At 45.1% G+C, this 72,089-nt stretch overlaps 2 protein-coding genes across 2 annotated transcripts in view; both read left to right on the forward strand.

Moving 5' to 3' along the window:
• LOC109403151 (uncharacterized) overlaps positions 1–5,029 on the forward strand; it is a 5,433-nt gene extending 404 nt beyond the window's left edge. Inside the window, exons 1-2 of the mRNA XM_062855159.1 lie at positions 1–3,814; positions 3,983–5,029. The exon at positions 1–3,814 is cut by the window's left edge and continues 404 nt beyond it. Of these exons, the coding sequence (XP_062711143.1) occupies positions 1–3,814; positions 3,983–5,029 (4,861 nt within the window). The remainder of the gene's footprint in view (positions 3,815–3,982) is intronic.
• A 20,513-nt stretch (positions 5,030–25,542) lies between these two features.
• Positions 25,543–30,931, forward strand: LOC134289399 (uncharacterized). Its single transcript, XM_062855175.1, has 3 exons — positions 25,543–25,709; positions 25,775–29,864; positions 30,050–30,931. Exons 1-3 carry the CDS (start codon positions 25,543–25,545, stop codon positions 30,929–30,931), a joined length of 5,139 nt encoding a protein of 1,712 aa, XP_062711159.1.
• Positions 30,932–72,089: the final 41,158 nt, after the last annotated feature.

Genomic DNA, 72,089 nt, shown 5'->3' on the forward strand with positions numbered 1-72,089 from the left:
CGAAAATTGGATCTACTTTCGGGATCAATTCAAGTCAATTATTTGCCGTCGGGAGAATTTGGATGATTTCGAGAAGTTACACTACCTTCGAATGTGTCTGTGTGGGGAGGCAAAACATTTGCAATGCAACGAGGAAACCTTTGCTTCTCTTTGGGATGCACTGAACCGTCGCTACGAAAACAAGAGATGGTTGGTCGAGAAACACTTGGGTGATCTTTTCCAAATTCCGCATTTGACCTCCGAAAACGCTGCTGGCCTACGATCGATGCTGGACAGTTTCTTGAAGCACATCCGTGCTTTGAATGCGCTTGGTATTCCGCTGGACAAAATGTCGGAATTGATTTTCGCCCAAATGGTCATGATGCGTTTGCATCCACGAATCCGCCGGGAGTATGAAGCTGAACTGGAGGAGTCGAAGCTGCCGGAATGGAAGGAATTGGTAACTTTCTTGGAGAACCACTGCCGAATGCTGGAGAATTTGGAGTGTCTGAACAAGAGTTGTGCCCCCGCTTCTACAAGTCGCTCTACTAAATCCTTTCCGCCCGCGTCTAATTCTCGTGCTCCATCGTCGAATCGTCCCTTTGCTGCAACTGCTACCCGTGAACGTAGTAAGATTAGCTGCTTCTTGTGCCGACAGAACCACTACATCAATCAGTGCGAAGAATTTCTTAAGTTGAGTCCACCGCAGCGTATCGAAAAGGCGAAGTCTCTCAACCTGTGCTTCAACTGTCTTTCCAACAATCACAGTGCAGCTCAGTGTACCAGAAGTCTGTGTCGCTCGTGTCAGAAGAAGCACCATACCTTGCTGCATTTGGAGTCCAAGCAATCGCTAGCCGTAGTCCCGAGTGAAACCATTCCGCCCGAACAACCCAAAACCCAACGTGAAAGGCCGTCAACTGAACCCTCCGTGTCGAACACCATCGTTTCCCAAGCTTGTCGTGCTTTCCCCATCCGACGTCAGGTTTTGCTCAATACTGCAATCATGTACATCATGTACGTTGAAGATGCCCGCAAGGAGTTCCACAAGGTCCGCGTACTACTGGATTCAGGATCCATGGTCAACTTCATCACCAAAGATTGTATCCAACGGCTCGGTCTTAAGAAAATCAAAGGCAGTGCACAAATCACAGGCGTTTGTGGCAACATGTCGTCCATTCAGTACAAGGTGCGCACTGTAATACGTTCTACTACCTCCAACTACGAGACCGAAATCGAGTGCCTTGTCACGAAGAAGATAACTGCGGACTTGCCAATTGAAGGTTTCGACACTACGTCGCTGATGATTCCCAACAACCTGACTTTGGCGGATCCTTCCTTCAACGTTCCAAACCGAATCGACGTGCTGATCGGTGCTGACGTCTACATGAGCATCCTGGAAAGCAATCGAGTACCCTTGCACAACGGCAGTCCTGTAATGCAAGAAACACTCTTTGGTTGGGTCATAGGGGGAAGAGTGGAAGCTAAAAAACCACTTGTCTCCGCATTTGTCTCCAACGAAAACTTGGACCTTCTGCCGAGGAGTTTCTGGGACACCGAAAGCTGCGGAATCGAGACTGGGTTCACAACCGAAGAGGACCAAGCGGAACAGCACTTTGTCGAAACACATCGTCGTCAGGAGGATGGTCGCTACATGGTTGAGTTGCCATTCAAGAAGGGTTGCCCAGATCTTGGCGATTCGAAACAAATGGCGTTGAAACGACTGCAGGCTTTGGACAGGCGTCTGATGCGAAACTGGAACTTGGCCACGGACTACGCTGACTTCATCAACGAATACATCAGCTTGGGTCATATGGTGGAGTTGGGCCCCCTGGACCAATACGTTGCCGTGCCTGGTCAAGACTACTTCCTTCCACACCACGCTGTAGAGAAGCCGGACAGTAGTACAACCAAGTGCCGCGTAGTTTTTGATGGGTCTGCTGTATCGAGCAACGGAAAGTCATTGAATGAAAACCTACTCGTTGGTCCTGTGATTCAACCTAAACTGAACGAAATAGCCTTGAGGTTCCGTGTTCCGAAGATAGCATTCACAACGGATATCGGTAAAATGTATCGACAAGTCCAAGTTTCTCCGAACCATCAGCAGTTCCAACAAATATTGTGGACCCCCAAGATGACGACCGAACCCATTGTGTATCGACTCACTACGGTGACTTACGGGCTGGCGAGCGCACCTTTCCAAGCTGTTCGAGCAGTGAAGCAACTATGTATCGACGAAGCTGCACGTTTTCCTGAGGCGGCGAGGGTTGTTGTTGAAGACTCGTACATTGATGACATTTTGACCGGTGCAGACACACTAGAGCAAGCGGTTCGACTGAAGGATGAGATCATCGGGCTATTCGACAGCGGCAAATTCGAGCTCCACAAGTGGTGTTCCAACAGCAGCGAGTTCCTTCAAACTCTCCCCCAGGACAAAATCGAGAAGAAGCTAATGGTTGGCGAAAAGCAATCCGTGAAGGCACTTGGAATCGTCTGGAAGCCAGACGAGGATGTTTTCATGCTCAACGTTGACCCAGTAATCCTCGGAAAGGCAGAAACTACCAAGCGAGAAATCCTGTCAAGCATCTCCAGATTTTTCGACCCCATTGGACTGGCCGGACCCATTACCATCGTGGTGAAACTCATCATGCAGAGCCTGTGGAAGAAGGAAAAAGGATGGGACGAAGAAGCAGACCAGGAAGACATCGACAAGTGGGTGGCGTTCAAGTCACAATTAGCAAGTCTCCAACAAATCAAGGTTAGCCGGTGTATTCTGCCATTCTCCTCCGCTACCATCCAAATCCACGGATTTTGTGACGCTTCGAATCTCGCTTACGGAGCATGCGTCTATGTCAGGTCCACAAACGAAAACGGTCAGGTCAATATGTCGCTAGTATGCTCGAGGTCACGCGTAGCCCCAATCAAAAAGGCAAGTAAATCCAAAAGGTCAGAGCCTGATCTGACTATACCCAGGCTTGAATTATGTGGTGCTTTGCTCTTGGCTCAACTTGTCACTGATACCTTAAACGCTTTGAATATCCGTACCGATAAAACTGTTCTCTGGTGCGATTCAACTATCGCTCTTGCTTGGATCGCACGTCGCCCTGAGCAACTCAAGCAATTTGTGGCTAATCGAGTCACGAAGATCCAGGCGCTAACATCTACGATGGAGTGGCGTCACGTAGGCACCAACGACAACCCAGCGGACATCATATCAAGGGGCTTGATGCCGAACGAGCTCCAAAACGCAAAATTGTGGTGGAATGGTCCCGAGTTTCTACAAGCCGAAGAACCAACGTGGCCCACTGGGTACCAAGAACCCGAGGAAGTCCAAGAAACAGTCAGCGTGTGTGCCGAGCAACCAGCCGAAACATTCCCCATTTTTGAGAACATCAGCTCCTACCGCCGAATGGTTCGAGTTATGGTGTGGGTGCAGAGATTCATCAGCATCTTGAAGAAGGAGGTGGACGTCCCGAAAACATCCTTCATGAGCCTCAACGAGAAGACATCAGCCGTTCAACAGTTAGTGAAGCTAGTGCAAGGGGAGGCCTACCCTGACCTAGTTCGCCAGCTGCAGCAAGGGAAGATGATCGACACGAAGCATAAGCTGATCTCCCTCTCACCGTTCATCGACGACCAAGGCGTTCTGCGAGTAGGGGGACGACTACGCAACAAAACTTGCAACTTTGACATGAAGCATCAGTACATCCTGCCTCCGTACCACAAGTTTACGGAAGCGATCATCCGAGAGTATCATCGTGAAAACATGCATTCCGGAAACCAGCTAACACTGTCAATGATCCGGGAGAAATTCTGGATTGAACGCGGCAAATCTGCCGTCAAACGCTTCAGCTGCTTACGATCCTCTCCTCTCCTCTTCTTGGCGTAACGTCCTCACTGGGACAAAGCCTGCTTCTCAGCTTAGTGTTCTATGAGCACTTCCACAGTTATTAACTGAGAGCTTCCTCTGCCAATGACCATTTTGAATGTGTATATCGTGTGGCAGGCACGAAGATACTCTATGCCCTTACGATGCTTCCGTCAAAAACCGAAACCACTGCAGCAGTACATGGGTGAGCTACCAACGGACCGAGTCGAGCTCGTCTATCCATTCTACAACACTGGAGTGGATTTCTGCGGACCGGTGTATTTGAAGCCAGCTATTCGTTCAACGACCCGTGTGAAGTCCTACATTTGTGTGTTTGTGTGCCAAGCAACCAAAGCGATTCATCTGGAGTTAGTTGGATCCCTGACTTCAGTTGCATTCATCGGAGCCCTGCAACGGTTTGTGTCTCGACGAGGAAAATGTGCCAAGCTAATATCCGACAATGCGACAAACTTCGTCGGAGCCAACAACGACCTTAAGGAACTCCACGAACTGTTCAACTCCCAACCGTTCCTCAGGAAGCTCCAGGACTTTACCGAAGAAAAGGCCATCCAGTGGATCTACATTCCACCACGTGCGCCATCATTTGGAGGATTGTGGGAAGCGGGAGTTCGATCGCTCAAGCACCATCTCTGTCGAACTCTTGGTGAAGCGATCCTGACCTTCGAGGAGATGACCACAGTTCTGACGAGAATCGAGGCAACATTGAACTCCAGACCGCTATGTGCTCTATCTGACGATCCTACGGACTACAACGCCCTGACACCTGGCCATTTTTTGATCTTCCGGCCACTGAACGCAGTAGCTGAACCCGACTTGACCAGCGCAAACATGCATTCTTTGTCCCGATGGGATAAAATCAAGCAATACGTTCAACATTTCTGGCGTAGGTGGAACGTCGACTACATCCACCAACTCCAGCAGCGTTCCAAATGGCATACCAAGGTTTCAGTGGAAGTAGGACAACTGGTGATCGTACGTGAAGACAACGTTCCTCCTCAGCAGTGGCTTCTAGGACGAATCGAAGAACTGTTCCCAGGCAAGGATGACATCGTGAGGGTCGTAACAGTACGCACAGCCCGAGGCGTATACAAGCGATCAGTATCACGACTCAGCTTGCTGCCAATCAAGGACAACGATATCGAAGCAAGCAACCATATTGGATGAGGATCCAATGAAAGTGTGAAGTCCCGAGCGACCAATACAACGAAGTACCGAGTATGCAACGTATCGACGTGCCGAGATTCAATGCTACGACGTGCCGATGACGAGAAGATGTTGAAAGCTCCCTTTCAACGGGGGGGAGAATGTACAAGACGTCCCGAGTGAGTAAACCCTTTCTTAGCGTGCATTGACAATGTAGGTAAATTTTCTGTGGTTGAATTAGACGAGTCCCGAGGAATAAAGACAAGTACAAACTAGACAAAGACAAACATAGAGATTTACCATTACTGCAACCTATAAATACTAGGGTAATTAGAGTTTTGAATCCCTCTTGAAATAGTACCACTCGACCCAATAAGTGTTACGCGATCATAGTTTCGATATAATAAAACTAAATTGTTGTACCGAGAATAAACCGGTGTTAAGTGTTCCGATTTGAGTGAAGACACAAATCCCCCTTCAACAATCCGGGAAGCAGTGACCTATCGAAGAATACAGTCCACTTATCATCGTACCGAACAAACACCTCGGACGATATTTCGCAGTACATACTGTGAATGCCCAATTTCAATTTGTAACACCACTTAGCCCAAATATTCGACAGATTGTGGAGGACTTGGACTTCCTTGGAAACACCTGGGAAAATCGTTTTACTATTTTGAACATCTGTATCACAAAACTGTGCATGTTTGCTTTCATATGGAATTTTCATAGCTAAAAACTGATGAAAACGTACTCTTAAAGGCAAGCAACTCATAACAACAAGTAATAAATTTTCAAACTAATCTTCGAACGCACATTAAATGCTTCAGGTCAACATTTTCAAACCCCCATTCCACAAGTTTCTAATTGAAGGATTCATTTTCCGGAAAACTCATCAAACTGCCCAGTAAGTACAATTTTCCAATTCCGTTTCGTCGGTGGCCGTAGCAAAACTTTTCCCAGAAGGGACACCGGGAAATTGCTCTTCCTCCGATACCTACTTGGTCTAGTTTCCGAAATGGCTACTCTCGTTTGGCTCCCGATATAGAAAAAAAGTACCGTGTTGGTGTCGCTTTGGGGTCGCGATCAATCAAACTGACAGCACGAAATTAAATCATTCGTTCGCTTTCGGTCTCGGTTTGTTTCTTCTTTTATTTTTTGCCTCGTGTCAGAGTCAGAAGCTCCGGTGGCTGAACTCTGATCCTGACCGATTTTCGGTTACTGTTTTTTCACTTTGGGTACTTCCCACGTTGGTAAGTATAGTGTTGTGCTGAAATAGGATTTTTTTCTGCTGCCTACTCACTTTCTTCGTCCGTTTTGAATCCTGACAAATCCGGACCCGGGCCGGAAGTCAGATGCTTTCAGTGGTGCTGTCAGCCAGTTGAAATTTAATTGTTTGAAAGTGAATGGTGTTGCGGCATGGAATGCTGGGAAAAATATGTTTGATGCGAGAAATGCTTGTGCGCCGCGTCATTACCATACGATTCACTAGAACCTGTCGTGGGATTTGAAATTTAGTGACAATTATTTATTTTGATTCTTTTTATTGTGACGTAGGGGAGGAAGGGGTAACCCCGTCACCTTAAGCATTGGGATTATTCAAAATTAATGTAAGAGGTAATTTGATATTTTGACTACACAAAATGTTTGATTTATTAGTATTTTATAAGATTTGTGCATTAAAATTTTCAAAATATGTTTGTTCTACCGAATAATGTACATAACACAAACATATTAAATATTGATGTTGTTAATGCAGTGTGGGTAAGACCGTCACCCCTATGGGGTAAGTCCGTCATACCTTTTTTTTTTTCAAGATATTTTTGAAGATTTTAATTTGAAAATGTTTGCAACATATTTTTGTGTTGTGATGTTTTGCCAATTATTCTAATCAGTCGTTCTTTTATTTGATCGTTATTTTAAGGTATATGCGACATGCTGCCATATAAAGAAAAATCTACTTGCCGTTGTTCTCCATGTACATCAGTATAACTGGAAAGAACAGCCAATGATTTAACCTTTCGCACCGTTGTAAAAAGTACATACTACAAAAAAACCTCGCTCGTTCTCTTCTTATTTTTCTTCTTGGCATTACGTTCCAACTGGAAAAAGCCTGTTGTTATGCTTGTTCTATGAGCACATCCACAGTTACTAACTGAGAACTGCCTCTGCCAATGGCCATTTTGATTGTGCATATCGTGTGGAAAGCACGAAGATATTCTCTAGCATATGCCTAAGAAAGTGAAGGAAGTTTCCTTTACGAAAAGATCCTGGACAGACTGGAAATCGAACCCTCACACACACGGTCATACCTCGATATAACGTAACTTTTAGCTTGATATAACAATCAGCTCCGTAAAGCGTTAAACGTAATTGCGCCTCGATTAACTGAACTAGATAAAAATAATAATGATTCTATTTTGCCAGCCCTCAGGTGATTCCTTGAAGAATCACTGGAGGAATATCCGAAGAAATCCCGAAAAGAGTTCATGGAAGAATCCTGGCCGATGAGTGACGGGCTTACCCGAAAAGTCAACTTTTCTTAAACTGCACCGTAATTTCTGAAAAATTGTTGAAACTGACCTTTCGATGAATCTTGGCACTAAAGAATAGAACAGATGAGAACACATGATTGATTAAATTAAATTTCCATACTTGTTTTGTAATCTAGAGGCTAAATTCTACCGGCGAAAAATTACTTCCACCGTTGGTGCAACAACATATGCGTTTGTTTTGTTTATTTTCTTCGCGTTTGACAGGTCAATGTTGGAACCATGTGTCTCAAAAAAGTAAAAATGGTAAAAACAAATAAGATGTGTGGCCAAAAAGCTACTTAATAATTATTTTCTGGTAGAATCATTGGGGTGACGGGCTTACCCACCCTGACGGTGTTACCCGCTTTTCCCCTAAATGGACCGCGTGAATTTGAATATGAGGCTCCCTGCGAAAACTAGAGCTTCCTCAATTTCTCATTTTTTAGGCGTACAAAATTAAATTGCGTATGTATTTTGTTCAACAGATTGAGACCGCTGAAGAAGTCCTTCATCGGCGAATTCTAAGCTCCGTTTTATGAGGTCGGATCTACGAACATGGTAGAACATGGTTTTCAGATAAAACTCATTAGGATGATTCATGAAACTATGAATGGATCCAGGGATTATAGACCCTGGGTCAGAACCCACCCCACAGTGGGATCATTCTAAAAAGAGACGATCGAAACCTATAAGAGCCGTTAGATGACATTTTAGCACATAGGTGTCTTTGGAAGGTATGTTCTGAAAAATCTTCTCTATTTTTATGCATATTCACTGTTTGGTAAAACTGTAGGGTGAACCCGAGCAATAAAATATTTTTTCAAAATATTTTTTTAGAGGGTAGATGTCTTCAGCAAAGTTGTAGAACAAGTAATTTCAAGTAACTTTGCTGAAGACACCGTATAGCTTGGACTTCATTTTTAGGGAGAAAATATGGAAGTTTAAAAAACAACCTTAAAATCAGTTTTTTGAACTTTTCCATGATTATATCGTAAAATTTCAACGTGATATGTTCTACAAGTTTGTTGGTACTACTGGAATACACTATCTTGCTGAAGACACCAACTCTGTAAAATTGAAAATTGCTCCAGTAAACCAATTTTTTTGAAAATTTTTCACTATTTTCACTATTGAATATTTTTTGAATAGGCACTTTTTGGCAGCCGTGCTATCAAAATTTCAATGCTTTATCATGTCCAGAATAGACCAAAAGTGACTTAACTATCGGGTCTGATAAGGCACTTTGATTTCTGATGCTATTTTTTCAAAGAAAATATTCACAAATTTCATACAAATCATTTAATACAAACTAAAAACTTACGAAAACTTTTCGACATTAATATTTGTTAATCCAAATAGTATTTTTGTTGAAATAGTCAACATTTCTAACACTGTGTTTGACTTTACATTGAATACCCGACAAAAAATATCGCTTTTTAAATGTCTAGATGAGTTACAAACTCACTATTGAATATTTTTTGAGTCCAGCCGTGCTGTCAAAATTTCTATGGTTCATTATGTCCAGAATAGACCAAAATTGACTCAACAATCGGGTCTGATAAGGCACTTTGATATCTGAAGCTATTTTAGTAGTAATTATCAAAGAAAACATTCACAAATCTCATACAACCTTTCGATATTATTTTTAGCTCATCCAAGTAGTAATTCTGAATAAAAAAAACAAGTTAAATAAATGTAGACTATTTCAACTGTTAGTGTCATTTATTTTGAACTACAAATTTTGAGGGAAAAGGCTCTTTGAGTGATTTCCTCATCTACGAAATCTTTCTCAAAAAGGTACAAAACGTTTTTATCTTTTCAAAAAATCGTTATAATATAAACTTAAAACTAAAGGCTCCTCCGGAAGAGTATCCATAATCGAGCCGTGATCTTGATGCGGATTTGTCAAGGGATGAACCAAGGTAATATGTCTACGACGAAAGAATTTTGAAAACCATGAACAGGAATCGACCTAACGGACGCATTTCTTGAAAACTGGAAAAAGAAAATTTTAAGAGTATCAAACAGCATAACCAAATACAATAAAAAAATCTATGAAGAATTTTCATCATGACGTAAGATTTACCTAGAATATCTCTAACAGATACTGGCTATTTCAATGTGATGTAACAATGTTTCACTAGTTTTATTTTATGTTTTTATTTTCAACACAAAACTTGTAGAGGCATTCATTATGTTTTCGCCTTTTTAGTTTTTTAACCGAAGTTATAATGTTAACATAGCAAATGAAAGAAAAATGTTATCATTGTTTTAGTTGATTGATTAACACTCCCACTGCCATGCTATAAATCACTTACACCAACTGCCATGCCTCAAAACAGTGGGAACGGTATTTTTCAACTGCTAATATCTCAGACGTTTTTCATCCGATTTGCAATTTTTTTAAAGCTATGGATTTTCCCAGCCTTCTAGATGAATATAAAATTTTCCAACTATGGATTGGACCAAAGTTCTATTTTTGAGTACTCAAAAACTCGGAGCAAGTACCTTAAAAAATGCTGTTTTTCTGGAGCCATTCCGAATGTAAAGTAGTTTCCGCACATATTTTAATGTTGATTTGCCCTTATTAATAAAGCAAAATTAATGCATAGAAATATATGGAGATACTCAATATTTAAGACTATAAAATCTTCACAAAATTACGTATAATACAGAAAATTTGTATATTATGTTTGAACTTTGAATTCATCGCGACAACCCCTGTGTTTTATTGCTTGAAAACAATCACGTGCACATAAGAAAGCTTTTTCAAAACGAATGTGAAAAGTGTGAATCTAAGAAACTACAAAATTTTCATAAAATCACGTATAATACAAGGAATTTGCATTTTCAGTTTGAACTTTATGTTCATCACGACAATCCTCATGTTATATTGCTTGAAAACAATCACGTGTACATAAGAATACATTTACGGATAAATGGGGACAAGTGTGAATCATAAAAACTACAAAATCTTCACAAAATTATGTACAATACAGAAAATTTGTATATTCGGTTTGAACTTTATATTCATCGCGACAACCCCTGTGTTTTATTGCTTGAAAACAATCACGTGTACATGAGAAAACTTTTTCCGAACGGTTGTAAAAAGTGTGTATTTTAGGAACTATAACATTTTCACAAAATCACGTATAATACAAAATATTTGTATTTTCAGTTTGAACTTCACGTCCATCGCGACAACCTTTGTGTTTATTGCTTGAAAACAATCACGTGTACATGAGAGAACTTGTTCCAATCGATTGTTAAAAGTGTGTGTTTTACGAACTACAAAATTTTCACAAAATCACGTATAATACAGGGAATTCGTATTTTCAGTTGGAACTTTGCGTTCATCGCGACAATCCTTGTGTTTTATTGCTTAAAAACAATCACGTGCACATAGGAAAACTTTTTCAAAACAATTGTGAGAAGTGTGAACCATCAAAACTACAAAATCTTCACAAAATTACGTATAATACAGAAATTTTGTATATTCGGTTTGACCTTTACATTCATCGTGACAATTCTTGTGTTATATTGTTTCAAAGCAATCACGTGTATATAAGAATAAATTTACAGAGCACTGGGAACATGGATTCCTTCATATATATATTTTTTTCTAGGTATTCCTACAGAAATTGTTTCGAGAATTGTTTAGAAAACTTTCCTGGGATTTCCTAAGTAATTCCTCGGACCTGGTGTGATGATTAAAACACAGGCCTTTCACCCCGAGGACCTGGGATCAAATCCCACTCCCGACTAAACTCACAAAATGTGGGTTCTTCCTTCGGAAGGGAAGTGAAGCGTGGGTACCGAGACGAACTAGCCAAGGGCTAAAAATCTCGTTAATACAGATAACAATCATGGGCAATCCTCATGGGATTGCTTATGAGATTCCTAATTGGATTTCTTCAGGAATTCATCCTGAGATTATTTCTTCTGTATTTTTTTCAAGAACAACTCCAGGGATCATTTTAAAAATTCGTCCAAGAATTCCCCAGGAACTCTTTTAAGAATTTCTTTAGGACTTGATCTTGGAATTCTTTCAGGAATTCCTCCAGGAATTAATCCAGTACTTCTCCAGGAACTTTTTATGGATTCCCTTAGGAATGCCTCTTGGAATTGCTTCCAGGATTCATCCTGGGGTTTCTTCAGGAACTGCTATAGGGATTCCTCCAAAAGTTCATCCACTCTTTCTAGAATTACTTCAGGATCTCTCCAAGAATTCCATCTGTGATTTATTCTGGAACTAAAAATAGGATTCCTCCACAAATTTGTCCAGGGATTCCTCTAAGAACTCTTCCAGTGATTTCTCTGGGGATTGTTGCAGGGATTCCTCTAAAAATTCCTCCAAGGAATCCTTCAGAAATGCTTCTAGATTTTTATCATATTCCTCTAGGAATTCCTTCAGAAATGCTTCCAGGAATTCTAGAGATTCCTCCAGGAGTTTCTCCAGAGATTCCTCCGGGAATCCCTACACGCTTTTATCTAGGATATCCTCCAGAAACTCGTTCAAGGTTTTTTCTAAGGCTTCACTCGGGAATTCCTTTTGTGATTCTTTCTAGGAACAACTTATTTTTAAAATTTCTCCAGTAACTCTTCTTAGGATTCCTTCAGGAATTTCTCCTTGTATTCTTTAAGGAACTCCTCCAGGACTACATTCAGTACTTCCTTCAGAAACTGCTTAGGGATTCCCTTGGGAATTTCTTGGGATTTTTCAGGAATTCCTCTAGGGATTTCTTCAGGAACTGCTCTAGGGATTCCTCCAAGAATTCCACCAGGAATTTCCCTAGGAATTCCTACAGGATTTTTTCCAGGAATTTTTCAAGGGATTCCCCCAAGAGTTTTTCCAGATACTCCTACAGGAATACCTCCAAAGATTTCTCCAGGAATTTATTCAAGGGTTCCTCCAAGAATTCCACTTCGAATTCTCCTCGGCAATTTATTCCAGGAATTTATTCAGGGATTTTCCAGGGATTCCAACTTGGATTCATGAAGAAATTTTTCCAGGATTATTTTCAGTGATTTTTTCTAGAATCCCTCCAGATATTCCTCCAGGAATTCATGCAGGCATTCCTCAAGGACAGGATTTTATCCATGAATTTCTAAAGGGTCTCCTAGAAATTACCTAAGAAATTTCTTCAGGAATTCCTCCAGAAAATTCACCAAGAATTGATCTAGAAATTCCTCCATAAATTCTGTAATTAATTCATCCAAGAATTTCTCCAGGAAATCCTACAGGGATTTCTTCAAAAATTCTTCCAGGATTATCTCTAGGAATATCCTTTGGAATTTTTCCTGGGATTCCTTCAGGAATTCTTCCAGATTTTCATCCAGCAATTGCTGCAGCGTCTCCCTCAGGAGTTCTGCAACGAGATGTCATCCAGAAACTTCTTCGGGGATTTCTGCACGAATTTCTCCAAGGATTTTTCAAAAACTCCCTTGAGGATTTTTCCATGAATTCTTCCAGAAATTCTTCTTGAAAGTTCCTGGAGGACTTTTCAAGATTTTTACATTTTTTTACAAAAAAAAATCCTCTACAGATTTCTCTAGGTAGTCTTCCAGGAATTCCTACAAAAATTTTCACAGGGAAATCTCCAGGAATTGCCCCAGGAGTTTCTTCAGGAGTTGATACAAAAATTGCTCCTGGACATTCTTCAGAAATTATGTCAGCAATTTCTCCAGAAAATCCTTCAGGATTTTTTTCAAAAATTCTTTCAGGAAATTCTCCAGGAATACCTTCAGGATTTTTTAAGGGATTCTCAGGCATTTCTCCCGGAATTACTCCAAAGATTGTTTCAAGAATTGTTTCAATGATTCCTACTGGGATTTCTCCATGAGTTTCTCCAGGGCGTTTCTCAAGAATTCCTCTAAGAAATCCTTAGAAGATTCCTACAGGAAATACTTCAAAGATTGATCCAGGAAATCCTCCAGAAATTCCTCTAAGAATCTTCTAGGGATTTCTTCAGAAATCCTTCCAGGATTTTTTCCAGGGATACACCTAGGCATTAGTTCAGTAATTCCTTCGAAAATTTCTCCAGGAATCCTTTCAGAAATTCCTCTAGAAAATCCCTCCAGTACTTCTCACAGGAATACTTCTAGGAATTCCTCCAGGCATTCCTTCAGGATTTTATCAAAGAATTTCTCCAGGAACTCCTCCGGGAATAACTCCAGGAATTTCTTCAGGAATTCGTCCAGGAAATGCTCCTGGACATCCTTCAGATTTCTCCACGAATTTCTGCAGAGGTTTTTCCAGAAATTCTTCCAGGAAATTCTTCGAAAATTCCTCCAGGAAATCCTTCTAAGATTCATCCAGGAAATCCTCCAGAAATTCCTCCAAGGATTCTTCCAGGAAATCCTTCTGGAATTTCTCAAGGGATTTTTCTAGAAATTTCTCCAGAAATTCCTTCCAGAATTCCTCTGGAGATTTCAGCAGAAGTTGCTTCAATAGTTCTACCAGGTATTTATCTAGGAATTGCTACTGGGTCTCATCCAAGAATTTTTCCATGGGTTACGTCAGGAATTCATTTAAAAGTTGCTCCAGGTATTCCTTCTGGATTCTCTCTAGATATTTTTTCAGGAATTCCTTCAGGGATTCCTCCAGGAATTCCTTCACGGAATACTCCAAGATTTTCTTCTAAGTTTCCTTCAGTAATTTCTCCAAGACTTTCTCTAGGAATTCCGCAAGAGATTTCTTCAAAAACTTTTCTAGGGATCCCTCCCAGAATTCCTTCAGGATTTAAAAAAAAAAAATACTCCAAGGAACCCTCCAGAAATTTATCTTGGATTTCTTCTAGGAATTCCTCCAGAGATTTCTTCACAAATTTCTCGACGGACTCCTCCCAGAGTTTATCCAACAATTCCTCTTGGTATACTTTTAGATAATACTCCAGGGATTCCTTCGGAAATTTTTACGCGAATTTTCCTGGAAGTCTTCCAGGGATTGCTCGTGGAATTCTTCCAGGGATTGCTCCAGGAATTCTACAAGTGATATCTTCAGAAATTCCTCTCAGGTTCTTTTCAAAAATGTATTTAGAAGTTCCTTCAGAAATTTCAGAAATCCTTCAGTCAAAGATGACCCAAGAATTTCTCCAGGATTACCTGATATTTTTTTTATTATTTCAACAATTTCTGGAGGAATTTATCCAGCGAATAGTATTGGAAGATAATTTAATAAAGATGCATACAAGAACCAGGAAATTATCCAACGATTTGTTTCAGTAATCCCTCCAGCAGTTTCTTCAGAAGTTTACTCAGGGATTCCATTAGTATTTCTTTCAATAAGCGAGACTATTAATCCTCAGGGGAATCTTCCAAGCAACACACATGCCACAAAAGAGTCACGGCAGGGCAGGTTTTGGGTTATGCAGAAGTCACAGTGACTTACTTTAAACATCTAAGTACTTACATGCTAAAAGTGTTTTCATAAATTTCTCAGGAGAATCCTTCAGGAATTCACCAAGAAATTCTTCTCAAATTCTTCCAAACATTTCTTTTTGAATAAACTCTAGGATTTTTTCAATTCTTCTAAGGATCCTTCTGGAAATACGGTTATTGAAATTTCTGTAGGATTATGCTCTGACATGAGTACATACAGTATATGGGTGTATAATACCACCTTGAGAGAGATTCCAGCAAGGATGTACTCGGAACAATTCAACTGAAGGTTTATTTTCAGAGGAATAGAAGTCCAGGATATTCCAAGATTACCAATAAGCATTTGGCCGGGTTATTATGTTCTACTGAAAAAAAAATAAGTTTAAGGAAATCATGAAGAAAATCCTGGGTTAGTCCTCAAAAGAGTTCGTAATTTTCAAAAGAGTCTAATTATTATAATTACTTACGAATGTTTTCTAGATATACAAAAAAAAATCTGAGCTCCAGAAGAAATGCATGAGTAAATAAAAATCCTCAATCTTTCAGAAATTGGCCACCGCTACCAGCACAACCTTGATTTGGGTAGAATAGGCGATCTTGTCAACGTTTTGTACAAAATACAACAGTGTGACTGCTAAAGGGTTAAATAACGCTTTTGAATATAATGTTATTATTTTCAATTTCATCGTGTTGCGTTTAGTTGCTAGTAGATGCACATTTACTTAGGGTGCTTGACCCCCATCCCTTCCCCTCCCTATACTATTAGATCAAAGCTTCCCGTACGTAAAGATATGTCACCTGGTCTAACAGCGTTTACATACGCGCTTTTTTTTATCATAATGGTGTTTTAAAATCCTCCGGCCCATATAGCCGAGGCGGTAAACGCACGGGTATTCAGCATGACCATGCTGAGGGTGACGGGTTCGATTCCCGGTCGGTCCAGGATCTTTTCGTAAATGAAATTTCCTTGACTTCCTTGGGCATAGAGTATCTTCGTGCCTGCCACACGATATACGCATGCAAAATGGTCATTGGCAGAGGAAGCTCTCAGTTAATAACTGTGGAAGTGCTCATAGAACACTAAGCTGAGAAGCAGGCTTTGTCCCAATGAGGACGTTACGTCAAGAAGAGAGAGAGAGAGTTTTAAAATCCTAGAAGCTTTAAAAAAAATCGCATAAAAAAGATATGTTAACACTCAACAACCGTCATGCCAACCGCTATATTCAATAGATCACAATTAATTACACGTACAATTGTATGATTTTCAAGATTAACTTGAGGGAACGATAATTTAAAAAAAAACTACATGATTTTCGCTAAATTAGTAATACATAACACAGAAATTTGTTATGTCCGATTCTAACTTTAGAAACCCTTCAGGTTAGATGCGTGAAATAAATTGCACATTTGAAACAAGATCTGCAAGATGTTGAATGTGCATACCTCCTATATATCATCCAACAGTAAGATCATACACAATTCGAAACAAGAAATTAATAAGTAGACAAATAAAGATTACGCTAGAAAATTTTTCTCATGTACTCTTGATTATTTCAAAATAATTATACAAAGAGGATGCCGCTACGAATGTTATATTTTCACCAAAAATTAAAAAAAATCTGTATTTTACGTAATTTTGTGAAGATATTGTAGCTCTAATAGTTCCATTTTCTCACAATCATTTTGAAAATGTATTCTTATGTACTTGATTATTTTCAAGCAAATAAGCAATAAGGTTGTCACGATCAATGCTGAGCTCGAACTTAAAATACATTTATCTTGCATTATACGGTGTCTCGTTAATTTTAAAGAATTTGCGATCAGAATCAAATTGGATATGTATGAAAACAATTATTTATGCCATGTCCTACTAATGTTCATGAAATTCAAAAATGTATATATGCCAAACAGGTGGGTTTGATTTTAGGGAACTGCCACTGTACGTAATATCGTAAAGATTATACATTTAAAGTTTACAAACTTCTCAAACTTAATCTGGAAAGTATTCTCATGCACACTTGATCGTCCTCAATCAATAAACCTCAGAGGTTGTTACGATGAATGTGAAGTTTAAACTGAAAAAACAAATTCCCTGTATTATTCGCAACTTTGTGAATGTTTTGTAGCTTATAGGAATCAAAATTCTTTCAATTGTTTAGGAATGTTGTTCTCATGTTCTTGTGATTGTTTTCAAAATTAAACACAGTGGTTATCGCGATGAATGCTGAGTTCGAATTGCAAATACAAAGTTTTTGTATTATACGTAATTTTGTGAAGATTTTTAAGTTTCCCAAATTCGCCCAAAGTTTCCCAAGCTTCTAACAATAACTCTGAAAAAGTATTCTTATGTGCACGTGATTGTTTTCAAGCAATCATAAGGCCTGTATCCGCAATAATCGGGACACAGAAATACATCTGTAAATCTATAATAGATATATTAAAATTGCTCAAATTTGGCCTAATAACATCTTAAGATGTGTTCATTTCACCTGCAAAATTTCATGTGTGAATCGGTGCAGTACTTTTTGTTGTAGCAAAGAAAGAGTAAAATGTGCGCCATTGAATTTTGTACAGCCCCTAGTTTTGCTTGTCAGCGCTGTAACTTTTGAATTTGGCAAAAAAAGGACTGAAATTTTGAACACAATCCTCTCAATCTATATTCGTTGCATAGGCAAAATTCCAAAAAAATCGATGCACTATCAACAATTTTATAGTCAAAACATGTATTGGGACAGAACATGATTTTAGCCCCTCAGACAGCAATTAGTCAGCACCCTTTATTGTTTCGATTGTACTATTGAAAGTACGATACCAATAATCATCAAATTTTGCAGATTTAATAAACACATAATCAACTGTCTTCTGTGAAAACTTCATGAAAATTGGCAGAGTAATTCAAAAGTTATGAATAGGCAAACATCGCATATGAAAAACACGAAAAATTTTCACAAACGCTCACCCCTATCAACACCAGTATCTTTCAAACCAATTGATAAAAGTTGATGAAATTTTGCAAGAAAGTGTCTCTATAAGCATCATAACTGCTAACGAAATTTCATAATTATCATCATAGAATTTTGAACTGTATTGTACAAGAACCATCTACTATGCGAATGAAAATTGGTCATGATTGTACAAAATGCTTAAAACCACATGTATTTGTTTTTCATCCACAGTTAAAAGTAATACATCGATTTTTATGAAATTTTGCACAAATAATAAACATACACCAAAGAGTTCTCAGTCAATTATTTGGCCGATTTTACCGATTCATTACAGAGCTATAGCCGTACTTCTGTGTCCCGATTAATGCGGATGCAGGCTTTACACAGGGGTTGTCGCGACGAACGTGTAGTTAAAATCGAGAATTAAAATTCCCTGTATTTCACGTAATTTTATGAAGATTTTGTAGTTTTCAGGAATCATACTTATCATGCACATGTGATTGTTAAAAAAAATACATAGGGGTTGTCGCGATGAAGGTTGAGTTCCAACCACAAATACAAACTTCCTGTATTATACGTAAAATTGTGAAAACTGTGCATTTTGTATGATTCATACTTCTCCCTATCGCTGTGGAAGTGTATTCTTATGTATGTATGTGATTGTTCTGAAGCAATGAGAGACATGGATTGTTGCGAGAGACGTGAAGTGTAAAACTGAAAATACAAATTTCCAGTATTCCACGTAGATTTGTGTTTTTTAGTTCCTAAGATTTACACATTTCACAATCGTGTTGAAAAAGTATTCTTATGCACATGCGATTGTTCTCAAGCTTTAAAACACAAATACGACAAACGTGAAGTTCAAACCGAATCTACTTATTTTCTGTATTATACGTAATTTTGTGAAAATTTTGTCTTTTTTACGATTCACACTTCTCACTTTCACTTTAAAAAGTATTCCTATGTACACGTGATTGTTTTCAAGCAATAAACACAAGGGTTGTCGCGATGAATGTAAAGTTCAAACCGAATATACAAATTTTCTGTATTATACGTAATTTTGTGAAGATTTTGTAGTTTTTATTATTCACACTTGTCCCTATTTATCTGAAAATGTATTCTTATTTATACGTGATTGTTTTCAAGCAATATAACATGGGGATTGTCGTGATGGACGTAAAGTTCAAATTGAAAATACAAATTTTCTGTATTATACGTGATTTTGTGAAAATGTTGAAGTTCCTAAGATACACACTTTTCACAACCGTTCGGAAAAAGTTTTCTGATGTACACGTGATTGTTTTCAAGCAATGAAACATAGGGGTTGTCGCGATGAATGTAAAGTTCAAACCGAATATACAAATTTTCTGTATTATACGTAATTTTGTGAAGATTTTATAGTCTTAAAAATTGAGTATCTCCATATATTTCTTTGCAATAATGTTGCTTTATTAATATGGGCAATTAATCATTAAAATATGCGTGGAAACCACTTTACATTCGGAATGGCTCCAGAAAACAGCATTTTAAGGTACTTGCTCCGAGTTTTTGAGTACTCAAAAACAGAACTTTGGTCAAATTCATAGTTTGAATTTTATATTCATCTAGAAGGCTGGGAAAATTCATAGCTTCAAAAATTTTGCAAATCGGATGAAAAACGGCTGAGTTACACCAAGTTGAAATTACCGTTCCCACCGTTTGGGAGGCATGGCAGTGGGAGTGTTAATGTATGTATTTTAACATAAACATATGCATTGGGAATTACAATAAAAATAGATAAAAAACACAGTTTTTAATTGGTATTAAAACTCATCTAAAAATTTAAAAAGCGATATTTTTTGTCGTATATTCAATGTAAAGTCAATCACAGTGTTAGAAATAGAGACTATTTCAACAAGAATACTATTTGCAAGGTAGGTACTATTTGCATTAACAAATATCAATGTCGAAAAGTTTTCGTGAGTTTTGAGTTTGTATTAATTAATTTGTATGAAATTTGTGAATATTTTGTTTGAAAAATGACTATTAAAATAGCATCAGAAATCAAAGTGCCTTATCAGACCCGATTGTTAAGTCACTTTTGGTCTATTCTGGACATGATAAAGCATTGAAATTTTGATAGCACGGCTGCCAAAAAGTGCCTATTCAAAAAATATTCAATAGTGAAAATAGTGAAAAATTTTCAAAAAAAATGTTTTACTGGAGCAGTTTTCAATTTTACAGAGTTGGTGTCTTCGGCAAGATAGTGTATTCCAGTAGTATCTACAAACTTGTAGAACATATCACGTTGAAATTTTACGATATAATCATGGAAAAGTTCAAAAAACTGATTTTAAGGTTGTGTTTTTAAACTTTTATATTTTCTCCAAAAAAATGAACTCCAAACTATATGATGTCTTTAGCAAAGTTACTTGAAATTACTTGTTCTACAACTTTGCTAAAGACATCTACCCTCTAAAAAAATATTTTGAAAAAATATTTTTTTGCTCGGGTTCACCCTACAGTTTTACCATACAGTGAATATGCATACAAATAGAGTCGACATTTCTGAACACATCTTCCAAAGACACCTATATGCTAAAATGTCATCTAACGGCTCTTAGAGGTTTTGATCGTCTTTTTTCAGAATGATCCCACTGTGCACCCCCCCACCACGCAAGTAAGCTGCGTAGTCGCCGACTAAAAATAGGACTACTAACCCCAATACGTGGGCTACAAAGGAGAGCATCCAACATATCTCTGGTCCTCACAAGTTCCTACCTCATGCTTCCACGGGTCAAGCGATGACAAAGACCGCCAACTAAAAGTTGTATGCTTAGCTGGTAGTGCAGCCTGGGCACTGTTGTCCTTTTGAGCTAGATTGAGGAGGTACGATTCAAGCGTTTGATCACCAAGGAAATGCGTCTCAAACAGCGTCTTTTCTGGCATCCAGTGGCTGATTAAGAAACGCTGCACCACGCCCAGCTAGATGCAAGGTGGTAGCCCCATCAGCGTGGTCGTCCTAGTGTTGGTTGGGACGTTAAATAGAACTGGCACGATGGCCCTCCGGCGAGACAGGACTATTGGCGTAGGCCCATTAAGCCACCCGTAAAAATCCCCATTGCGAATAACATAGGAGAAAATACGACTCGATACAATCGGCAAAGACCCACGCAACTAAATAAGGACTACGATTGGAAACTTGAAACATGGAATTGCAAGTCACTAGGTTTCGTAGGATGTGACAGGAAAATCTACGACGAACTACATCCCCGCAACTTCGACATCGTGGCGTTGCAGGAACTTTGTTGTTGTTTGGACAGAAAGTGTGGAAAAGCGGGAATCGAGCGGATACCTTCTACCAAAGCTGTGGCACCACCAATGAACTGGTAACAGAATTTATAGTGTTGGGCAAGATGCTACAACGTGTGATCGGGTGGCATCCGATCAACGCAAGGATGTACATGTTAAGAGTTGAGGGCCGTTTCTTCAACTACAGCATCATCAACGTCCACTGCCCACACGAAGGGAGACTCGATGACGAGAAAGAAGCGTTCTACGCGCAGTTTGAGCAAACATACGATGATTGCTCGCCACGTGACGTGAAAATCGTTGTCCGCGACATGAACGCGCAGGTAGGAAGGGAGGAAATGTACAGACCAGTAATCGGGCGATACAGCCTGCACTCCGTATCGAATGATAACGGCCAGCGATGCGTAAACTTTGCAGCCTCCCGTGGTATGGTAGTCCGAACCACCTTCTTCCTCCGAAAAGATATCCACAAAGCCACCTGGAGATCACCCGACCATCAAACAGAAAACCAAATCGACCACGTTCTTATCGACGGTAAATTCTTCTCGGATATAATCAATGTCCGCCATACCGCAGTGCAAATATAGATTCGGATCTCTACTTAGTCGCTGTATGCATGCGCTCAAATCTTTCGACAGTTTTCACCACGCGTCGAATTCGGACGCCGCGGCTCAACATCGAGCAGCTGCGTAACGTAGAAGTGGCTCAAGACTACGCGCAGCAGTTAGCAGTGGCCCTACCAACGGAAGAGCAGCTTGGCGCAGCTACACTTGAAGATGGCTGGAGGGACATCCGATCCGCCGTAGGTAGTACCTCGACTACAGCACTCGCGAAGCCTGACTCCGAATAACAGAAACGACTGGTATGACGGCAAATGTGAACAGTTAAAAAACGAAAAGAATGCATCATGGGCAAGAATACTGCAACATCGTACGAGAGCGAATGAGGCACGTCACAGACAGGCGCGGAACAGGCAGAACTCAGTCTTCCGGATGAAGAAGCGCCAGCAGGAAGAACGAGATCGCGAAGCGATGGAAGAGCTGTACCGCCCTAAGGACACACGAAAGTTCTACGAGAGCAGAGGCTTTGTGCCACAAGCCGACATGTGCCGAGATAATCACGGGAATATTCTCACGAGCAAGCGTGAGGTGGTCGAGAGGTGGCGGCAGCATTACGATGAGCACCTCAATGGCGACGTTGCAAGTACCGAAGGTGGCGTGGTAACCGATCTAGGAGTATGTGCACAGGACGAAAGACTTCCGGCCCCTGACCTTCGAGAGATTGAGATTTGTACCGCTGTCTATCACCGATTACAAGAGAGTTCGTGGGGCAATATCAGGCTGGATTTATGGGTGAACGAACTACAACGGACCAGATGCTCGCCATCCGCCAGTTGTTGCAGAAATGCCGCGAATGCAACGTGCCCACACATCACTTGTTCATCGATTTTATATCGGCGCATGCGATCGAGACCAGCTATGGCAGATTATGCACGAATACAGATTCCCGGATAAACTGATACGATTGATCAAGGCGACGATGGATCGAGTTATATGCGTAGTTCGAGTATCAGGGACACTCTCGAGTCCCTTCGAATCTCGCAGAGGGTTACGGCAAGGTGATGGTCTTTCGTGCTTGCTGTTCAACATTGCTTTGGAGGGTGTTATAAGAAGAGCGGGGATAAACACGAGTGGGACTATTTTCACAAAGTCCGTTCAGCTGCTTGGTTTCGCTGATGATATTAATATTATTGCTCGTAAATTTGAAACGATGGCAGAAACGTACGTCCGACTAAAGAGTGAAGCCAGGCGAATCGGATTAGTCATTAATGTGTCGAAGACAAAGTACATGATGGCAAAGGGCTCCACGGAGGAATTACCGCGCTTGCCACCCCGAATTTATATCGACGGTGATGTAATCGAACCGGTTGAAGAATTCGTTTACTTGGGCTCACTGGTGACCGACGACAACGACACCAGCAGAGAAACTCAGAGGCGCATTGTGGCAGGAAATCGTGCTTACTTTGGACTCCGCAGAACTCTACGATCGAATAAAGTTCGCCGTAACACGAAGTTAACTATTTACAAAACGCTGATTAGACCGGTCGTCCTCTATGGGCACGAAACATGGACCCTACGTGCAGAGGGCCAACGCGCCCTTGAAAGACGGGACTCGGAGAAGGCGAATGAACCACGAGCTGCATCAGCTGCTGAGAGAACCAACCATCGTCCATACAGCGAAAATCGGGAGGCTACGCTGGGCGGGTCACGTCATCAGGATGCCGGATAGCAACCCGACTAAAATGGTTCTCGAGAGTCATCCGACCGGTACAAGAAGATGTGGAGTGCAGCGAGCTACCCAAGTAACACAGAAAACATCTTTTGAAATGAAAAATCGAAAAGATGTTATAGTATAGTATTATTAACGATACTGCAAACATCTTCAGTTGAGATCATGTTTTAACTATGTATACTGCCGTGAATCGCAAGTCAGTCCCATATGTAAAAAGTAGGCATTGAGAAAATGGCCTCTGAAGTTTTCAAATTCGATTTCTATACGAAACTCTAAAAAATCGCCATGAATTGAAAACTTCTGCGATCATCATGAAACTTTCACATATTATTTCAAACGTGAAAACGTAACAGTGAAAAATATAATACTGGCTAAAATAGTATTAGGTCTTGTACTGGAGGGCGCACAAGTTCGTAATGGGACTGACTTGCGATTACATTTCATTATGGGACAATATGACTTGGTGTTGTTTTTCAATTTTACTGAACAAACTATATATTTTTTTGCACGCAGCTGAAAGATCATCCGAAGAAAGCTCGAAAGCAACCATTAACTCATTTTTGCCCAAAATGCAGATGGGACTGACTTGCGATTCACGGCAGTATAGCGATAACAAATAACTGAAAAGCTCTTCAGTAGTATCGAAGGTTTTTATTATGTATTTTTGACGTTGGCAAGACAAATTATTTACATAATCGTCTTCCTCAAAATACAGATGTTGTAGGAAAATCCAACAGCACAAAGTCAACACCAACATGTTGAAAAATGTTTTAAACATGTTATTTTTAAGTATGAAATACATATATGCACAAGCTAGTCAGTGTGCAGCATCCTTCTAAATAACTATTTCATTTATGTTGCTCTTGGTGGCTCGGGTACAATACTCACCTGAATGGTTTCCCAAAAATCAGTTCCTATGCTAACTGTAGCCCAACTCTTATATTGCCCAGAAGCAATCCTTTATTTTCACTTTGAACCACACTACCAAGAGAAATTAGGTTTTGAACTTGAAAAGTAATGCGAATGAAATTTTTATCTGTTGCTTTTTGCAATTTTATCACAAGTTTGTTATTGTTACACTGATGTTGAAATCAGGTATTGAAAAACAAAATAAAGGATCTAGTTGTAAATCGTGATACATATTAGGTTCTGCCGGTTGTTTGCATCAGGTTGGTGTGATGTTTTTATCAAGGTATTTTTACGTGTATGTCATTATGTTCCACAAACATGTTATTGAGGACCGGGTATTTTATCACTCGCTAGACCGACTACTGTCAAATTGTAAACCCCAAATAGAGTGCAGTGTACTTTTATGCTCAATAAAGTGTAGTGCAGTTAAGAATTGTGTGTGGTTCCTGATAGCCAAATTCCGTCCCGGAAAAGTCCTGGCACCTATCGCCGTGACCGTGACCGGCACCTCCGAGTTCCCGCATGCAGTTTTGGTGCTTCGATGACTGGTTGGCCGTCGGATGGTGAGTCGTCCCATTGAAGTAGGGTCCTCCTGAAACCACATCCTGCCACTCCCGAGCCATTGCCTCAACATAAAACTGGTGCCGTGACCAGGATTGTGGCAATTCCGTCCGTGAAGACGTCCCCGACCGTTTTCGCATTCCGTCCGCGGGACCACGCTGCCCGCTTGATTCGCCATCTTCGACGCCACGTACTGAACAAAAGCGATTGTTCCGTCCGTATTGTGGAACCTTCTCGACGCCATAGTAGCCATCCGGCTATTGAATATACCGCCATCATTGCCAAGCCTGAATAGGGACAAAGAGGACCTATTGTGATCCCTAGTGACGCCATCCACCATCGTGATACCAGCCGGCCTGGTGCCTCGAGTTCCTGGATCCGTTCCTGCTTTTTTGATAAATATCTTTTTGCTTCGCATGTGCATGCTAATTCGGTGCTGATCTTCATCAACGGTGAAAGTGAACGTTTGCCATCGCCTAGCTACGCCATCGCACCGAGCTACGAAGAATTCCGTGCCTGTGTCTCCTAATCCTACGAACCCATACCGTGTGTGGCCATCTAGTGTGCTTGCCTCGAATCCAACGCCAGCGTGTACAGCAGTGAAGCTTGTGACTGACTGTGCATGCCGAATCCTTCCTGTGAGTTTCCCGAAGTGTCGACCTTACGCTCTGGTGGACAGCCCGACGACCACGCCGTGGTCCGTAGTGCCAACCGACGGCCTATTTCTACGTTGCATGCTGTGTTCCTGCGGATTGAAATTGTACAAGGCATATTGACTGCCTTGGTCAGGTGAGCACCTTTCCAAGTGTTTTATTTCCTGTGCGCCAGTGCTTCCTGGTCTTTTTGTTCGTCAGGTTCTTCGTCCCACGTCAAACCATCCGCAGCATGGCCGACGAACGCCGAAAGCAGATTTTGGCCTCCCGTCGCACTACCCTGCTCGCCTCGCTAGGACGTGCTGAGCAGTTTATGGCGCAGTACCAGGAGGAACGGGACAAGCTCGAGGTCGAATTGCGGTTGGAGAATTTGGACGTGATTTGGCAGGGGTTGGAGGACGTGCAGGCCGAGTTAGAGGAAATGGAGGAAGGTAACGAAGGCATGGTGAGGAATCTGTCCTATCGCTCTAACTTTGAACCGTTGCTCTTTAAAATAAAAGCTTTCCTACGCTCTAAACTTCCTGCTCCTATTAATGTGAACGGAAATCTTCCTCCACCCACTACCACCGGGGCTCCTTCCACTCTAAAGGGTCTGAAACTGCCTACTATCTCGTTGCCTGAATTCTCGGGGGACTACAAAGACTGGCTAGCCTTTCACGACACGTTTCTGGCACTAATACACACAAACACGGATGTGGCGGACATCCAAAAATTCCATTATCTAAGGGCTGCTATCAAAGGTGAAGCAGCTCAACTAATTGAGTCAATTGGGATTAGCGCAGCAAATTATCCATTGGCTTGGGACGCTCTCGTCAGCCGTTACGCAAATGAGTACCTCCTACGAAAACGCCACCTCCAAGCACTGTTGGACTGTCCGAAGATGAAGAGAGAGTCTGCATCCGCCTTGCATGCCATAGTTGATGACTTCGAGCGGCATGTGAAAGTTTTAGGTCAGCTGGGAGAACCTGTGGATAGCTGGAGTACCATGCTGGAGCACATCCTTTGTACGCGATTGCATGATGATACCCTGAAGGCCTGGGAGGATTATGCGTCCACTCTGAATGCTGTTACGTACAAACACCTCGTTGAATTCCTCCATCGTCGTATGCGAGTCCTCGAATCGATCTCGGTTAATCAGCACCATCAGTCCGCCACTCCACAGCCACAAACTTCGTTTCCCAGAAAGCCATTTCCGATCAAGGTTTCTTCCCACGCAGCCGTTGAAGGTTCGTCGATGAAATGCTACGCCTGTGATCAACGCCATCCTCTGATAAAGTGCTACAAGTTCGAGAAGTTTCCGATTGCCGAAAAGATGAGTCTCCTCAATTCCAAACGACTTTGTCTCAACTGCTTCCGCAACGACCATCTCGCTCGGAATTGTGCCTCTAAGTACAGTTGCAAGGTTTGTCAAAAGCGTCATCACTCCCTGATCCACGCTGCCTACTCTGAGAGTTCCAATCGTCCCAATGTTGAACCATCGTCGTCAGGTGCTTCCAAGTCTTCCGTGCAAACCAACGTAGCCACTTCGAGTCCAGCTGAACTGCTGTCAGCGTCCACGTTGTCCAAGCCAGAAGAGAGCGTTTGCAGTATCCCAATGCAAGGTTGTGGTAGAAACGTCTTCATGTTGACAGTGGTTCTCAAGGTCGTCGACTGCTATGGTCAAGAGCATTTGGCACGTGCTCTATTGGATTGTGCATCCCAGCCGAACATAATCTCCGAGAACATGGCGCAGATCCTACGATTGCAACGCAGCAAAGTGAACGTTTTGATTCATGGAGTTGGAGAAAAACCTCAGCACGCTCGCAATGCTGTCCGAACGCAGATTCGCTCACGAAAGGAAGATTTCGCTCTCGACGTTGATTTCCTGGTCCTTAAAAGCGTTATCCCTAAACTTCCTGCCCACGACGTGCTCATCGAAGATTGGAACCTGCCCCAGGACTTGTTCTATGCTGATCCAAACTTCAACCTGAGCGCCGGTATCGACATGATCATCGGGAACGAACATTTCTTCTCATGCTTCAAGTCTGCCGCCAGAATTCACGTGTCCGATTCCCTACCACTACTGGTAGACAGCGCCTTCGGTTGGATAGTCTCTGGTGCCGTCAATACCCCCAAGAACAGCCAAGAAGCATCCGCTTGCTCCATCACCACCATGTCCTTGGTATCGCTAGAAGAAAGCTTGGAACGTTTCTGGGAGGTAGAGGAACTTTCGACCAGATCTGCTTATTCGATGGACGAGAAGAGATGCGAAGACCTCTATGCGTCAACAGTCAGTCGGAACCCTGAAGGACGATACATAGTACGACTACCACGGAAACAAAATTTTGATGAGCTTATTGGAGAATCGAGAGCTACAGCACTGCGTCGTTTCGAGCTCCTCGAGCGCCGACTGGACCGAGATTCCCAGTTGAAAGAGGAATACCATAAGTTCATGCGAGAGTATTTGGAGCTGGGCCATATGCGATTGGTTTCCGATGAGGAGGTTGAAGGATCAATCCAATGTTTCCTTCCGCATCACCCAGTGCTAAAGGAGGCCAGCACGACAACAAAGGTCCGCGTCGTCTTTGATGCCTCCGCCAAGACGTCCTCCGGTCACTCGCTGAACGAAGCATTACTCGTAGGGCCGGTAGTGCAGGACGATATTCACGCCATTTGCCTTCGCTTCCGAACCTTCCCAGTAGCCGTTGTGAGTGATGTAGCGAAAATGTACCGCCAAGTTTTGCACCATCCAGACGACACACCGTTCCAACAAATCCTGTTTCGCTTCCATGATGCTGACCCAGTCCAAACCTACCGCCTTCTGACTGTAACGTACGGCATGGCACCCTCTTCCTTCCTAGCAACACGTACATTAGTTCAACTGGCCGACGATGAAGGAGATGCGTACCCCCTGGGAGGACCAGCAGTCAAAAAAGGATTTTACGTTGATGACTTTATTGGTGGTGCACAGTCGATTCCTGAAGCCATCCAGCTGAGGACCGAATTAGGAGACCTGATGGCGAAGGGCGGATTCTGTCTGAGGAAGTGGACCTCCAACAAGCTTGAAGTTCTACAGGGACTGGAGCCTGACCAAATCGGGACTCAATCCGCAATACAATTCGGCAAGGATGAAACGATCAAGGCTTTGGGGATTAGTTGGGAACCCGAGGCGGACATCTTCCGAGTTGAAACCGCATTACGACCTAGCCATGGACCGATCACGAAGAGAACCATTCTGTCCGGCATATCCCAGCTGTTCGATCCCCTGGGTATAGTATCACCCGTTGTCATCCGTGCAAAAATGTTGATGCAGCTCCTATGGTTGCAACCTTGTGGCTGGGACGACGCCGTTTCGGAATCGATTGCCGACAAATGGAACAGCTACACCAAGCAATTACCGAAGCTCTCTGATTTCCACGTACCACGCTACACTCTCCTCCCGAACGCTACAATCCAGCTCCACACCTTCTCTGATGCGTCTGAAGCGGCATACGGTGCATGCACGTACGCCCGATCAGTGGATTCCCAGGGCAACGTAGCCGTCCACCTCCTAGCGTCAAAATCACGTGTCGCTCCACTGAAGCGTATTAGCCTTCCGCGGCTCGAACTATGTGCCGCCGACCTTGCAACGAAACTGCATACAAAAATCAGCGAGGCACTCCAGATCGACGTTTCCGCTTCCTATTTTTGGAGTGACTCCACCGTTACGCTCCAATGGATTCGCGCTCCTCCTAACAATTGGAAGACGTTTGTGGCTAACCGCGTCTCCGCCATCCAATCAGCTACCCACGGTGCACACTGGAACCATGTAGCTGGAAAGCAGAACCCCGCCGACCACGTATCTCGAGGCATGGAAATCGACGATTTCATCCAATGCAAAGAATGGAAGCACGGACCAAAATGGCTTTCGCTACCAGAAAAGCAATGGCCATGTGAGCGAGTGCCAGAATACCCAGATGATGGAAAGGAACGTAGAAAGGTCGTCGTGGCAGTAACCAGAAGCGAAGCGCTCGTCAACCCATACTTCGCTTCATTCTCCTCACATTCCGCAATGGTCCGCATTACCGCATACTGCCTACGATTTGTCCGCTACTGTCGTGAAAAACGCCGTACACTTCCCTCCTGTGATCCGCTTTCCAACAACGCACTTTCGCAAGAGGAATTTGCCGCTAGCCAGTCGATGCTCATCAAGTTGACTCAGGCCGACGGTTTCAAAGAGGAGTTGAAGCACCTACGCAGTGGCAATGCAGTTTCGAAAAAGTCGCCAATCCGCCGTCTAAGCCCCATACTAGACCCTGAAGGCATAATTAGAGTGAGAGGAAGATTAAATTTGTTAGAGCAACCCTACATTACCAAGCACCCTGTCCTCCTACCAAATCCTCACCCCTACACACGCCTTCTCGCCAAACAATACCATCTTCAAGTAATCCATGGTGGCGGCCGCCTCACACTAGCCGCGAAAAATTCTGGCCTATTCGAGGACGAAGGCTAATCCAGGGCGTAATACATGCCTGCTTCCGCTGCAACCGAGCGAGTCCCGTCCCAGCAACACAGCAGCTTGGCCAGCTTCCAGTCCACCGCATTCGACCGAGCCGTCCGTTCAGCATCACCGGCGTCGACTTCGCTGGACCAGTTTATCTTCGGGCAATCCACAAGAGAGCACAACCAACGAAGGCCTACATCTGCATCTTTGTGTGCTTCAGCACGAAGGCTGTCCACATCGAACTGGTTGGGGACCTATCGACACCCGCGTTCCTGGCAGCGTTCCGGAGATTCGTGTCCCGCAGAGGTCGACCATCCGATGTCTATTCCGACAACGGGAAAAATTTTGAAGGCGCAAAAAATGAGCTGGAGGAAATCCATAGTCTGCTGCAGGAAAACACCGACAACATCCACACCTTTTGCGCCAACCAATCCATCAATTGGCACCTGTGTCCACCAAAGGCGCCTCACTTCGGTGGATTATGGGAGGCAGCCGTTAAGGTTGCCAAAACACATCTGTATCGCCAGCTGGGGAACTCTCGTCTGACATTCGAGGAGATGACGACGCTGCTGACTCAAATCGAAGCAGCAATGAACAGCCGACCACTGGTGCCCCTTTCCGAGGATCCGAACGACCTGGCGTGTCTAACTCCTGCACACTTTCTAATTGGATCAACGATGCACGCAGTCCCCGAGCCGGATCTCACGAAAGTTTCCCTCAGCATGCTCGACCGTCTCCAAGCAACACAACGAGCGTATCAGCAATTCTGGCACCATTGGCGAAGCGAGTATTTGCAAGAACTGCAGCTGTGCAACAAAATCAACAAGCCGAACGACGCTTTTCTTCCCGGCCGACTCGTAATCCTCGTCGATGAGCAGCAGCATCCGGTGAAGTGACCACTTGCTCGCATCGTCAATATTCATCCCGGCAACGATCAGCTTACGCGGGTGGTGACCTTGAAAACTTCCCGTGGTATTATCAAGCGGCCGATCACAAAAATTTGTCTGCTTCCTTCCTACGACGATGATGATTGCGTTCCTGGAGTCAGCGAAGAATGAAATGATGCCAGAGCCGACTACGATGACAGCGTCACCGACATCAACCGACCGAGGAGAAACGTCAACATGAAAGAGAAATTGAATGACAATTCGTTCTATTTAGTTAAGGCACATCTACACTTTGTTTACCTTTTCTTTCTCTTTAGTTATATTTTTATTGATAGCAAGTTGAATTCATATGCAATATTGTATTGAATAATTGAAATTTAGTATTTCAAAGTGGGGGCGATGTTCAGGACCGGGTATTATCACTCGCTAGACCGACTACTGTCAAATTGTATAGGAGTTGTCACAAACACATAGAGCCCGAGTCAGCTGTCCATTCCAATAGGATTTAAATGCCCACTTGCAACTCAGAAATACATTCAGTCTGTATCAGAAGCTCAAAGGGAGAAGTTTAAATGAACCCTACAGTCAAACCCCAAATAGAGTGCTGTGTACTTTTATGCTCAATAAAGTGTAGTGCAGTTAAGAATTATGTGTGGTTCCTGATAGCCAAATTCCGTCCCGGAAAAGTCCTGGCACCTATCGCCGTGACCGTGACCGGCACCTCCGAGTTCCCGCATGCAGTTTTGGTGCTTCGATGACTGGTTGGCCGTCGGATGGTGAGTCGTCCCATTGAAGTAGGGTCCTCCTGAAACCACATCCTGCCACTCCCGAGCCATTGCCTCAACACATATATTTGAACATTTAGTTTAGTTCTTCCTTACGGTTCATGATATTACAGTGTTTGGCAAAATTGTATATACATTTCAAAATTTTATGCGTTGGATCGAAAAAAAAACTGAATTTACAGTAATTTATAGTGAAAACAACATATTTTGGATCATTTCAGCATCAACCCTGTATATGTTGGATACACTCATTTGATTATGCCGTACAGTTCCCTAAAAGATTTTCTTTATGCTGTGCTCAAAGTGCGTTTGTTTGGATACATGAAAATACAGAATGTTGAATAAAAATTGGGCTCATTTTTCTATTTAGTAAAATTTCTTCCACGCCAGCCGTATTTCAATTAGAATAACATTCAATAAAAAAAAAGTTCCTATTTTTTGGGCGGCACTGTAATATGCACCTTCCATGTTGAATTTTGGAAAACTTGGTATGAAATTCAACAAAAAATATGGAAAAATGTGCCAACTTCCATACCCATTTTCAATTGGAGGAGGAGCGCATGAATTTATGAAGAGTAATTGTGCTCATTTCACCGTGAATTTAGGATGGCACAAGAGATTTAGCCATACTACAGAACAACAATAATCATGGAAACATTTAATTTTTATGCTCATTCAATCCTTGAAAATAATTATAAGTCATCACTTGTTTGAAAAAAAAAATTATTAGAAATTTGTAAAAGCTTTTGTTAGCTTGGCTTCAGCGGATTAGTATTTATTAGTATTTGTAATGTTAGAAAAAACATCCAACATGTTCTACTAATGTATTGGAAAACATATTTTATAACATCGAAGATGTTTTATAAGCCGCCATTTTTTGCGCTTTTTCGGTGATATAAGTGTACAAATTAAGGTTTTGCGAAGAAGCAACATTACAAAGGTATTTGTATGGAACTTGTATTTTGTACACTAATATAACAACTTGTGTTACTTGGGTAGATGGGTCGACCAAATGGAGGACGATCTACGGACCCTACGCAGAGTGCGGAACTGGAGACAAACAGCCGTGGACCGAGTGAAATGGAGACAGCTACTATGTACAGCAGAGGCCACCCCGGCCTTTTTTTTTTTTTTTTTTTTCCTTCTAAACCATAGGGGGATAATCTGCTCAACAGACACCCTAACAGAAGGTTAGGGTAGTGTAGGTCTGACAGGCCGTCTTCTACAACAAAAGTAAAATCCAGGACTACTCTCTCCTCGTACCCACTAAACCATTCCTATGGTCGCCAAACCCTACGTCTCTCCGGAACCACCAAGAAGGTATTGCTTCAGAGAGGGGCTAGTGCACATCGCACCCACAAGGTTAGCTGCGTAGCCTGCAGCAACGAACATCGATGACTCGCTTTGGAGAGTCCATCACGGTAGCATGCTGGCGCTTAGCCAGTTTCCCGAGTGGTCCTCGCCACTCCCTTTGTCCTCGGAAGGCGGGCAGAGTCAACCCCGCCCGCGCCCTACTGCTGAGCGGACATCAAGAACTGATGCCCACATGCAACCCGATCTGACCTGCCCGCAAAGGAAGGGTATCACTACCCTTCAGGCCCTATCAGATGCATCCGTAGGTTGCTGACGGCAGGGTCTCCACCTGCCCCGACCCTTGCCGGGGACCCCTTTCCAACCGCGGGCTTGGATCCAACCCAGTAGACCGACGCCACGACAGCACCGCTACCGGGACTTCCTCTCCGCGGCCACTTAATCGCTGTAAGGGTCGATCTCGACCGCAGGGCACCGGTATGACCTACGAAGCCGACTCCGAACCCCTGGACCACCTCTTGTACTGCATCTGGACTAGCCATTCTCCGAGTCCACGCGCCACCTCCTCTGTAGCTCCCAGACGATGTGGGTAATAGCCGTTGAAACGGCGTTCCAGCCAAACTCATCCCTACACATCCTCTGGACCAAGTTGTCCGGAGTTGTGTCCTCCCCGCATGTGGCAAGCATGCGGTCACGCATTGTGCGAAAACGCGGGCACACGAACAAAACGTGTTCCGCCGTTTCCTCTAAACCATTGCACACTGGGCATTCGGGAGAATCCGCATGCCCGAAACGGTGTAGATACTGTCGGAAGCAACCATGACCTGTAAGGACCTGTGTCAGGTGGAATGAAACTTCCCCATGGCGCCTATTAATCCAACTATCTACCCTCGGTATCAACCTATAGGTCCACCTTCCTTTGGTGGAACTGTCCCACGCGCGCTGCCATTTGACCATAGAGGCCATCCTGACAGTCCTGCGTATGCCTCTTGTGCCGCGCATTTCGAAGCACTCCATGTCCTCACTGATAAGAATGCTGAAAGGCACCATACCAGTAATGACGCAGAGAGCGTCGTGTGACACGGTACGGTACGCGCTCGCAACCCTCAGGCACATAAGCCTGTAAGTACTTTCCAGCTTCCGTCGGTAGCATTTAGTACTTAGCGCGGTGCCCCACGCCGGGCCGCCATACCTAAGTATGGATGTAGCAACACTAGCCAGAAGCTTGCGCTTACTGGCGTACACCGCAGAGCTATTGGACATCATCCGGGACAGTGCCGCAATAGCTGTGGAGGCTCTTTTACAGGCATAATCGACGTGGCTACCGAAGGTAAGCTTATCGTCGATCATCACGCCCAAGTGTTTGACGGAGCGCTTTGACAGGATAGTACAGTCTCCTACACTGATCTCCGTCTGCTGCTCCGACTTCAGGTTGTTAACAACCGTCACCTCTGTCTTGTGGTGAGCCAGCTCCAGTTTCCTGGACCGCATCCACGCCTCCACAACCTTGATCGAGTGGTTGGTAGTCAACTTTACCTCCTCGATCGTTTCACCGTAGACTTCGAGCGTAATGTCGTCGGCAAATCCGACAATCACCACTCCCACTGGATACTCTAACCTCAACACCTCGTCGTACATGACATTCCATAACACCGGACCCAGGATGGAACCTTGCGGGACTCCTGAGGTTATGTGAAAGCACTTCCGACCCACCTCCGTGTCGTAGACTAGTACACGATTCTGAAAGTAACTTCCGAGAATCTTGTACAGGTACTCCGGTATCCCCAGACGCAAGAGCGCATCGGCAATAGCAGACCAGCTAGCGCTATTAAACGCATTCCTTACATCCAGAGTCACTACCGCGCAAAAGCGAATTCCCCTCCTCTTTGGCTCAAGTGCTTTCTCGGCGGTTTTTGTAACCGACAAGATAGCGTCTACGGTGGACCTCCCCTTCCGGAAGCCGTACTGGTTACTCGAAAGACCATTTTCGCCCTCGGTGAACCGCAACATTCTATTGAGGATGATCTTTTCGAGCACCTTCCCCGCCGTGTCAATCAAGCATATTGGTCTATATGCCGACGGGTCTCCGGGTGGTTTCCCCGCCTTTGGCAATAGTACCAGGCTCTGCCTCTTCCAAGCTTCTGGGAAAACTCCCTCGTCCAGGCATTTCTGCATAGCAGACCTGAACATCTCGGGAGCCTCTGCAATAGCTACTTTTAAGGCCAGGTTCGGAACTCCGTCCGGACCTGGGGCCTTACCTACGCTAAGGGACTTAGCTATCCCCGCAAGTTCCACATCGGTGACCCTCTCCTCATCGCCAGCCCCAGTCCCCGGCTGTCCTACGAAAGGAGGCCAAGGACTAGGATCATGACGCGGAAAAAGTCCTCCAATGATCCCCTCCAACATCTCTGGAGATTGCTCTGTAGGAGCCATCACACCTCTCGTCTTGGCCATAACGATCCTGTAGGCGTCACCCCACGGGTTCGTATTGGCACTTTGACAGAGACCCTCAAAGCAGGCCTTTTTGCTTGCTCTTATCTCGGTCTTAAGCGCGGCTTTTGCAGCGGCGAACACCACCCGCCGTTCGTTTCGCTCTTCCTCTGATCGTGCTCGCTGCATCCGCCGCCTAGCCCGTAGGCAGGCGCGGCGCAGGTCCGCAATCGCGTCGGTCCACCAGTAAGCCGGTGGCCTCCCATTTCTAGGGTGGACTCGCCTAGGCATGGTCGCATCACACGCACGTGAGAGCACCGCTACCAGCTCGTCGCCGTCTAAACCGATTAAGTTTCGCTCACGGCGGAGCGCCTCCCTAAATACCCCTTCGTCGAAGTATGATGTCTTCCACCTGCGAGGGCTTGGCCTTGGCCTAGCCGCCTCTTCTTCTATCCGCTGTCTGCTGTTATTGTAGTCGATACTGTAACGAACCGCCAGGTGGTCGCTGTGAGTGTAGCCATCATCTACTCTCCAGTTCGAACTACTTGTTAGGCCAGGACTACAAAAGGTCACGTCAATAATTGACTCCGCTCCGTTTCGACTAAAGGTACTCTTGGTACCGACATTAGCCAAGTCGACATCTAAGATGGCCAGTGTTTCTAGCAGGATCTGACCCCGCTGGTTCGTGAAACGGCTTCCCCATTCCACGGCCCAGGCATTAAAGTCGCCCGCTATTACCACCGGCCTTCGCCCTGTTAGCACGGTCGTTAAGCGGTCCAGCATTTGCGTGAACTGCTCGATCGGCCACCGCGGAGGCGCATAACAGCTACAGAAGAAGACCCCGTTTACTTTGGCGACCACGAAGCCCTCATAGGTAGTAGACACCAACTCCTGAACGGGGTATTTACCCGTCGTCCATATCGCCGCCATTTTTCTGGTCCCATCCGCGACCCAGTTGCCGTTGCCGGCGGGTACTCGGTATGGGTCCGATATGATGGCGATATCCGTCTCCCACTCAGAAACTGCCTGACAAAGCAGTTGCTGAGCCGCATCACAGTGGTTCAGGTTCAGCTGCGTTACCTGCACTGTGATTTGTTGTTCACTGCGGCTTTCTTAAAGGCCGGGCACCCTGGACCACCCATCGCATGTCTGTTTTTCGAGGTTTTCCCGGTACAGATCATGCAGATGGGCGGACTCGTGCAGCTTTGGGCCTTATGACCTTCAGCGCCGCATCGCCTACACAGTTTGCGCCTGTCGGGGCCTTTGCAGTCCCACGACTTGTGTCCTGGTTCCAGACACCTGAAGCAAACCTCTGGTGGCTCGTGGAATGTCAGGTGACATACACACCAGCCCACCTTTATCCGCCCTACTTTAACGGACTTTTTAACGTCCGCCACAGGTAGCTGAACCAGAGCTATCTGTGTCCCTGCTGGCCCTTTCCGCAGCCTGACGGCTGTGACGGCCACCTGAACATCGCACTGTTGCCGCAGTGCCGTGACGAGCTCTTCCGCTTCGGTGATCTCGTCTAGGTCTTTGACCTTCAGAGTCGCCTCATGCGTAAGAGCCCTCACCTCCACTCCATCACCAAGGACCTCTTCTGCCAGCCTCTTGTAGGCGGCGCCCTTGTGATCCTTCTCGCGCTTAAGCTCCAGGATCATTTCGCCCGTACGAGTACGTCTGATACTGCGTACGTCGGCTCCAAGACCCTCAAGCTTGGCGTCGCACCTCATCGCCTTCAAGACGTCCGAGTATTTCGACTGTTCGGTCTTGATGACGATAGCGTCACCTTTTTCGCGCCTGGCACCTGCCTTCCTACGCCTTGGTTTGGCGACCTGCACTTCTGCCTGCGGATTCCCCTTCTTCTTCCTCTTCCGCTCTACCTTTGTCCAAGGAGGGTCCTCTCCTTGGATCGCCCTGCTCTGTGGCTGCTGAGGGCCCACCATTGGTCGCAACCCGGCCACCCCGGCCTTAGTATGGTCGATTAGTAACCCCAATTATGTTTTTAAATTAAGAAAAATACAATGATTTTTGCCTTTCTCGTACACCAAGGTGTACCGAAAGGCTATATGTTCACTCCAAAAATGAAATTTTGATAGAGCCCCCGGAGGGGCAAGTTTCATATACCAATCGACTCAGCTCGACGAGTTGAGATGATGTCTGTGTGTTTTTTTTTTTTTTTTTTTTTTTTTTTTTTTCCTTCTAAACCATAGGGGGATAAATCTGCTCATCAGACACCCTAACAGGAAGGTTAGGGTAGTGTGGGGATGAGGCCGTCTTCTACAATGCCGGTAGAAGCCAGGACTACTCTCTCCTCGACCCACTAAAACACATTCCTATGGTCGCCAAACCCTACGTCTCTCCGGAACCACCAAGAAGGTATTGCTTCAGAGAGGGGCTAGTGCATATCGCACCCTCAAGGTTAGCTGCCGTAGCCTAGCAGCAACGAACATCGATGACTCGCACTGGAGAGTCCATCACGGTAGCATGCTGGCGCTTAGCCAGTTTCCCGAGTGGTCCTCGCCACTCCCTTTGTCCTCGGAAGGCGGGCAGGGTCAACCCCGCCCGCGCCCTACTGCTGAGCGGACATCAAGAACTGATGCCCACGTGCAACCCGATCTGACCTGCCCGCAAAGGAAGGGTATCACTACCCTTCAGGCCCTATCAGATGCACCCGTAGGTTGCAGACAGCAGGGTCTCACCTACCCCGACCCTTGCCGGGGACCCCTTTCCAACCGCGGGCTCAGATCCAACCCAGTAGACCGACGCCACGACAGCACCGCTACCGGGACTTCCTCTCCGCGGCCACTTAATCGCTGTAAGGGTCGATCTCGACCGCAGGGCACCGGTATGACCTACGAAGCCGACTTCGAACCCCTGGACCACCTCTTGTACTGCATCTGGACTAGCCATTCTCCGAGTCCACGCGCCACCTCCTCTGTAGCTCCCAGACGATATGGGTGATTGCCGTTGAAACGGCATTCCAGCTAAGCTCATCCCTACACATTCTCTGGACCAAGTTGTCCGGAGTTGTGTCCTCCCCGCATGTGGCAAGCATGCGGTCACGCATTGTGCGAAAACGCGGGCACACGAACAACACGTGTTCCGCCGTTTCCTCTAAACCATTGCACACTGGGCATTCGGGAGAATCCGCATGCCCGAAACGGTGTAGATACTGTCGGAAGCAACCATGACCTGTAAGGACCTGTGTCAGGTGGAATGAAACTTCCCCATGGCGCCTATTAATCCAACTATCTACCCTCGGTATCAACCTATGGGTCCACCTTCCTTTGGTGGAACTGTCCCACGCGCGCTGCCATTTGACCATAGAGGCCATCCTGACAGTTTTGCGTATGCCTCTTGTGCCGCGCATTTCGAAGCACTCCATGTCCTCACTGATAAGAATGCTGATAGGCACCATACCAGTAATGACACAGAGAGCGTCGTGTGACACGGTACGGTACGCGCTTGCAACCCTCAGACACATAAGCCTGTAAGTACTTTCCAGCTTCCGTCGGTAGCATTCAGTACTTAGCGCGGTACCCCACGCCGGGCCGCCATACCTAAGTATGGACGTAGCAACACTAGCCAGAAGCTTGCGCTTACTGGCGTACACCGCTGAGCTATTGGACATCATCCGGGACAGTGCCGCAATAGCTGTGGAGGCTCTTTTACAGGCATTATAGACGTGGCTACCGAAGGTAAGCTTATCGTCGATCATCACGCCCAAGTGCTTGACAGAGCGCTTCGACAGGATAGTGCATTCTCCTGTCACCTCTGTCTTGTGGTGAGCCAGCTCCAGTTTTCTGGACCGCATCCACGCCTCCACAACCTTGATCGAGTGGTCGGTAGTCAACTTCACCTCCTCGATCGTTTCACCGTAGACTTCGAGCGTAATATCGTCGGCAAATCCGACAATCACCACTCCCACTGGGTACTCTAACCTCAACACCTCGTCGTACATGACATTCCATAACACCGGACCCAGGATGGAACCTTACGGGACTCCTGAGGTTATGTGAAAGCACTTCCGACCCACCTCCGTGTCGTATACTAGTACGCGATTCTGGAAGTAGCTTCCGAGAATCTTGTTCAAGTATTCCGGTATCCCCAGACGCAAGAGCGCATCGGCAATAGCAGCCCAACTGGCGCTATTAAATGCATTCCTTACATCCAAAGTCACTACCCCGCAGAAGCGAATTCCCCTCCTCTTAGGCTCGAGTGCTTTCTCGGCGGTTTTTGTAACCGACAAGATAGCGTCTACGGTGGACCTCCCCTTCCGGAAGCCATACTGGTTGCTCGAGAGACCATTTACGCCCTCAGTGAACTTCAACATTCTATTGAGGATGATCTTTTCGAGCACCTTCCCCGCCGTGTCAATCAAGCATATTGGTCTATATGCCGACGGGTCTCCGGGTGGTTTCCCCGCCTTTGGCAATAGTACCAGGCTCTGCCTCTTCCAAGCTTCTGGGAAAACTCCCTCGTCCAGGCATTTCTGCATAGCAGACCTGAACATCTCGGGAGCTTCTGCAATAGCTACTTTTAAGGCCAGGTTCGGAACTCCGTCCGGACCTGGGGCCTTACCTACGCTAAGGGACTTAGCTATCCCCGCAAGTTCCACATCGGTGACCCTTTCCTCATCGCCAGCCCCAGTCCCCGGCTGTCCTACGAAAGGAGGCCAAGGACTAGGATCATGACGCGGAAAAAGTCCTCCAATGATCCCCTCCAACATCTCTGGAGATTGCTCTGTAGGAGCCATCACACCTCTCGTCTTGGCCATAACGATCCTGTAGGCATCACCCCACGGGGTCGTATTGGCACTCTGACAGAGACCCTTAAAGCAGGCCTTCTTGCTTGCTCTTATCTCGGTCTTGAGCGCGGCTTTTGCAGCGGCGAACACCACCCGCCGTTCGTTTCGCTCTTCCTCTGATCGTGCTCGCTGCATCCGCCGCCTAGCCCGTAGGCAGGCGCGGCGCAGGTCCGCAATCGCGTCGGTCCACCAGTAAGCCGGTGGCCTCCCATTTCTAGGGTGGACTCTCCTAGGCATGGTCGCATCACACGCACGTGAGAGCACCGCTACCAGCTCGTCGCCGTCTAAACCGAGTAAGTTTCGCTCACGGCGGAGCGCTTTCCTAAATACCTCTTCGTCGAAGTATGATGTCTTCCACCTACGAGGGCTTGGCCTTGGCCTAGCCGCCTCTTCTTCTATCCGCTGTCTGCTGTTGTTGTAGTCGATACTGTAGCGAACCGCCAGGTGGTCGCTGTGAGTGTAGCCATCATCTACTCTCCAGTTCGAACTACTTGTTAGGCCAGGACTACAAAAGGTCACGTCAATAATTGACTCCGCTCCATTTCGACTATAGGTACTCTTGGTACCGACGTTAGCCAAGTCGACATCTAAGATGGCCAGTGTTTCTAGCAGGATCTGACCCCGCTGGTTCGTGAAACGGCTTCCCCATTCCACAGCCCAGGCATTAAAGTCACCCGCTATTACCACCGGCCTTCGCCCTGTTAGCACGGTCGTTAAGCGGTCCAGCATTTGCGTGAACCGCTCGATCGGCCACCGCGGAGGCGCATAACAGCTACAGAAGAAGACCCCGTTTACTTTGGCGACCACGAAGCCCTCATAGGTAGTAGACACCAACTCCTGCACGGGGTATTTACCCGTCGTCCATATCGCCGCCATTTTTCTGGTCCCATCCGCGACCCAGTTGCCGTTGCCGGCGGGTACTCGGTATGGGTCCGATATGATGGCGATATCCGTCTCCCACTCAGAAACTGCCTGACAAAGCAGTTGCTGAGCCGCATCACAGTGGTTCAGGTTCAGCTGCGTTACCTGCACTGTGATTTGTTGCTCACTGCGGCTTTCTTAAAGGCCGGGCACCCTGGACCACCCATCGCATGTCTGTTTTTCGAGGTTTTCCCGGTACAGATCATGCAGATGGGCGGACTCGTGCAGCTTTGGGCCTTATGACCTTCAGCGCCGCATCGCCTACACAGTTTGCGCCTGTCGGGGCCTTTGCAGTCCCACGACTTGTGTCCTGGTTCCAGACACCTGAAGCAAACCTCAGGTGGCTCGTGGAATGTCAGGTGACATACACACCAGCCCACCTTGATACTCCCTACTTTAACGGACTTTTTAACATCCGCCACAGGTAGCTGAACCAAAGCTATCTGTGTCCCTGCTGGCCCTCTCCGTAGCTTAACGGCTGCGGCGGCCACCTGCACATCGCACTGTTGCCGCAGTGCCGTGACGAGCTCTTCCACTTCGGTGATCTCGTCAATGTCTTTGACCTTCAGAGTCGCCTCATGTGTCAGAGCCCTCACCTGCACACCTTCGCCAAGGACCTCTTCTGCCAGCCTTTTATAGGCGGCGCCCTTGTGCTCCTTCTGGCGCTTCAGCTCCAGGATCATCTCGCCCGTACGAGTACGTCTAATACTGCGTACGTCGGCTCCAAGACCCTCAAGCTTGGCGTCGCTTCGCATCGTCTTCAAGACGTCCGAGTACTTGGACTGTTCCGTCTTGATGACGATAGCGTCGCCTTTCTCACGCCTGGCACCTGCCTTCCTACGCCTTGGTTTGGCGTCCTGTACTTCTACCTGCGGATTCACCTTCTTCTTCTTCTTCCGCTCTATCTTTGTCCAAGGAGGGTCTTCTCCTTGGACCGCCCTGCTCTGTGGCTGCTGAGGGCCCACCATTGGTCGCAACCCCTTATTCCCATCATTCCGGGACGGGCCAGCCTTTTCAGGCCCACCCTTCCCAGCTTTCCGGGAACCCTGGCTGGGGTCCGACTTTCCAGCGTTACCACCGGCTTTCGGGGTTATTATACGCCTGGCCTTGCGGGCGCCGCCAGACAGCTCCTCACCTGACGGCTGCCTCGCCCGCTTCTGCGAATGCTTGTCACGTTTGTCACGAGCATTCGCTTCCACACTCCTCGGACTACCTGCGAAGGAGAAGGCCTCTGTTTGTGTAAACTTCGACACATTCTCCTTTGCTGGTTCCGCAGCTGTAGCAGCCAGCAACGCCACCGCGTGCTCCTGCTTGGCCTCATCGACAGACACTCTAAGTCTAAGCAAGGCCGTTTTCAGGTCCTTGCTTATATTCGACTTAGTTGTCGCAAAGTCGATGATTTTGCCAAGCTGGTGCTCAGCAACCTCTAATGCGGGCCGTCCTTTACCTACTTCTTGGCTTATGGCCCTCAGCAGCCACGCTCCGTCCATGACCTCCACCGGCTGGCTTGCCGTGGAGTGGACAGGAGCTCCCACGCTTGAGCTACGTAAGCTTCCAGCACCTGACTCCTCGCTTCTCCTTGTCGGAGACCTCATCAACCCACTTCTTGCGAAGGGGTTGATCGCACCACTACTTCCACCTAAGTTGTTTGATTTTTGATTCTTGCTCATTGTTCCCACGAGTTGCACGAGAAATAATGTCCACCACGCCAGAGCTCTGCATTAACGCGGTAAGGGACAGCATACTGTGGGGGGTGCCCAGGTACCCCACAGGCTCCGTTAAAGATCGAGCATTTTTTTCACCCCCTCGATCACTCATTCCTCGGCACGGGTCGCCTGACACCTTGAATTGGGGTTAGTAGTCCTATTCTTAGCCGGCAACTACGCGGCTGACTCGCAAGCGGGGGGGTGCGTCAGGCCCCAGGACATCCGTCCCTGCTGCCCCTGATGTCTGTGTGTGTGTGTGTGTGTGTGTGTGTGTGTGTGTGTGTGTGTGTGTGTGTGTGTGTGTGTGTGTGTGTGTGTTTTTTTTTTTTTTTTTTTTTTTTTTTTTTTTATTCTAGGAGTCCAAAAATCTTCTAAAGACGCTGTGTGGGATTCGAATGTGCGCCTACCCACTAAAAACACTCTCCTAGTTCACCTCCACCTTAAATTCCCCTCCGGTACCACCATGCAGTATTTCTTCGGAGGGGAGGCGTTATGTGCCTTGTGCACCATCACCAATTCGTTATCCTAGTTTTCTTCATGCTATGCGCACCGCTTCATTAGTATGCTGTTAATATTACAGTATCGCCACTAAGCGACATACATGCTATTTTTCAAATTTGTTATTCTAATTCGTTCTTAGCCTTTCGGCTCCTGTTAGCTTGTTATTGCTTAGCGTACCGCCATTGAGCGGCAAACTCTATGTTAGTACCACAAATTTGTTATTCTAAAGCCACGCTGAGTTCATCGGCTCCTACTGATGTGCCCCGAAGAACGATGCCCTCCCGGTGCCGCCCGAGTGCCAATCAGCACTCGAGGCTTCCGCGCACGACTCAGATAGTCCCCGACGGTGGATATATCCTACCCGACGAAGAGTTTCCCGACACTGAAACTTCTCCCGCAACCGACTTCCCGGGCAGATGCCAAGGTCAGTCCTGCGATTCCGGTTGGAGACGGCTTCCGGTTCACAGGCGCCCTGACGACCATGCTCCGGTGCTTCTTCCCGATCGCTCTACTCTGACAGTCCCCGGCGGTGGATCTGTATTACTCCGACAGAGAAGTCCCCGACGAAAGACGTTCTCCCGTTACCGCCCGTGTGCCATTGAGCACAATGACTTCACGCGCACTACTCGGATACTCCCCGGCAGTGGATCTATCCTACTCCGACAGAGAGTTCCCCGACGTAGGAAGTTCTCCCGAATACCGACCGAGAGCCAGTAAGCTCCACACCTTAATCGCTCACGACACCGGTAGTCCCCGACGGCGGATCTACCACACGCGGACGGAACTACTACGCTTGCCCCGGATTGTCTCTACGATCATTCATTTGCTGCTCTCGCCATTTCCGCTGGAGAAACGACATTATCTTTACCACCGCAGCATTCACCGCGTTCCAGCAGGCTTCGTCGCGGCACATTCTAGTCACAATGTTGTCGGCCCTTATACCAGCACCGCAGATTGCTGTCATCTCGCTGCGCTCCACAGTGAAACGTGGACACTCGAAAACAACGTGTTCCGGCGATTCCTCGACATCTCCGCACTCAGGGCAGAACGGCGACCCTGCGTGTCCGAACCGGTGCAGGTATTTCTTGAAGCAGCCATGACCTGACAAGAACTGCGTCAAATGGAAATTCACTTCCCCATGATCTCTGTTTACCCATTCTACCAAATTTGGAATAAGCCGGTGGGTCCACCTTCCCTTCGCTGTGGTATTCCACTCGTGTTGCCACTTCGCCATCGTGACGACTCGCGCTGCCTTCCGAGCTCCTCTAGCGCCCCTGGCCTCGTAGCACTCTTTGTCCTCTTCCAGAACGAAGACGATAGGTACCATTCCGGCGATCACGCACACCGCATCCGATGATATCGTGCGATAGGCGCTCGCCACTCTCATAGCCATCAGTCTGTGCGTGCTGCAGAGCTGAACGCGATTCCTCCTAGTTTTTGTTGCGGTCGCCCAAGCCGGACCAGCGTACCTTAGGATCGATGTGGACACGTTAGCTAGTAACCGCCTCTTGCTACTGCTGATTGCCGAGTTGTTCGGCATGATCCTCGACAATGCTGTGATCACCTTTGCTGCTTTTCCGCAGGCATAATCGACGTGGCAATTGAAATTTAACCGGTCGTCGATCATAACGCCGAGATGCTTCAATTCCCGCTTGGAGTCTATGGCATGTTCCCCGACTATGATTGCAGCCTTCTGCACCACCTTGCAGTTGCTGATCAGCACCAGTTCCGTTTTCTGGTGGGCTATGGATAGTTTCTTCCTCTGCATCCAGCTCTCAACAGCATCTACCGCCTCCGTAGCAAGTATCTCCACTGCTTCTAGGGACTCGCCAACTACCACCAACGTGATATCGTCCGCGAATCCGACGATTTTGACGCCTGTCGGTAGCTGCAGTGTCAGCACCCCGTTGTACATTGCGTTCCACAACGTCGGACCTAGGATAGACCCCTGTGGGACGCCTGCACTTATCGTGACGTTCTTTTGCCCTGCACTAGTATGGTAGCACAGAGTCCGGTTTTCGAAGTAGCTACTGAGAATCCTGCAGAGGTAGTCCGGAACCTTCATCTCGTGCAGCGCTGTAGCGATGGCTTCCCAGCTTGCGCTGTTAAATGCATTCTTCACATCGATCGTGACGACGGCACAGAAGCGGTTACCCCGTCGTTTTTTCGCCCTTGCTTTGTCGGCTGTAGCAACAACCGCCTGGATAGCATCTATCGTTGACTTCCCTCTTCGGAATCCGAATTGCATCCCCGACAGACCATGCTCTCCTTCCGTGAAAGTTGTCAGCCTATTGAGGATGACTCTTTCTAGCAGCTTGCCGAGCGTATCCAGCAAGCATATCGGCCGGAATGAACCTGGTTCACCGGGTGGCTTGCCTGGTTTCGGTAGCAGTACCAGTTTTTGCCTTTTCCACTGAGACGGGAAACAACCCTCATCTAGGCAGATCTGCAGAGATGTCCGGAACATATCTGGGTTGGCCTCGACAGCTGTTCTCAACGCTATGTTGGGGACACCATCCGGGCCGGGCGCTTTCTTCGCTTTCATTTTCTTGGCCGCTGCTATCAGCTCGTCGTTGGTGATACTCACTCTCTCCTCGCCTGTATGGCCGTATGGAGTCGGTGGCCATATCGTAGGCTCGTGTTGAGGGAACAACCCTTCGACGATAACTTGCAGCTTCTCTGGGCATGTCTCAGCGGGTACCGCTGGGCCTCTGATTTTGGCCATCGCCACTCTGTATGCATCTCCCCATGGGTTTGCATCAGCATCCCGGCACAACTCCTTAAAGCTTGTTTTCTTGCTCCGCTTGATCTCCTCCTTCAGAGCAGCTTTTGCGGCTCGCAGCACTACTCTACGTTCTTCTCTCTCGCCGTCGGTTCTAGCTCTTTGCATTCGTCTCCTGGCTTTGAGGCAGGCTTTCCTGAGGTCCCGAAGCGCTTCATTCCACCAGTATGCCGGACGACGTCTATGGTTCGGCTCGAACTTTCTAGGCATGGTTGTGTCGCACGCACGCACCAGCGCTGCCGTTAGCTCCTCCGGCCTTAGATTCGACCCCGGATCTTCTCTTCTGAGAGCTTCGACGAACAGCTCCTTGTTGAACTGCTTCGTCTTCCACATTCGATCGCGAGGTTGACTGCCAGTTAGTGTACTCCCTGGCCGTGATCCAATACTATACCGGACCTCCTGGTGGTCGCTGTGAGTGTATCCGTCGCAAACTCTCCAGTTCATGTTTCGCGCCAGCACGGGACTACAGAAGGTGATGTCGATTATTGATTCTCGACCATCCCTTCGGTAGGTGCTGGTGCTTCCTACGTTGGCCAAGTCCACGTCGAGCTTTGCTAGCGCTTCTAGCAGAACACGCCCTCTTGGGTTGGTGAGGCGGCTGCCCCACTCAATCGCCCAGGCATTAAAGTCACCGGCGATTACGACTGGTCTCCGGTCGGCTAGCTTGTCGGTTATCTCGTCTAGCATCTGGTTGAACCGTTCTGTAGTCCACCGAGGAGGTGCGTAGCAGCTACAAACAAAAACTCCGTTAATTTTGGCGATCACGAAGCCTTCGTTTGCCTGGTACACTACTTCCTGGATGGGATACTTCCCCATCGTCCATATAGCAGCTGTCTTCGCCTTATCTGCGGTCCAGTTACCGTCTCCAGCTGGTATACGATACGGCTCAGAAAGGATAGCCACATCGCACTTCGACTCCGATACGGATTGCCACAGCAACTGTTGTGCTGTGTCGCAATGGTTGAGGTTTAGTTGAGTTACCTCCACTGCGGTTTAGTACCTCTCGCCTGCTTAAAGGCCGGACATCTAGGGCCTCCCGTCGCGTGTCTGTTGCGACTTTTGTCGACACAAAACAGACATCTTTGCTCGTTGTTGCAGTCTTGCGCCTTGTGACCTTCCTGACCGCACCACCTGCACAGCTTACTCCTGTCGATTCCTTTGCAGTTCCGCGCCAGGTGACCGTATTCCAGACACCTGTAGCACCCTTCCGGTCGCTGGGAGAACCTCAGTGGGCAAACTGAACAACCGACTTTGATTTTGCCGATTGTCATCGCTTTGTTGGCTGCGTCTACTGGAAGCTTTATCGACGCTGCCTGCGTTCCAAACGGTCCTCTTCTCAAGCGTACCGTCATTTCCACGCCTTCCAAGTTACATTGATCCCTCATGGCGAGTCGCACTTCCTCCTCGGTAGTGATCTCGTCCAAATCCTTGCATTGGAGCGTCGCTTCGGGACACATGGCTTTCACGTGCACCTTTTCGCCCATTACTCTCTCTGTAAGTTCTTTATACGCTGAGCTTCTGTTTTTCGAGTCTCTTTTCAACTCGAAGATCATGTCTCCTGCTTGGGTTCGTCTGATCTTCTGGACGTCATCACCAAACTCCTTGAGTTGCGGATCCGTTCTCATGGCCCGCAAGACGTCGGCGTACGTGTCTTCGCTGGTTTTTACGATGACCGCTTCACCTTTCTTCCTCCTCCTGATAGGTTTTTGCGTTTTAGCGCTATCCTTTTTGTTTCTGTCCTTCCTGTTCCGGACCTCGCGCCAGGGGGAATCACCCTTTCCGCCGCTAATCACTTCGTTCGTCGGTCTTGCATCCGCATTCTTTTGTTTTTTGGGTGCTGCGAGCCTTTCATCTCCAGGTGATGATCTGGTTCTCTTTGGGGTGAATGCTGGTGTGCTATCCATCCCCAATGGCTTTCCTTTCGTCTTGGTACCTCTATCGGGGGCTGTTCCGGTTTTCGCCTGTTGTAGTACCGCTGCTGCCAGGGCGTTCTTAGTCGCCGCCAACTCGGATTCAGCAGCTTCCGCTCTCTGTATCAGCCTCCTCCAGTCTTTGATGGCTGACCCAAGGCTACCTTGGATCCTTGCAACGAGGTCCTTGATATCCTTGTGCACGTTGTGCCTTTTGTCAACGAACTCACGGAGTTCGTCCGCTACAGTTTTCGCAGCTTCCACCTTTGATTGTTTTGGAAGCACATTCCATGCGCTTCGCAGCTGCCGTTGCTGCTGCTTCTCGTTCTGTTCTTGTTCGCGCTGCTGTTGGTCACACAGCTCCTGCTCTCGCTTCTGCTGCTCGTGCAGCTCTTGTTCCCGATCCTGTTGCTCCAGCTGCTGTTGTTGCATCTGCTGGTTCTGTTCTGTCGGCGACCTCGCCAGACCGCTTCTTGCGAACGGATTCTCCGCACCTTTGCCGTTGATGTTGTTGTTGTCGTTATCTTTATCCATGCTTTTCGGGTCCCCCCTCCGAGCCGCTATCTCCACTCGTCGTAAGTAGTCGTCTATTGATCTCATGGTTGTCTATGTAGCAGGGAGGCCATGATAAGGTTGTCACGGTCCTTCATGGGGTACCGTGATCAGAGCCGATCGACGCTAGTCAGGAATCTTCAACTGAGCCTACTTTCCACCAGCTAAGGTGGCGAGTTTTGAACGTACTAGGAGGCCTGCCACGGTTTTAACGGGACGGGGGCAAACGTACCATTAGCCCAAATGCCGTTTCAGAACGGTGTCACCCATTCTTAGTAAGGAAGTGGAATAATACGCAAACCAGCTCCATAGCGTCGTGTTAATTAAATCCTTGTGAAATCCTCGTCTTTGCAGCCAGTATACCGTAATTAGGACCTAACTGGTATCGGTCCTAATGTGCTCAGCGGCACGCCTTCTTTTGAGCCACCTATGGAGTTAGGCGCTCGGTCACTTTTCCACCTCCTAGAGGGTGTAGGGGGCAGAGAAAGTGCCAACTGGTGGTTTTTCATTGGCGCTAGGGAACAAGCCCCTAGCTCCCACCTCCGTGTGTGTGTGTGTGTGTGTGTGTGTGTGTGTGTGTGTGTGTGTGTGTGTGTGTGTGTGTGTGTGTGTGTGTGTGTGTTTTTTTTTTTTTTTTTTTTTTTTTTTTTTTATTCTAGGAGTCCAAAAATCTTCTAAAGACGCTGTGTGGGATTCGAATGTGCGCCTACCCACTAAAAACACTCTCCTAGTTCGCCTCCACCTTAAATTCCCCTCCGGTACCACCATGCAGTATTTCTTCGGAGGGGAGGCGTTATGTGCCTTGTGCACCATCACCAATTCGTTATCCTAGTTTTCTTCATGCTATGCGCACCGCTTCATTAGTATGCTGTTAATATTACAGTATCGCCACTAAGCGACATGCATGCTATTTTTCAAATTTGTTATTCTAATTCGTTCTTGGCCTTTCGGCTCCTGTTAGCTTGTTATTGCTTAGCGTACCGCCATTGAGCGGCAAACTCTATGTTAGTACCACAAATTTGTTATTCTAAAGCCACGCTGAGTTCATCGGCTCCTACTGATGTGCCCCGAAGAACGATGCCCTCCCGGTGCCGCCCGAGTGCCAATCAGCACTCGAGGCTTCCGCGCACGACTCGGATAGTCCCCGACGGTGGATATATCCTACCCGACGAAGAGTTTCCCGACACTGAAACTTCTCCCGCAACCGACTTCCCGGGCAGATGCCAAGGTCAGTCCTGCGATTCCGGTTGGAGACGGCTTCCGGTTCACAGGCGCCCTGACGACCATGCTCCGGTGCTTCTTCCCGATCGCTCTACTCTGACAGTCCCCGGCGGTGGATCTGTATTACTCCGACAGAGAAGTCCCCGACGAAAGACGTTCTCCCGTTACCGCCCGTGTGCCATTGAGCACAATGACTTTACGCGCACTACTCGGATACTCCCCGGCAGTGGATCTATCCTACTCCGACAGAGAGTTCCCCGACGTAGGAAGTTCTCCCGAATACCGACCGAGAGCCAGTAAGCTCCACACCTTAATCGCTCACGACACCGGTAGTCCCCGACGGCGGATCTACCACACGCGGACGGAACTACTACGCTTGCCCCGGATTGTCTCTACGATCATTCATTTGCTGCTCTCGCCATTTCCGCTGGAGAAACGACATTATCTTTACCACCGCAGCATTCACCGCGTTCCAGCAGGCTTCGTCGCGGCACATTCTAGTCACAATGTTGTCGGCCCTTATACCAGCACCGCAGATTGCTGTCATCTCGCTGCGCTCCACAGTGAAACGTGGACACTCGAAAACAACGTGTTCCGGCGATTCCTCGACATCTCCGCACTCAGGGCAGAACGGCGACCCTGCGTGTCCGAATCGGTGCAGGTATTTCTTGAAGCAGCCATGACCTGACAAGAACTGCGTCAAATGGAAATTCACTTCCCCATGATCTCTGTTTACCCATTCTACCAAATTTGGAATAAGCCGGTGGGTCCACCTTCCCTTCGCTGTGGTATTCCACTCGTGTTGCCACTTCGCCATCGTGACGACTCGCGCTGCCTTCCGAGCTCCTCTAGCGCCCCTGGCCTCGTAGCACTCTTTGTCCTCTTCCAGAACGAAGACGATAGGGACCATTCCGGCGATCACGCACACCGCATCCGATGATATCGTGCGATAGGCGCTCGCCACTCTCATGGCCATCAGTCTGTGCGTGCTGCAGAGCTGAACGCGATTCCTCCTAGTTTTTGTTGCGGTCGCCCAAGCCGGACCAGCGTACCTTAGGATCGATGTGGACACGCTAGCTAGTAACCGCCTCTTGCTACTGCTGATTGCCGAGTTGTTCGGCATGATCCTCGACAATGCTGTGATCACCTTTGCTGCTTTTCCGCAGGCATAATCGACGTGGCTATTGAAATTTAACCGGTCGTCGATCATAACGCCGAGATGCTTTAATTCCCGCTTGGAGTCTATGGCATGTTCCCCGACTATGATTGCAGCCTTCTGCACCACCTTGCAGTTGCTGATCAGCACCAGCTCCGTTTTCTGGTGGGCTATGGATAGTTTCTTCCTCTGCATCCAGCTCTCAACAGCATCTACCGCCTCCGTAGCAAGTATCTCCACTGCTTCTAGGGACTCGCCAACTACCACCAACGTGATATCGTCCGCGAATCCGACGATTTTGACGCCTGTCGGTAGCTGCAGTGTCAGCACCCCGTTGTACATTGCGTTCCACAACGTCGGACCTAGGATAGACCCCTGTGGGACGCCTGCACTTATCGTGACGTTCTTTTGCCCTGCACTAGTATGGTAGCACAGAGTCCGGTTTTCGAAGTAGCTACTGAGAATCCTGCAGAGGTAATCCGGAACCTTCATCTCGTGCAGCGCTGTAGCGATGGCTTCCCAGCTTGCGCTGTTAAATGCATTCTTCACATCGATCGTGACGACGGCACAGAAGCGGTTACCCCGTCGTTTTTTCGTCCTTGCTTTGTCGGCTGTAGCAACAACCGCCTGGATAGCATCTATCGTTGACTTCCCTCTTCGGAATCCGAATTGCATCCCCGACAGACCATGCTCTCCTTCCGTGAAAGTTGTCAGCCTATTGAGGATGACTCTTTCTAGCAGCTTGCCGAGCGTATCCAGCAAGCATATCGGCCGGAATGAACCTGGTTCACCGGGTGGCTTGCCTGGTTTCGGTAGCAGTACCAGTTTTTGCCTTTTCCACTGAGACGGGAAACACCCCTCATCTAGGCAGATCTGCAGAGATGTCCGGAACATATCTGGGTTGGCCTCGACAGCTGTTCTCAACGCTATGTTGGGGATACCATCCGGGCCGGGCGCCTTCTTCGCCTTCATTTTCTTGGCCGCTGCTATCAGCTCGTCGTTGGTGATACTCACTCTCTCCTCGCCTGTATGGCCGTATGGAGTCGGTGGCCATATCGTAGGCTCGTGTTGAGGGAACAACCCTTCGACGATTACTTGCAGCTTCTCTGGGCATGTCTCAGCGGGTACCGCTGGGCCTCTGATTTTGGCCATCGCCACTCTGTATGCATCTCCCCATGGATTTGCATCAGCATCCCGGCACAACTCCTTAAAGCTTGTTTTCTTGCTCCGCTTGATCTCCTCCTTCAGAGCAGCTTTTGCGGCTCGCAGCACTACTCTACGTTCTTCTCTCTGTGTGTGTGTGTGTGTGTGTGTGTGTGTGTGTGTGTGTGTGTGTGTGTGTGTGTGTGTGTGTGTGTGTGTGTGTGTGTGTGTGTGTGTGTGTGTGTGTGTGTGTGTGTGTGTGTGTGTGTGTGTGTGTGTGTGTGTGTGTGTGTGTGTGTGTGTGTGTGTGTGTGTGTGTGTGTGTGTGTGTGTGTGTGTGTGTGTGTGTGTGTGTGTGTGTGTGTGTGTGTGTGTGTGTGTGTGTGTGTGTGTGTGTGTGTGTGTGTGTGTGTGTGTGTGTGTGTGTGTGTGTGTGTGTGTGTGTGTGTGTGTGTGTGTGTGTGTGTGTGTGTGTGTGTGTGTGTGTGTGTGTGTGTGTGTGTGTGTGTGTGTGTGTGTGTGTGTGTGTGTGTGTGTGTGTGTGTGTGTGTGTGTGTGTGTGTGTGTGTGTGTGTGTGTGTGTGTGTGTGTGTGTGTGTGTGTGTGTGTGTGTGTGTGTGTGTGTGTGTGTGTGTGTGTGTGTGTGTGTGTGTGTGTGTGTGTGTGTGTGTGTGTGTGTGTGTGTGTGTGTGTGTGTGTGTGTGTGTGTGTGTGTGTGTGTGTGTGTGTGTGTGTGTGTGTGTGTGTGTGTGTGTGTGTGTGTGTGTGTGTGTGTGTGTGTGTGTGTGTGTGTGTGTGTGTGTGTGTGTGTGTGTGTGTGTGTGTGTGTGTGTGTGTGTGTGTGTGTGTGCAAAAAAGGTCACCTCACTTTTAGATAGTAAATATCAACCGATTTTAACGATCAACGGCTCATTCGACGCAGAATCTGGCCCCATTGTTTCCTATTGAAAATGGTTCGGATCGGTCCAGCCATTCCGGAGTTATGGCCATATACAGGCTGATACAAATTTTATTTTGACTTTTTGTCTCCCCCCCCCTTCAAAAATTTTTGGCTGGATTTTACATTTTGAGGGGGCAGATGAAAAATATTTATCAAAATGTCGGGTCTTGCTCAAAACTCTGTAACAAATCCGATGAGTTTTTAATATTTTTCAAATTAAATGCTTTATTATTTTTATCCCCCCCCTCGACTAGTCAAATTGTGGTGGGACAAAAAGTGAAATAAATATTTGTAACGGCCTAACTGAATAATAAAATCGATTATTTCTAAGATATTACCATAACATATTGTGTTATGAACTTGTCTGTCATAAGCGGAAAAATAACAAATTCCATAACAAAAAAAAATGTTCCTGGAAAACCATTTCAATAACTTGTTTGGTTAGTTTCGATAACAAATTAATTACAGTGAAATCGAAAAATATTACAATAACAAATTTTGATATTAATATGTTATTGATAATAATCGGAGAGCAGAATTTGCTATGATATAAAACTCGTTACTAAATAAGTTATAATACTTATTATATAAAATTATTCGCTTTATCTCACAAACCCGCCAATAACATGAGGTTCATCACTCTGACGTGTAAAATAGTTTTAAATGATCTAAAAATACTATATTCAGATTTTAATTCATTCTAACCCGAGCAGAAGAGAATAACAACAGCATAACAAATTGCGTTATTTTGGCAAAATAACTGCATAATGGAATTAGTAATTTTTATGTTATTAACATAACATTTTGAGTTATAAACTTGTCTGTCATAAGCGGCAAAATAACAAGTCACATAACAAACATTTGTTCCTGGAAAATCAATTCAATAACATGTTTTGTTAGTGTCAACAACAACTTAATAACAGTGAATTTGGGAAATGTTTCAATAACAAATTTTGATATTAAAGAGTTATTGATAACATTCCGAAAACAAAATTAGTTATGATATCAAACGATCGCATATGCTGTTGAATAGGATGCTGAAGTGGAGGCGATATGCGTACACTATACTCGTGGTTAAATGGAAGCAAGTACGCATATGGCCTCCACTTTAGCATCCTATTCTACAATTCTACATCATATATGACTCCGTGATGGCTGAGAATGTTATACATATTTATACCAACATGTGAGAAGGGCGGAACAATCATTGCGAACTTTAGTTTCTCTCTTCCCTCATAGGTGCATTTTCAACTATTCGTGTAATTTTTTACCACAAATAGGTAGATCTGACTTCATTCTCTGGAACGACAGGGAAAACATGTAAAAAAAAACAAAAAATATTTCTGAAAAGTCCCATTCAAAACCATCTACAATTTTGGATTCAGCTGTCTGTATTAGATTCGTTCAAACAAGTTTACTCAATAAGTTTGACATTTTTATCAGTGAAATTCTCATGCCAAAGGCGGAATCTGGAACGTCCCTTTCAAACAGTGTTGCCACAGGTACAGATTATTCTGGAAAAGTACAGATTTTTTTCGACTTTTTGGTACAGATTCTTTACGGTACAGATTACAGATTTTCAGCAAATGGTACAGATTTTTTTAAATTGGGAAAAAATCATTAAAATTCCCATCAAGAACATTTTTAGTACTGATATTTATGTTTTTAAAGTTCAAAAAATGGTAAAAGTTTATTCAAATTAACAGTTTTTCATAGTTAAGCATGGATTTCATACTTTTTTTTGTGTTCTAATCGATTTCAATTCAAATGTGGCACAAATTTGGTACAGATTTTGGGTACAGATTTTTAGAATGTCTGGTACAGATTAAACAGATTTTTGAGCCTCCGGTACAGATAAAAATGTGGCAACACTGCTTTCAAATCACACCTTCAATATCGTCTGCTATGTTCTCGTTTTGATGTATGTAGGGTACCTTTCAGCCACATCTCAGTCAATTTCAAACCTCGCACCACCCAGCAGGAACTTCGTTTTGTACACATTACAGCACCTCCATGTCACGTAATACACCACACCTCTTATCAAATGTGATACCGTAAGCGTAACATACTTTGCGCACCTAGGGCCTAACTTTGCATACTTTTCAAAAAATCGTTCAAAAATCTGGTGCATTATGCAAACTTTTTCTCACGGAATACTATCACTAGCTAGTATTCCGTGGGAAAAAGTTTGCTTGTACTCTGTCTCAGTTTGGATGCAATAAAAAATGGAAGAGGAAGACAAATTGATGAGAGAATATGCAGTTGTAAATAACGTTGTAGAATGACGTAGGTTTTATTACAAAACTTGTTTTAGTTTTGATAGCAATAGCATAAAGTATTTGTACACTCTCAATTATACAATAATAACTAAACTTGTTCCACAACAAAATGTTATATTGAAATGTTATTTAATTGCTGTATACCAATAGCTTGGTCATAACAAAATAAGATTGTCCAACAAAACATGTTATGGAAACGTAATGCCTTGATAACTCAAGAATAACACAACAAGATATAAAAATAGGTTTTGTGATTTCGTAGTTATTATTTTGATATTCCCCTCTGCTCGGGAAGTGATTTGAAGTCGCAAGATAATCGAACTTTAGTAATTTCTATATTATCAAGTTCGGCGAGTTTCGATTTCCACCTGTAATTCATAAACTGTCATACTTTAATTGTTTTTGGAGCACGTGTGACCTTTGTTTTTTTTTCAGCATAGAAGCTGAAGAATTTTTAGAGAGTCAGTGTGTGTAGTGACGGCTCAGCAGCTGAAGGCCAGATTTGCGCGCGCGTTGTCTTCGGTACCCCGATTTAGTTTTTTTTCATTTGCTTTTTGCGCTTTTTGATCCGATTGATGGCAGAGGAAGAGACCCGGCTTCAGTCAGTGTGTGTAGTGACGGCTCAGCAGCTGGAGGCCAGATTTGCGCGCGCGTTGCCTTCGGTGCTCCGATTTAGTTTTTGTTTTTCATTTGCTTTTTGCGCTTTTTGGTACGGTTGATGGCAGAGGAAGAAGACCCGGCTTCAGTCAGTGTGTGTGTAGTGACGGCTCAGCAACTGGAGGCCGGATTCGCGCGCGCGTTGCCTTCGGTGCTCCGATTTTTTTTTTCGTTTCGCATTTCTGGTTCGATTGATGGCAGGCGATTATCCGGTGAGTTTGTTCCTTGTTATTCTCTTTCTATGGATTATACATCAATTATTATATTAATACAGTTTTATACCACATATTTATAATATCCCCTTTTCAAATATTTTTTCATTGACTTTGTATAGTTCGTCACCATGAGTGTCGACTTGGATTTTTGTTCCATTTTGTCACTGTTCGGGATGGCATATCACAAACTATCCTTTCTTTTTATTGCATTTCATTTCTTGCATTTCTTTCATTTGTTGCAAGTATTTTCATGAATAAATATTGAGCGATCACCTTACGTGGGTGGTCAATTGTTTGCTTTCCGCGTGAAGCGAGCAATAGCGCATCAGATTGCATGTTTTGACACGTCTTTTGTTGTAAATCTTGAGTGTCCACCTGACGCGGGTGGCTGATTGTTTACTTTCCGCGCGGAGTGAGCAATAGCGCTTAAGTTTGTATGTGTTGTCGCGTCTTTAATAGTGAATATTAAACGATCACCTGACGTGGGTGGTCGATTGTTTGCTTTCCGCGTGATGCGAACAATAGCACTTTGTTGCTTCATTTGTAGTAAATATTGAGCAATCACCTGACGAGGGTGGTTGGTTGTTTGCTTACCGCGTGAAACGAACAACATCACTGCAGTTTGCACGGCATACTGCAACTCCAAAAGGTCATATTACTTATCGAAGTGAATCCTGACCCAACGATACCTGCCCTACTAGCAATCACTCCTTCCTGCAGCCTTTGGTGGAGACGTGCGGTAAACGCCAACTTTCACATAACAAAGGTTGCTATTAACATTCCTTCACTCTTCCAACCTGACTGCAAGGACGTGGCCGGCGCCGTTATTGTACTGTTAAAGAGAGCCTCTGAAGCGTGCACAGTGAGAATGTTGACCACTCCCAGTCAATTATTCAGTTGATTCATTGTGCAACTGTCATTGGTTCGAGTCAATCACGGAGTAGCAACCATAGATATGTGCAGTCAGTCTAAGCTAAGCTAAGCTAGAAGCTGAAGAATTTTTAGAATGCTCAAAAGTTTTGCAGTAAATTTTTGGGATATTGAAAATATTATACAGATTATTACAATTTTCCTGGAAAGATTGTTTTAATTCCTCCGATTATTCCCTGGATTCAAGAATTATGCCGAATATTGGATTCTACAAGAATTCCTCCGAAAATTTAGCTATAATTTCTCCTGAACTTCCTCTGATGATTCCTACAGGACCTTCACCAGAAATTTTTGCAAATTTTTTTTCTAAAATTCCTCTATTTATTTCTCTAAGGATTCCGTCAAAAACTCCTTTTATGTTTATCAAATGACTTTGTCATAAAATTCTTCCAAAAATTTGTCGACAGATTTGGTCATAAACTTTTCTATAAATGACTCCAAAAATCTTCCAGAAATTTCTCCGAGAGTTCTTTGACGGAATCTTTCATGGATTTTCAAAGACTTCTCTAGAAATTCCTCCAGGATCCTGCATAGAATCCCTTCAAGGGTTTCTTCAGAATTTCCTTACGAAGTCTAACCCTGCGGAGGCCTTCACTATCGCAGGAAATCCAAAAGGTGTGGAGGATGCGATTGTGCGTGATAAGCACTCTTAGAAGCGAATGAGGCAGCCGTCAGGTAAGGAGCTGTCTGGAGGTGCCCGCAAAGCTAGGAAGATACTAACCCGTAATGTCTAAGTAATGTCGGCATTTCGGACCCCAGCCAGACGTCCCGGAAAGCTGGGAAGGGTGGGCCTGAAAAGGCTGGTCCGTTCCGGATGGAAGGGAACATGGGGTTGCGACCATTTTCAGGTGCTCAGTCTTGTCGGACGTCTTGAAGGCGATGCGAAGTTACGCCGAGCTCGTGGATCTGGGAGCCGACGTGCACAGCATCGGACGTACATGTACGGCCAAGTTGGTTTAGGAGCTGAAGTGCGATAAGGAACGCAAAGGCGCCACCTACAAAAGTTTGGCGGAACAGGTCCTTGGTGAAGGGGTCAAGAAAAGGGCTCTCCCAGTAGAGGTGACTCAGAAGATGAAAAATCTAGACGAGGTCACCGAAGTGGAAGAGCTCGTCACGGAACTGCGGCAACAGTACGAGGTGCAGGTGGCCGTCACAGCCGTTAGGCTATGAAAGGAGCCGACAGGGACACAGGTAGCTTTGGTTCAGCTACCTGTGGCGGACGTAAAAAGTCCGTTGAAGTAGGGAGGATCAAAGTGGGCTGGTGCGTATATCATCCCACATTTCACAAGCCACCCCAGGTTTGTTTCAGGCGTCTGGAACCAGGACACAAGTCATGGGACTGCAAAGGTCCAGACAGGAGTCATCTGTGCAAGACACAAGACTGCACGAGTCCACCCAAGTATTTGATTTGTTCCGAGAAATCCGCGAACAACAAGCATTCAACAAGAGGTCCAAGGTGCCCGGCCTTCAGAAAAGCCACAGCTGACAAATCACAGTGCAGATAACGTAGCTGAACCTGAACCACTGTGATGCAGCTTAGCAACTGCTTTGTCAGGCAGTTTCTAAGAGGGGGACAGATTCTTGTCGCCATCATAGCGGACTAATATCAAGTATCCGCCGCTAACGGAAATTGGGTCGCAGATGATTCCGGAAAAATGGTGGCGATATGGACGACGGTAAATATCCCGTCCAGGAGGCAAAAAGGCTTGCTTTGAGGGTGAGATACCTTCAGGGTCCTGATGGCAAAGATGTTGGAGGAGATCATCGAAGGCTTTTTCCGCATCTTGATTGATCTCCTATTGTAGGATAGGGTCTGAGGCAATCGAGGCAGCCGTTCCCAATGAAATTTTGTGAAGAGCTTAACTTAATCCCTAAAAACATTCCCACAGGTATGCTAGAAGGAATTCACGTCAGAATTCTGGAAAAAAATCTGCTTTGACTTCTAGAAGTAATCTCCGATGGAAGGATTATTAGCATGCACCTGGAAGTTATTCCTGAAGGGATCTTGCAGACGAATTTACGCAGAATTTCTAGCAGATTCAACGCCGACGATGCAACGTCGTGGGTATTGTGTACGAATAACGTTGCGATCTTTGTAGTCAGCAAAATTCAATCAAATTGCAATAAAATTCTATAGTCTGAAGATCGACTTTTCAGCTTTACAATTCAAGTCATCTTTTCCACCCTTGTCCAAGGTGCTATCAATACCATTCAATTCCACGCAATTAAACACTCCCAATTCAATTTTCAACACAACGTCCTCCCAAATCGAGCAATTATGATGAAGCGCTTTCAACCGCGCGCCGATGGCCGTGCCCCAATCAAATAGTAATCCTTCAATGAAGTACCCTCTAATGGAAAACTAAGAGATATCATTTCCCTCATCCCACCGGTTTTTCACCGTTCGGGAAAGAGAAAAAAACGCCAACAATTCCTTTTTTTCCTCGCCGCTCGCTTTCAACTCTGATGGCTGTTGATGCGTTGAAAACAACAAGAGCACTTCTTGCCCGGCTTCCGTGGAAAATTGAGTTTTGCACCCTAAGCACCCCCAGTCAGTCAGTGTACACTGTACAGGGTACAGAAGAGAAAAAAATCCTGAAACGATTCCCGAAATCACCTCGTCCCGAAAGTGATGAACGACCGACGCAATGTTGAATGATTTGGGAATGTTTGGATTTTCATTTCATCCTTTTTTTTTTTGAGGCAGGTCCTGGCCAAGCTATTGAGCCCGTAACGAAGCTGCACTGACTGGGCGCACATTCCGGGAAGTTTTGCTTTTGGTAAGTGGAGAGGCTGAATGGACAACGAGTGAGAAAAAGAAGTGTACGTAGGAAAAACTAGCACAAACTGGATTGTACGAGAAATGGTTTCGACCGTTTTCCCGGAATTGGTTCCGGCAGCCTAGCTTGAAGCACCCAGTTCGGGGGAATATCGACGCTTCAGGATGTGCTGCCATAGCAGTCACAGTCAATTTATGTTTTTTTTCTTCACTCCCTGCAAGGCATTCAGTAAGAGAAATGACTATTCATTCAATGGAATCCAATTCAGGCGGAAAATGACTTCTTTGAAGAGATTAAATGACTTCCCGAGAGGTGGAGCATTTTTAACGCTCTTAAAGGAAAGGTATCTTCTTTTTGGAGTGTCATCAATGTTGGAACTTCCGTTGCATGCGTTTTGGTTAAATGGACCAATAATGTTTCTAAGGAACGGGCCCTGTTGCAATGGCCAGGCCTATTTTGGTGAGTTAAGCAAAAACTGGTAAAAATAGGGTGAATTATCGAGAGAATTTCTGAGATAAAGGAATATTAGTATGTACTACGAGCCGGGATCAACAGCCAGGGTATGATCTTCACGAAATCTGGCCAATTTGTCTGTTTTGCGGATGCCACGAATATGTACACCCGCCTGAAACGTGAAGCAACAAAGGACTAGTTGCGAATGCGGCGAAGGCAAAGCACATGCTGGTGGGTGGAACTGAGCGAGACAAAACAAGCCTTGACAGCAGTGTTACGATAGACGGGGATACTTTCGAGGTGGTAGAAGAATTCGTCTACCTCGGTTCCTTGCTAACGGCTGACAATAACGTGAGCCGTGAAATACGAAGGCGCATCATCAGTGGGAGTCGTGCCAACTACGGGCTCCAGAAGAAACTGCGGTCAAAAAAGATTCACCACACACCAAATGCACAATGTACAAGATCCTAATAAGACCGGTGGTCCTCCACGGACACGAGACATGGACGATGTTCGAGAAGGACCTGCAATAGAGTGGCTCTAGCTTGTATGCATAAAAAAAACACAAAAGTTCAAAAAGTTCGATGGACCCCCTTCTTATTCTATTCTATATCACGCCACGAGGTCCTGCAAGCGCTCGGAGTTTTCAAGCGACGAGTGCTAAGGGCGATCTTCGGCGGCGTGCAGGAAAACGGTTTGTGCCGGCGAAGGATGGACCACGAGCTCGCTGCACTCTACGGTGAACCCAACATCCTGAATGTGGCTAAAGCTGGACGGATACGGTGGGCAGGGTATGTTGCCAGAATGCCGGACAACAACCCTGCATAGTTGGTGTTTGCTAATCATCCGGTTGGTACAAGAAGGCGTGGAACACAGAGAGCACGATTTTCGGACCTGGTGGAGCGTGATCTGGCGAGCGAACGGCGTGACAGACGTTGGGGAGCTGCAGCTGCAAATCGAGTATTATGGCGGCAAATTGTTGATTCAGTATTATCATGAATTTGATGTTGTACTAATTAAATAAATGAATCACGAGAAGGTAGAAGAAGCGCATTGGGCAAGATGGACGCCCTAGGTGGATTGTGATTTAGAGAGCGTTAAATGTGTCTTATGGTAGAAAGAAGCAACCTTGTACAGAATATATTGACGTGATACTGTTGATCATGTTTTATTTTGAATTTGATGTTACACAAAATGAGTTGAATGAAATGATTCTCAGAACTTTTGGAAAATATCTTTCACCCTTCTGTTTTGCCGTTGGGCTCTAAGATCTTTCTCTCATAATAGATGGGACCGGTCGAAACCAAAGGTAACTTAATTATTCATCATCTACCTTCGCAACTTTTGGGCACCACCGCACCGCTATCGTTCTTGTGAGTAATCAATTAAAATGGGATCCAACAAAAATCCACCCTCTGATGAATAAGTTCCGCTCCGAGGTGACTGTGCCCGCAGAGTTCCGTATCACCCACCACAATACGAATCGTTACTTTTATGATTCTTTTCCGTCGGATCATTTCTAAAGAACAAACAAACCAAAGAGTAAGTAAACTAATCTACCCAGGTCCCAAGACACCGCACCAAGACGTGCGTGGTGGCGACGAAGACGACAAAGACGAGGACGACGACGACACGGTTGGCCCAGCCCCGGTTCGAGTTTCAGTTTCAATCCTAGAAAGAAATTTGCCACCCTCCTCACAGTTCTTCATTCATTTGGGGGGTCGTTGTTGGTTGTCGTCATCGTCATCGTCGTCTTTGGCTGATGTTGTTGGCCAGCCATCGACCGCAGCCTGGCAAACCTACATCTGTGCTTTGCTACAACAAGATGGGTAAAGATTCTTTGGCAAACATTTTCATTCGAACTCAAACAGCCGCCCGGCAGTAAACAATGAGCAAGATAAATATTTACATCCGCAAAGGATGGTGCGGGAAACCCTCTGCTGCTGGGTTGGATTGGAAGGAAGTGCGCTGGCAGAGGTGCACCGGGGTGGCACAGGGCAGGTAGTTATACGCAGGGGAGTGCCACACCATCATTTTCTTGTCGACCTTTGGTTTTCTCTGCGTGGGATACAGTTGAGTTGGGCAGGGTTGATGGACTTCTACAGTTTGTGATAGGACAAAAAATGGTAAAATAATAATAATTATGTTTTTGCGTTTCTCATACAACGAAGTTGTATCGAAAGGCTATCTTTGCACTTAAAAAATAATCATTAGAGAAAATTGTAGAATTATCACATACAATGTACATACATTTATTTACTCTACATCACATGGGAAGACACACGGTCGGTCCTCAAACATTTCATAACGGAAATTTCCTTGGCTTCCTTGAGTATAGAGTATCTTCGTGTCTGCTATACGATATATTTTGTAACGGTTTTAAGTGGGGGGTACTTTGTTTGTGCAGGTTTGTGAGAGTTTGTCGCAATCTAGAATAGTATTCGTCTGTTAGTATTAAATTCAGGAAAGTGTTTGTGTTGTGTGTTTACACTCTGTGTATTTGCTGGTCACCCGAAAAGTACGCAGCCAAAAATAGCAGCTACCATCATCTTTCAACATTAGCCACCAGATGAATCAGCCCGAAACGAAACATGGACGTTGATAATGGTACACGCTAATTGCATAATTTCCAGACTACACAAAAAATGTGTAACCCTTGCACATTCACAAAATCAGCTCCTGTGTCCGCAAAATCGGTAAATTCGCAAATAATTTTGTACATCAATCTAGCTAGGTTTACTAGTGACCTTGTAAAACAAAAAAAAATCGACATTTCGCATATAGACGAGTGTACGAGCTGTTTTTGAGAATGTGTAACTGTAACACATTTTTGTGTGGTCTGGAAATTATGCACTTATGAGTAGGGCTTACACATTTTAGTGCTGGGCGGTTTTACTGTGCAGTGAAAGGAGGCTATTAGGATCTTGGTCATCCTCACTTGACCAGAGAAACGGCCATTTGCCCAAGTGATCGACACTAGTGAAGTCTGATGTGAAGTGTCCACTGTGTGTCTATTGTGTGTGTAGGAATTTAAGGACACAGATAAAAACTAATACCTTGAATTCCCCCTCCTCCCTCACACAGAATCCCGTGGTTTTACCGAGGTTTTCCAAAATCCGAGGTCGAACCCTAACCCCGAAATAGCTAACCTTCCGCCGTTGAAGAGCTTCCGGCGAAGACTTGGGCAGGTGCAGTACCTGCCATTCGCCAGATTCGGCCGAGGACCTACCAAAGAATCGTTCTCCAGTGATCGCTGATATCCCGGTTCATTTAGGCGACAAAGGTCACATTTGAACCTTGGACCGAGAAGGAGCTCGAGCGGTGGACAATTAAGGATAGCAGCAGGATAAAGAGGTCCCGAAGGAAGATGGTCAGATTAGTTTCAAGTAAGTGGGTGAAGCGAAGTAGAGTGAAGGGAAAGATGCACAAAAGCTAAATAAACAGGAGAGTGAACAAGGCAACTCAAGTGTTTTCGTGAATCCGTGAAATCAGCAAGGATAAGTGTGCCGACCTTAGAGATGTGAGGTCTATAAAGAGTTTGGCTAGCCGCTGGGAAGGATCACCTTCTGTGACCTTCTCATTAAGCCAACGGTAGTTGTGGAGGACCCTCCTGTAGCCAAAACATACACACGCAAATGATCATTGTCAGAGAAAGCTCTATGTAAATAACTGTGATCGTACTCAAAGAACTCTAAGAAGAATAAGAAGAAAAAAAAATAATAAGAAAATCATGACAACACCTCGAATGTGTCGCAGTTAAAGTACATCGCGCGATCAGAGCAACAACGAGAAAATGACGTCTAACATCATGAACAAACCAAGGTCAGTATAAAGCGAACATATCTGGAGCAACATTTGAAAAAGGCCCAAGAGGCCTTGTGTCTTTTTTCGAAAACGCCCCGTAGTGCATAACAGCAGCCCGCCGACGCAAATGAACACCGTTATCCAAAAGATCTATGTTTGTTCTATCTGATAACGGTCCTAGTTAGTTTGAATAAGCTTATGGGGGCTCAGGAGCGACGTGTGAAGTCATTGTTTACCAATTCTTGTATGTGGCCGCGATACGATCGTTATCATGAAGTCGAAATGTTAAAATCCAAAAATCATTCTGGGTACCCAGCGCCCATTTCAAAAGCACGGTGTGGAAAAAAGCAGGCTCTCAGGGTATTTCAGGTGGTTTCAGAGGGGTCTTAGGGGGCTTCACATGCTCTCAAATGAGCCTAATTGGGATTTCAGGGGGTGACAGAGCAGTTCAAGGCGTTTCAAAGAAGTTGAGAGGACTTCACATGCTCTTAGATGAGTTTTGAGGGAATTAAAGGAGGTTTTTAGATACGTTACAATGCGTTTCAGGACGTTATAAGGCGTTAAAGAAAGTCTCACGGGCTTTCAGAAAAACTTCACGGTGATTTCAGGGGTTGTCAGAGGCGTTTCAAAACGTTACAAAAAGTTTTAAAGAATTTCAGTGGGTTTCAGAGAAATTAAGGGGGCTTCACATGCACACTGATGAGCTTTTTACGGATTTTAGAGGCATTAAGACGTTACAATGCTTTTCAGGATGCTTCAGAGGGGTCTTAGGGCGCTGAACAGGCTTTCTGGAAAACTTTAAGGGTTTCAGAAGCGTTAAGGCGTTACAATGTGTTTCAGGGCGTTTATAGTCGTTTCGGACCATTTCAGGAGGTTTAGGAGGGGCTTCAGGGGGGCTTATCTCATGTTCCCCAATCAGCTAACCCGTTCATAATAAAATGAACTTCTCACTGTGTACCTACTGCTTCCATTGATATACCCGCGAGTGATCTTGTGATCGATGAGAACAATCTAGTTGTTAAAAATGATCCTGATTAGATTTCGCCATACACAGGTGTTGCTCCTGACTGATACCACACTGCCTGAAGATCAACCGTCGATTTAGGAGCTGTTTCCAGCTGGAACGCATCTGTTCATCATAAAATAGCAGTTCCGTGAACCATGCCTCGATACCTACCAGGTAAGTCGCCCATTGCCCATCATTTTGGTGCCATGGCCAGGATGCTGGTTTCCCCGTCCCCGACTACACAACGTCACCTCAACGTGCCACTGTGAGGCTTTCCCATCACATTCTACGTGGAGCAGACTGGTCCAAAGTTTCGAAGATTCATAAATTTTCAAAATAAAAGGCCTACTGAGATTGAAGGTACCAGATGAGTACCATTCCAATCGCATTATTTCCTTGTTTGCATTACTTCCTGAGCCTGTTAAGGTGCCATTACACTATTTGTAATTATGATAATATTTCCCATTGATGTCCGAAATTCATACAAGGTTGCTATGATTCATGTTGTGTTGGTCATTTGTTGGGTTTGCTTGGCCAAACATTTGTCATGTCTAATGGGACCTTTATAAGGACAGACTTTTTAGAATCTCAAAATGGCCGACTTTGGCATGGTGCAGTTCAGAGGAATTTCCAGCACGGTGATTCCGTGTATGCCAAGGTTCATTCAATGAATTCCTGGAGATGGGAACCAGCAACCGTAATTGAGAAAATCGGAAACGTCAACTACAATGTGTTCCTAGACGATCAACAACGTTTAATACGGTCCCACACCTATCAACTCAAGGATCTTGTACCAGACAAGAGTCCAAAGAACCAACCATCTGCACTTTCCACATTCTTCGATGCACTGGCGTAGCCACGGGGAAACTGAACGAAAATTACTTTGGCTATCCCGTTTGAAGTGCATACCTCGCATTAAGAACTACAAGAATAGCATTCCGGAAGTTACCGGACATATCAGTCTAGCAACACCATCTATTTAGGAGAACGTGTTCGTATAAATATTTTTGCTTAACCTTCCAGGACGCGCGCCATCAAGCAACCGAAACTGCACCGCGCTCGCGGTGTATACGAAGAGCGAGGTTTTTTGGTAGTGTTGTACTTTTTACAACAGCGCGCGCCCTGAAGGGTTAAAGACAATCACACCGTCTCCGGCCAGAGGCCGCACAGACTGAACGAACATTACTAACATTAGACAACGGACAACACATATAACACCCATTAGCCCAGTGGAGAATTTTCCGTTTGACGAAAAGTTTTCCCCGACTGGAGTGGGAATCGCACCCACACTCCGAGGTTTACGAGATACCTAAGCGACTGTTGCAGTTTACCGCTCGGCTACGAATCCCATGAACTGGATGAACTCTGGAGCTGACGACGTTGAAACTACGATCGAATTCTTCACTACACCAACAAAGCTAGCCATGAAAATGTTTGACACTTCTCAGGTCATTTTTAAACATCACACACATGCACGAAAAAGACGGATCATGTATTCTACTTTATCGACCTAGTTGCCATCCTTTTCATGCTCATGCTACATCTGCCAAAATGACCTGAGAATTCTTTAGGGTTCTTTAGGGGTATCCAGATTATTGCATAATCGGAATCTCCGTCCAAAAATTAGTCGAAATCCAAAATTTCATCATTTTTGGTGCCCGGGAACTATTTTTAAAATGCATTTGAAGTTTGTATGGGGAAATTTTTTTGTTCGGGGCGATCTGTCACTTTATCGATTGAACTGTCATTCTATCCATATAAATTAAAAATGTTTTGTTTATTTGACCATCAAACCAAAGGAATCGGAACGCATTAAAATCACCTTAGACTTAGAAAAATGAGCTCTTTCGATTAGGCTAAAGAAAATGGCAATATTTAATTCACTAAACAACCCAATTGTCAGTCATTTTGAGGTTAGGTTCGTTGGTGTAATAAAGAATTGAGAAGGCAAGTCGACGCAATGTTAGTCAACGGTGGATTCAAACTACGAAAGTTGGCTTCCAACAGCTCGGATGTACTAGAAGAAGTTTCAAGAGAAATCCTAGCGTTACCTTATTCGAACGGCATTGATTGAGACCAGGATACAGAGGTGAAGGCATTGGGCTTAACATGATTTCCCAGCGTGGATCAATTCCGTTTCATGTGCGATATTCCTTCGGTCACCGTGTCCACCAGTCATTCCTTCAGTTCGCGAACATCAGATAGTCACAAACTGACAAGTGTTGTGTTTCATAGCGGGGCTTTTCGACCAACTGAGCCTGCTCAGAGTGACGATAAGTTCTGCGAAGATCTTCATGTAGCGGCTTTGGTGTGTGAAGAACAAAAAAGGTCAACATCTCCAATGGGAAGACCCACGTTGCGACCCATTACATGCATTGTGATGTATTTCGCTTGTTTTACGGTTCTTTCAGTCTATATTAAGCAGCTGAAATGCCTTTCGCATCTACTGCCCTACGTTTCGGTGTGCTTAATATACAGGGGATGGCCAAAATGTTTGGGATAGGCAACTTTTTTTCTCCCACAAAAAAATTGAACATGCTGTAACTTTTCATAGAGTGTATCAAAAAATTTCAAATTTTGACTGTTTGTCAACCTATTATATGTGCATCATTGGTACAAATTTGGGCTCGATTGATTAATTTTTCGCGAAGTTAGAACCGTTCGGGTAAAACACTATTTTTTAGACAACTCATTTTTGAACTGTTATATCTCGGAAACCAGTGAACCGAATTGAATGAATTTTTTAACGTTTATCTACAATATATTGATACTTAATACGACGTTATAAAATGTAATAATATCTCACGACGAATTAAGTTATACCGAGTTGAAATTTTTCCTCTATAGGAAAATAAGTGAAATTTACAATACTACACAAAAATTATTAAATGTGTTCTCTTTCATCAATCTAAATAGGCTCTAATATAACTGATTAGAGATAATTTGAGAACAGAAGTGGAAAATATTTGGATATCAACACGAAAATTTATTGACATTGATGTAAAAAAATTACATTTTTTCGAAAAAAATCCAAAAAGTGTCAATCGATGATAACTTTTTTCAACATTTAAAAAGTACCTATGTTTTAATAGTTTGTGAAGCATTTACATATTGTTAGTGTACGTTCAAAATTTCATTCAATTTGGTTCACTGGTTTCCGAGATATGACAGCTCAAAAAGGAGTTGTCTAAAAAATAGTTTTTTACCCGAACGGTTCTAACTTTGCGAAATATTAATCAATCGAGCCCAAATTTGTACCAATGATGCACATATAGTAGGTTGACAAACAGTCAAAATTTGAGATTTTTTGATGCGCTCTATAAAAAGTTATAGCATGTTGAACTTATTTGTGAGAGAAAAAAAGGTTGCCTATCCCAAACATTTTGGCCATCCCCTGTAGACTGAAAGAGCCGTAAAACAATTACTCGTCAATATAGTCGTTAGCAGTCAGTCAAAGGCATTGTGATGTTCCTCTGTGCGCCAGATCTATATTTGCTAAGCTTACGGGATGAATGTTGTGTGATCGAAGAAGTTGCTGAAAAGCAAGGCACATCGTGAGACTATTTTGGGTCAATGGGGCACGTTTGGTGTAGTACTAGATTTGTAGTAATGAGCTGAATTTTTGTATGGTGAGAAGGTCAATTCTCCGTTTTTGCAGTGAAATGGTGCAAAAAGCGTGGGTATTATTATTCCTTGCCTAATTTGATGTTGTTTGAGCAAAACTTTGGATAACTACCCAAGCAACCAAAAGTTCGGATAAAACAGCATGTTTGGGCTTAATCAGCTATTCGAAGGAAGATGAATAGCGTTCTATACAGCTCACTTTTTAAGTAGTTAACCGAACTTCAGTTCACAAAAAGTACACTTGTGCCGCTGAAAGGAACGCTATTCAGCTTAAAAATAAACTTCGTTAAAATGAAAAACATGCGCTTAGTCCTCAAAAGTATTTTTTTTGTTGAGAGACATTAGCATGTGTGGAATCCAAATTGACTAATACCTTGAAATACATTTATGATGTTTTTTACTTACTGAGAATCGAACTCGGGTTCTCTTCGTTGAAAGCCGGTGCCTAACCACTACTCCATGTTTGGGTTGTTAAGCACTGAGGGATTTTACTCAATGTGCTGATATCATTTATTAGTGCTCAATCAGGTTCGCATGTGAACTTTCTCTGAACTTGGAATACTCTGCGAGACAAACTTTTTGAAGCCGAACGTTCGGAAGTTTACGTGGAACTTCTTGTAAACTTACACAGTTTGACATTTTCAGTTTGTTTTGGTTCGCAGTTTAGGCAAGTGCAAAGCAATAAATCAGTACCAGTATCGATGATTCGGAAAAGATTATAAGTTTTCAGTGACTACGATCGCGTCGATCATCGGTGCGATAGCGCGACAAGTGAAATGGGATGGAAAACATCCAGCAAAACTGGAAGACTTTTGCCGTAGCAGAAAAAAAAACTCCGGCGGAACACTGGGTGGAGCAGTGGCTCGCTGAGGGGGCAGCCGATGAGTCACAAAATACGGATTCTTTGCGTGGATTTCAAGTAAGTACGTTGAAATATAATAGTGAAACAAAGTGTATTTGTGAAATTAACACAAGCTGTGGCTGCTGAGCTCGATTTCCGAGTGATTTAATTGAATGTGAACTTCTTCCGAGCTCCGCTGTCTCCAAAGTTCATGTGAAGTTCACTTTTGGTACGGTTAGTATTTATCCGAACTTCATATCTCCGAAGTTCATATGAAGTTCACTTTTGGTACAGTTAATATTTATCAGAACTTTGAGTAGTAAGTTCAAAACAAGTTCAAAACAAGTTCGGAACGGAGCATTTCAAGTTGTGTTATATGTCCATTCCAACTGTATTTGAACTTTAGTGGCACGCAAAAGTTCAACATGAGTTCGGTTAAAATTTGATTGAACTGTGCCCTAAAGTTCAAAGTAAGTTTTTTTCTGAACCTTTTTTCGACTTCAATGTCGTTTTGAAGAGAAGTCAAAAGCTTGTATATGTACTTCCAAGTTCATAAGCAATACATGAGTAACTTTTTGGAGAATCAAGTTCAACGAAACCGAAATTGAACCAAATTTGAACTTCTGAGTTCGTTCTTCAAGTGGAATCCGAACATTTGGTTGCTTGGGTACAGGGGATGGCCAAAATGTTTGGGATAGGCAACTTTTTTTTTCTCTCACAAAAAAGTTCAACATGCTGTAACTTTTCATAGGGTGCATCAAATATTCTCAAATTTTGACTGTTTGTCAACCTATTAAATGTGCATCATTGGTACAAATTTGAGCTCGATTGGTTTATCTTTCGCGAAGTTATAACCGATCTGGTAAAACACTATTTTTTAGACATCTAATTTTTGAGCTGTCATATCTCGGAGACCATTGAACCGAATTGAATGAAATTTTGAACTTTTATCCACAATATATTGATGCTTGAAAATCATTTAAATCATGGGTGCTTTTCAAACGTTGAAAAAAGTTATGATGGATTGACACTTTTTGGATCTTTGGATATGACAGTTCGAAAATTGGAAGTCTTAAAAATAGTGTTTTACCAGATCGGTTATAACTTCGCGAAAGATAAACCAATCGAGCTCAAATTTGTACCACTGATGCATATATAATAGATTAATGAACAGTCAAAATTTGAGAATATGCGATGCACTGTATGAAAAGTTACAGCATGTTTAACTTTTTTGTGAGAGAAAAAAAGTTGCCTATCCCAAACATTTTGGCCATCCCCTGTATGTTGTTTATGTTGCAAGAAATGGAGAAAACAACAAAACAAAAAAAAATTGTTTTTCTCTCCTTTTTTATGATGTAACAACCTGTATGATCTGGTGCGGAAGATGATGGAAGAATGTGGCTGACCGGCCTGCCACACCGGAGTACGATACGAACGTAAGCTGTGCTTGTTTTTGCTGATTCGTTTTTGATCTTACTCCTGGAGGGTGGAGTTGTTTTCCGCAGATGGTTTTATTGCTCAAGGATGGCTAAAGCGAACGGTGGTAGCTGCCTGCGATAAGATGGAATGGAAATGTCTTCAAGAACAGTAGATTCCGGCACTTGATGCGCCGTGGCGAAAAGCAATATAATCAGACATTTTCGTTCTGTAAGCTACTTTGCTGGGTACATGCGGGTATTTGTTTTCTCATCATCTCATCACATTGATGTGATGTTTTTTTTATCTATATGTTTTATCATTCAAATATTGTGTGAGAATTCACACTAAAAATCCTTATTGAAAGTTTGGGATAGACGTGACCTGAGTGATAACAGTTATTATGAGAGATTGAGCTGTATAGCAGTGAAGTTTTACATTCACCCGTAATAATCAACATGTAAATGTCAAATCCCTGTGCTTCCTGTATCGACCATTTTCCTACTAAATAAACCCAACAACGGCTTCCAATGACAGCAAAATTACCAATTACAAAGCCTCCACTCAAATGCAACTGCGGCAAACGATATCTGATTTCACAGTCGCCAACTAATTATACTCATCGAATTAATTTCCGCTTTTTGAACTTGTATGTTTACCAAGAACGCGCGACCGAATGGCGGTCAAAACCACACGGACGCCAGTTGTTGGTAGGTACGGTTGGCTGGCAATGCTCGTTCGTGGAAAGAAAATTGTTTCTCGATTTTTTTAGCAAAATGTCAAAACCAAACGGCTCGCTGCTGTTGCTGCTGCTAGGCCGGATAAAGTTTCTCATTTCCCCCCAGGGGAATCACCGGGCACCACACCACGGTTACGTCATGGTGGTCTATCCGGGAGTCATATTTGGGGGAAGATTGGGGTCAAACGGTTTTCTGGAAATATATCAGACAGGTGTTATTTTTTAATCTTCCATGGATTCTTTCAAAAACTTCTTCAA

Source organism: Aedes albopictus, chromosome 1 (assembly GCF_035046485.1).
Source record: "Aedes albopictus strain Foshan chromosome 1, AalbF5, whole genome shotgun sequence".
NCBI classification, from domain to species: domain Eukaryota; kingdom Metazoa; phylum Arthropoda; class Insecta; order Diptera; family Culicidae; genus Aedes; species Aedes albopictus.

Coding starts and splice junctions, on each gene's coding strand:
- LOC134289399 (XM_062855175.1), top strand. CDS start 25,543: ATGCCGAATCCTTCCTGTGAGTTTCCCGAAGTGTCGACCTTACGCTCT. Junction 25,710..25,774: donor ATATTGACTGCCTTGGTCAG/GTGAGCACCTTT, acceptor TTTGTTCGTCAG/GTTCTTCGTCCCACGTCAAA. Junction 29,865..30,049: donor ACCCTGAAGGCATAATTAGA/GTGAGAGGAAGA, acceptor AGGCTAATCCAG/GGCGTAATACATGCCTGCTT.